Source organism: Arvicola amphibius, chromosome 12 (genome assembly GCF_903992535.2).
Source record: "Arvicola amphibius chromosome 12, mArvAmp1.2, whole genome shotgun sequence".
NCBI classification, from domain to species: Eukaryota; Metazoa; Chordata; class Mammalia; order Rodentia; family Cricetidae; genus Arvicola; species Arvicola amphibius.
This window is the reverse complement of record NC_052058.2, coordinates 9,069,792-9,141,880: the sequence shown is the minus strand read 5'-3', so window position 1 is coordinate 9,141,880 and position 72,089 is coordinate 9,069,792. Positions and strand designations below refer to the sequence as shown.

The 72,089-nt window shown below is 41.5% G+C and overlaps 1 protein-coding gene and 1 pseudogene across 1 annotated transcript; one reads left to right on the top strand and one right to left on the bottom strand.

The window, feature by feature from the left end:
- Positions 1 to 37,962: 37,962 nt before the first annotated feature.
- Positions 37,963 to 61,900, bottom strand: Lyplal1 (lysophospholipase like 1). Its single transcript, XM_038349777.2, has 5 exons — positions 61,776 to 61,900; positions 58,658 to 58,757; positions 49,057 to 49,226; positions 39,535 to 39,650; positions 37,963 to 38,880 (listed from the first exon to the last, which is right to left on the bottom strand). Exons 1-5 carry the CDS (start codon positions 61,867 to 61,869, stop codon positions 38,641 to 38,643), a joined length of 720 nt encoding a protein of 239 aa, XP_038205705.1. The 5' UTR covers positions 61,870 to 61,900; the 3' UTR covers positions 37,963 to 38,640.
- Positions 61,901 to 70,995: 9,095 nt separating this feature from the next.
- LOC119828138 lies at positions 70,996 to 71,414 on the top strand (annotated as a pseudogene).
- The last annotated feature ends 675 nt before the right edge of the window (positions 71,415 to 72,089 follow it).

The window sequence follows — 72,089 nt, the reverse complement described above, 5'->3', positions numbered from 1 at the left end:
CATGAGGAAGCACACCACCTCCCTCCCGAAGGAGATTTTATTACTCAGAGGTCACTTCACCTTCAAATGCTCTTGAATTTAGTCATTATTGATCCTGTGCGAAGATGAAGAAGCTTAAGAGATTTAATTACAAAATTTGTTTCTTTGAGGGTCTACAAGAAGGTTCAGTGGGTAAAGTGCCTCCCGCATAAGTCTGTCATCAGAAGTGATTCCACATTTCCCTCTGACCTCCATACGTCAAGGGCAACCCCGCCCATTATGCGCACATGCACACGCACACACAAACACACACACACACACACACACACAGACCTACCCACATACCATAATATAATAACAAATAAGAATGCTTGAAGTTTGTTTCCTTAGGAAAACCTCCCACCAAAAGCTTGCTATTATTTGTGTCAACTGTGATTTGAGAAAGTACTTTTGCTAATTTTACGCTAAGTGGATTAAGTCTGAAATTCCTCCATGATTGTTCTAATCTTGCTTTCCATCTTTACTGTGTGAACAGTGGGGCTCACGGTTTTGCAAAGGTGCTTCCATTAATTTCCTGGAAGTCCTTGTGGCGAGCCAGCGCATCACCTGACTGACACACTAGTCAGCACCTACATCGAAGCACAGAGGGGAAGCGAAGACGGGAGCCCAAATCGTGCTCAAATGTCCTTCCCTCTACCTGGAGCTTCTAAATTCTGAATGTTTCCAGGGGAAACTGCCTTATTTCCTGTCATTTCCTTGGGTTGAGTAAGATCTTTAGCTTGTATCTTACCCACTGTGTTTTCACACACGCTTCCCATTTTTAAATGTAAATATATCAAACATTTAGCAATTGTTTCCAGTTGTCCTTATCTTTATGAGCTAATAATATTTTTATTTCTCTAACATAGGAAGAGGGCAATATGCCAGTTTAGATGCACACTAAAGGAATAGATGTTTCTGTTATGGCATCCAGAGCTTCAACTCTGGAATTGCAGGTACCTATTTGTCTAAATGGGAGACATATAACTTCAAGATTAGGGATGGAATGATAGATTCCAATTATAGCATTTTGCTGTTTTTAAAATGCCTATATTTTAGCTATCAATGAAGTCTTATGTAATAGGTCTTATCTTTGTGTTCACACACGGACATGAGACCTGGGCAAGTTATGAGGTACTGTGAAGGTACAGAAAGGATTTGGACTAAACTCTGAAGAGGTTTAAAGCTTGCATGTTTCACACAGAAGTAGGGGGTGATGAGAACACCATTCATCTATAAGCTTAACATGGGGACTTCCACTGAGAACGAGCTGTCTGTGAGGTGCAAACCTGCCACCTGCTTCAGGAAGGACTGCAGGATGTTTGGTGCATTTGTAAGCAGAGTTTTAGTGATCTTGCTCCCGCCGGAAGGTGCCAGCCTATCTGCAACTTCTTCTCTGTTTCCCATTCTTTTCCTGAGTTTTAGACATGGCGATGGCAATTTAGGAATCTTGTCATTGACTCCAAACAAAAACTGGATTCAGAATGTCTTCATCTAAAAGATGTACAAATCTTGCGAGCAAAAGCCTGTGGCCCAGTCCTGTCGACACAGTTGAAAACACTTTTACGATAGGACGGCTCTGCTACAATTAAACAAACATCTTATAAAGAAATTCAACTTGTCAAAACTGGCTTGTTAAATAAGCTTGGAACCAGAGGATACCAAACTCGATCTGCTCTTGGATAGCGAGCTCCAGTTTTATGGGTCTTCCAGTGATCTCATTGTTATAATAAATGAGCACACCAGGTCTCCATATCCGTCAGGAAAGTCCTACAAGCCATACTTCATATGACTCAATAAAGTCAGATGCCTCCCATGCCAAAAGGCAGGCACACAGTGGAGTTTCTTCACCTAGTGTCCTTAAAGTCACAAGCCAAAGCAACACCATCCTGAGGTCAACCCCTGACTGGAAGAAATCTTTGTATCTCAGTACATCTGGGAATCATGTCTGACACCTCCCTGTGAGCCTCATTCCATCCTCCCCCTTTGCACAGAAACAGGTTAAATGTGCCAGAGTGTATTTTCCTGGAGTATTGGAACTTACCACATGCTCCTCTTCCTGTAAGGAACTACCTGCTTCTATCCATATGCCCTTCCCCTCACCACCCAGAAAACTGTTGGGTACAATGACATCATCCCACATATTGCCTGATGTAGGAGTGTTTCTATCTGCTGTTTCATTGGTTAATAAAGAAACTTCCTTGGCCCATTTGATAGGCCAGCCCTTAGGTGGGTGGAGTAGACAGAACAGGAAGAAGAAAGTGAGGCAGATGGCTCAGACAGTCGCCATGCCTCTCCTCTCCGAGACAGATGCAGGTCAAGATCTCTCCTGGTAAGCCACCCCTCGTGGTGCTACACAGATTATTAGATATGGGTTAAAGCAAGATTTGAGAATTAGATAATAAGAGGCTGAAACTAATGGGCCAGGCAATATTTAAATGAATGCAATTTGTGTGTTGTTATTTCAGGGCATAAGCAAGCCAGGCGGCTGGGAGCCTGGCAGGATGAAAAGCAGGCCTGCCTGCAGCTCCTTACTACAGAATGGTGCCCAATGGGAGGCTCGAACCTATGACCCTGGGATTAAGAGTCCCATGCTCTACCTCTTATTGCCACTGTCAAAAATTCTCCAATCTTCCTGTTTATTCATCTAGGTTCATCTTGGTTTATGAACTAGAAAATAAAGGAGGGCACCATTGTGATGCCACACACATCCAGATGCAATGTACCATGATATTGATTGATAACAGTTATTCACCAGCAATCCTGCCATGAACACAAACCACAAATTTACAGACCTGCAACCCTTCTAAGTTATGATGAAGGTTGTTGTACCTTACATGTGTGCTTCGGGGCATAGCCTTGCCCATACTCCTTAAGCAAAACGATCTGTCTGTGTGTCATGCTGGATTTCTCATCTAATATGCAATATGATACCTACTCAAAGCAGACTCAGTCCTACTTGTCATTTCTTCAAAAGACCTAAAAGATAACTATTGTATCGTTATATATCTTTGTACATTAAACACAGCCCCACCCCAAAGCCAAGAAGCTAAGCCACACTATTGAACTATAGTGACCTCTCTGGGTTCCCATCAAGTCACTAGAAAGGGTTTTGCTTAATTTATCCTTTGGCTGACTTGACTCAATGTCTTGGACAATGGGGGCTTTCATAAGGGAAACACACTTGGTCTGTAGATCTTTATTTTTTAAGAGTCTGCAGAAAATGTAAAAATCAATTTCCTTTGCTTTTTTTTTCTCCTTAATTCCAAACAATGCTGTGTACTGCCACTACCTCCAGGATCCGGAAGGCAGTAATTTACCAGATGTGGCTGCAAGGCCTTCATCTCCTACAGCAATGAATTAGCAACTCTTTCTCTGTCACAGAAAATTGTCACCAAAATAGTAGGAGACACAATGGCAAGTTCTGTTAGTGTGTTGTTTCTTCAAGAGGGAGCAGCTCAACGATGAATGTCCTGAGCCGAGAGGCACACTAAAGAGAAAATTACTGCGCTTCAGAGACCAAGTACAGACAAGGAAGGGAGGGCTACCCAAAATACCTTAATATAAACATTCTATGTCATAAATATTTCAAAAATTACATTAGGATTATTTTTGTATATTAGGTAAGAGAGAGAGAGAGAGAGAGAGAGAGAGAGAGAGAGAGAGAGAGAGAGAGAGAGAGAATATATGTGTGTGTATGTGTGATGTGTGTATGGTGCCCACAGAAGTCAGAAGAAAAAGTCATCAGATCACCTGTGGCTGGAACAATTGCTCCATATCCCATGCCTCTGGGCTGAGTTTTCATGCTTCAGGTTTTCCAGATAAACGAGAAAAGCCAGGTTTTGTACTTCATTATTATTGGATCCCCTCTGGCTCTTCTCTCCTGTCATTTCTGAGGATATATCGCAGGTACCCCTTCTTTTGTGAATTGGGGTGCGGTGTTTGCTGAGTGATAGAATGGACGCTCCCATCCCAGTTCATAGCATTTTTGTTAAAAATCCTGTCTCTTTTCAAGATTTGACTCCAAATGTACATCTAAGTTTCACACTCAGAGAAACAACATCCAAAACACACACAGAACCCACTTGAAGAAAAGTGAATCACCCCTGCTTCTAGAGCAATTCTGTATGAAAAGACAGAGCCTCCAATAGGCACAGTGAACACCACGGGCTCAAAGCAAGGGCTCAAATACAGGCAGCAGGCTTGTCAGCTCAGAACTAAGCGTCCCAGCCATTAGTCATTTCATCTGTCACACCAGTCGACTGAATCATCCTGGACTATCGTCATCAGGTGCCTAAGAAAAACACAGTTAAATCCAAGTCAACACACTTTTATTTATTTACTCAGATTTGGGGGGGGAACATGAAATCACAAGGAGGGTTGTCATTCTAAATGAGATGCATTGAAAAGGGCTCCCATCAAAAAGAGTGAGCTGGCAGCCCCCATGACATCATAGGAGAGATACAAGGAAGATCTTATGTGGATCTAAACCACTGTTTTATAGTAGTTGTATCAAGTAAGTTCAGCCTCCCGTTAAGGACTTTATATATGTTTACTTTCTCTGGAAATTACTCAACTTTGCAGTTACCCAAAGTGAGCTCATGTGGGGAGAAACTGTGGTAAATGATCCTAGCATGTGGTATTGGATGTCAGAACGTCCATGAAGTTCTTTACAGAGATTTCATATCTGTCTTGGTATTCCTTATACACTGAGGCCACACCATCTCCTGCTCTGTTCTTTAATGTAATCCTTGTATATGTGAACTTTGATAGTTCTGTGGAATCCAACTGCTGCTGGCCTCTGGATACCTTTGCTCTGGGAGTCTGGGCCACAGACTTGTGTTTTTCAACATACAGCATGAGTTCTTAGTCAACACTGAATGTTCTAGATAGTGTCATAACTGTCTTCTAATTTTTTTTTCTTCTGGGAGTTCATGTCCAGATACATTTCTGTTTAGTACTTTGTTCCTTTTTATAAAAAAAAAAATTAGGCCACAGCTAATCAACAACATTTATCGTGCTAGTAGTGTGTGGTCACTGCTGTCTCTGCTTGTGTGTTTTAAATTTTTATTTTATTAATTATTAATTATTAGTGTGTGTGTGTGTGTGTGTGTGTGTGTGTGTGTGAGAGAGAGAGAGAGAGAGAGAGAGAGAGAGAAAGAGAGAGAGAGAGAGAGTTTATGTGTACTTGTGCCATGGTGTATGTGTGGAAGCCAATGGACAACCTTTGGGGGTCAGTTCTCTCCTTCTACTTTAAGTGGGTTCCAAGGATCCAACTCAGGTTGGCATGTTGGTGCAACAAGCACACTTTACATCTCACTGCTCGTGCCCCACCCCTGTTTAGACTCACTAGCCTGCTAAGTTGCTGCTTTTCTCAGGGCAGCCTTGGGTGGTCACTTGCCAAGAACTGTCGCTTTGCCACCCAGGGTGAACAGAAGGTAAACTTGACAATTTCCAGACAGGGTTTCTCTGTAGCTTTGGAGCCTCGCCTGGAACTTACTCTGTAGACCAGACTGGCCTCGAACTCACAGAGATCTGCCTGCCTCTGCCTCTTGAGTGCTAGGATTAAAGGTGTGCACCACCACCGCCCGGCTCCTGTTGTTCTTTCTTACAGTACTGTTTGACACGCGTAGCTGGGGCAAGTGTATACTTTGTTATTGAATGGATGCTTCTTCAGCTGGACTCTCCCTACAATTTCAAGGTGGTCTTAAGCAAGCCTTTCTGCTCCACATTCTACTGAGAATATCATAGTTTAGGATTCAGACGTATCTGGCATTCTATCAGATTTAAGCTCTTAAACAAGCACGATAGCCCAGTGCAATATAACAGCAAATCAAACAAGCCCTCATGTGTATCCTATGATATCTGACTGCATTCATATTTTTCTTCATTCTTGAGTAAAAAAACGAAATCCAGCAAGAGTGTATTTATTCTTAAGATGTTACCATCTATATCTGAGATTTTCTGCTTATTCATAGCACATGATTATACTTATAATTTACGATATGTTTATAGGCAACATGGCTTATAAAGAGTAAAAATTCAGTTTATCAGTTTAAATCTCTAGGAGTAAAAATTTGAATGGAGGAGACAAGATGTGTTCCAACCATCCATTAGGCTGATATATTTATAAAACAAAGTAAGTATGCCATTAAGTTAGTACAGATAGTTTGACTTGGTTCTAAAACACCAGGAACAATTTTAAATGGGGTGCTGTGTGAACTATTGTTGAAGAGTCTTGAACAAACATCTCTTTGGTTCAGAGAGGGCACAATGACAGATGGAAGGAATTATTCCACTCAAATTCGATGTGGTGAACCAATGGATTCAATTAGGGTTGCTTATATGGGTGAGGGTTACTTCCAGGAGGTAAGGTGGGTGGGTAAGGATTACTTCCAGGAGGTAAGGTAGGTGGGTGAGGGTTACTTCCAGGAGGTAAGGTAGGTGGGTGAGGGTTACTTCCAGGAGGTAAGGTAGGTGGGTAAGGGTTACTTACAGGGACAGAGGCAACTTACACAGCCGCAACACTGAAGGGCATGTCCCTCTCCCTCGCAGCAGCTACCAACTGCCTATGGTTTAGCAGGGCTTCTCAACCTTTCTAATGCTATGCCCCTTTACTATATAGTTCCTTATGGCGTAGTGACCCCGGAACATGAAATTATTTTCTTTGCTACTTCATTACTGTGACTTTGCTACTCTTACAAATCGTAATGTAAATAATTTTGAAGATAAAGGTTTGCCAAAGGGGTCGCGACCCACAGGCTGAGAATCACAGCGAGATATCCTTAAGGAGTGTGAGCCCTTGTGTGCCCCTCTCTTTTCTCAGAACAATAATCTGCACAAGTCCTATGCTGAGTGTTCAAGAGGGCACTGGCCATGCCATGAACACAGGTCAGTGACCCACGTGTGGCCACTAAAATGTCCTTATCGAAGTACAGTAATTATAAATTTGATCTCTATGTTTTACCCCTCTTGAAGAAAAATCACTGAGGTGGCTACTATTCTATGAGGCTGTGCATGACCACACTGTTTCCACTACCTGGGAAGTCTGTGAGCTGGATCATTTCAAAAGAATTAGCCACTATATAAGGCCTTTTTTTCCTGGCAGGCCTCCAGTCCATGTTTTGCTAATCTAAAGCAGTTTCTTATTCAGTGGCAATAAAAACAAGTCTAAAATACATACCATATAAATAAAATCAGTTAGCTCAGCCCAGCTATCACCCCCACCTCCTGCTATCCAGTGCTCTCGGGCACCATCTCCTTTTCTCTATTTTCATTTCCAGGAATAAGAAATGTCTTCTTCTCGGTTCCTATGCTCTCCAGTTTTTAGTGCTCTCTCCTCTAGGACAGTCACGACTCACTCACGCCCTTCAGAACCCTCGGCACACTGCATCCTTTCCTCCCAACAAGCCTTTGGAAAGAGGTGGCCTTGTGTGACTTGTCACAGAGATGGTGAGCACTTGGTCAGGACAGTCATCCATCCAAAGGTTTTTCACTATAATGGAAGAAATGAGGCCATGGGTAAATAAGGGCTTCACTGGCAAGTGATCCCAATGTACTGTTCGTGAGTCTAGCAGCACCTTGGGGAAAAAGATGCGAATCCCACAGAGCCTTCTTCACCAAGCACAGTACCTTGCACAGGGTAGGCTGTGGGCTTCATAAATATTTGGCTGATGCATGATTGGAAGAGATGGACAAGTGAGGAAAGAATGCAAAAGCAACAGTTTTCACTGACTAATGCAGAGCTGTGCCGCAACCTCTGAATGGCACAATCAGTATGATGTTGAATCAGATATATTTTATATAGTTGATTATCTGTGTGGTCTCAGTGAATTAAGTATTGCAGTTTATTCTCTACTTCCTTATCTGGACAATGGCAGCAAGTACTGAGTAACAAGTAACTGAATGAAGGAACGGTGGGATCTGGGCCTTTAGAGCAATGATCAATGAATAAAACTACAGAGAGGTGACACCAAGCCTTAAAGAAACCTCCTACCTAGTTTCTCGGGGTACAGTTTCTACTAACAAATAGGCATCTTTGGAACTTTCTTGGTTTGTCAAAGGCTGAACTCACTAGGGCATGAAACTCGTCTTGGAAAGAACCATAATCCCCATAGTTGGGAGTAGATAGAGGCTGGTTCAGGCTGCCGGGCTGTTTTGTTGTTGTGACTGCCTTTGGCCATATATTCGATGTTATTATCTCTGTGGTTTGTTGTGTGGAGCCAGGGGGTAACTAGTGGTCCTTTTGAAACGACTTTATGTTCTTGCCATGGGCATTCAGGAGAAGCCAGTCTGGGAGCTTATGAAACATAAAAAGGGGATTTGTGCTCTGCGCTCAGAAGAAACGCCAGGAATGGTGACTGTTCCCAGGAAACAGCGGTATAAAATGGAGTTTCCTGTAAGCGTGGTGTTTGCTTCAGAGAATAGTCAGCGCAGTGTTTGCCAGCGTGGACGAAGTTTATCTCTGCATTCTTCATGAACCTGCACACAACCAGCATCAGAAGCTGTGCTCCCCAGTTATCTTCCATGTACCCCCAACCGTACCCTAATTGTTGGGGATTCCGTTTACCCTCAAAATCGTCACACTTTTGCCATTATATAAGGTAGCATTGCGCAGCCCGTGGGTCATGATTTAATATTTATTTGCCTATGATTCATCTTCTCAAGAGCTCCTTGACAAAGGAGCTAGTAACACGCCGCTTATGTCACAGCTTTTATAGGGCCCGAATTCCTAACTTTAACATAAGAGAAATGTAATAAGCCTTTATTGTTTGAGTGTTTGGCTTACCACATATAATAACCTGCTGCTTCTAAACCATGTGATCAAGGAAAAAAACACTAGGCAGAACACTAGGGAAAGTTCTCTGTATACCCCAGGGCTACATCCATGCTGGGACAACCCTCCAGACATTCTTTGGCTTCATCCTAGTTTCTTGCCAGTGCTTCTCAAGCAAGAACACAAAACTATGAACGAAACAAAAACAAATGGAAACTCCAAATATTAGCTTCAAGTGCAAAGACAATTGGCTGCCCGAGGAAAATATATTGTTTAATATGCTCACCCTCACTAACAATACACTCTATATGTTTGAAAAGACTGTTGTCAAAATAACATTGGTACACCACTGAAATCATAATTGGCACTACTGTTTTGGCTCTGTGACCAGTTTTACATCAGGGACTTATTTTCCAGTTTTTTCCTCCCAATCATTGCAATCATTTGCTCTAGTAGAGTCTAAATTGAATGGCATGCACCATAAACCTGCTCCCCACTGCATCTCACACTGGCATTGTAAAAGGCAGGGAACAGTGGGAGGCATTCAAGTGGCTCACACGCTGACCTCTTAAAAACCTAAGAGGAGGAAAGAACATGGCCCGGACCACGTTCCTCCAGCATCCCACACACACGACTCCTGACCGCCCTGCTGAGCCGAACACTCATCTCTACTGGACACCATGATGCAGACGCAAGAATAGTGGAACCAGCCCTGGTCCCATCTGTGAACCCACAGGTGTGAAGATATTCAGTAACAAAGACTGCCTTTGAGTTACACTGCCCAAGTAGGTAGCCGTATGTAAGTCCTGTTGTACAAATCTAGAGAAAATGAATAGAAAACCTACCAAGACTCCATCTAGCTGTTCACAAAGGACTTTAGAGGAGAAATGCTTTTCAACTGTCCATAAAGTCTATTGGCTAGGCTTCTCCCTCAGAAAAGAAAAAATAAAGAGATGATGTAACTGAATTACTCTACCTAACCAACTGATGCTTTGAAAATCCAATTTGTCTTTCCTTTCTGACATCACCACTAATAATAAAACTTAAGCTATTAAAACAGAGTTATGTTTTCATCAGAAATATGTGATCCAGTCCTGGATATAGAGTTCTGGTAAGCAGATTCTGACTGGAGATATTGTATCGCAGTGATTTAAAGATTTAGTTGGTAAAGTGCATGCTGTTTGGGCACAAAGAACTGAATTTTTGAATCCGCAGGACCCGTGTCAAAGCTTGTGGTGGTATATGCCTAAAATCCCCAAACCAGAGGTGCAGGAGTAGGGGAGGGAGACAGAGAGATCCCCTGAATTCATTGACCAGTCAGCCTAACTGAATCCACAAACTTTGGGTTTGGTGAGAAACCTGTCTCAAAAAAAGGGGAGGGAGTAATCAAAAAAGACACTCAACACATACATGCACACCCCCACACCGCACACATGTGAACATTCATAATAACATATACACAAAACCTTCATGAATTCGAAAGCTAGTTATCAGGGGATGGTAAGTTGATGGCAATTTGTTTCCTTACTTTTCAAGTTCTCTAAAACTGAAGACTGTGAAGTTACGGCTTTTCCTATGAGTGTAGTTATCACCATGGCCTGTAAATTCTGATGTAAATTCTTCTTCTTTACGTTTCTCTCCCAGTGGTTTATAGTCATTTATGATGTTTTCTTTGTGATCTAATTATCCTTAAAGGGCAGGCCTCTTAGGTTCCAAATACTTATGTCTCAAATTCTTAACCACTTCAGAAAGAAGTGACTGGCTTTCTAGGTAATTTTCTGTGATTGTGACTTCATGTGGCCTCTTGTTCTTTTCAAGTGGATATCATTATGCACAAGAACATGAAAGATTTCATAGTCATGCATGCTTCATCAGAACACGAGCTCTTTCTGTGACCCTGGGTGCAATAAATGAAGTTCTTTCTCTTATAATTCTATCCTTCTATGTCATTACTGGAAGTCCCTCTGAGGAAAAACATGCACGTTTCCTTTGAATAAATTTTTCTTACAATTAAAGTTATTTAGCTTTAGTTATTTCTTTGCAGAGCTGTTTGTTGTATATGACTGTCACTGTGAGATTCATTATATCATGATACTTAGTCCTCTTATATCTTTCCTTCTACACTAATATCTGATACAATAAGATTAACAATCTTTTAAAGGTGTTTTATTTTTAATTACATGTATGTGTATATTTAAGTATGGGAGCATATTCGCTTGTGAGTGTAGGTATCCTCAGAGGCCAGAAGAGGGCACCAAATCACCTGTAGCCTGAGTAACCAGGCTGTTGTGAGCTGTCCAACACGGGTGCTGGAAACTGAACTCCAGGCCTCTGGAAGAATAGCAATTGCTCTTAATCAGTGAGCCGTCTCTACAGACCCTGAATTGCTACTCCGTGTTTCTTTTTGTATTTCTCAAGTATCTTTTAATAGACTTGTGCATCTATCACAGCAAACAGCTTTAGGACATTTCCAACACTACACAAGATTCTGTGTTCATTTGCAGTCATGATGCTTCCTTCTACCACCCTTCCCATCTCTAAGCAACCATCAGTCCATTTTCTTTCTCTATAGAGTTTCCTATTTACAACACAGTATAGTAAGCGAGTCGTAACATTGCAGTCCTTTGTGGGTAATGTACTTCATTACAATGTACTTTCTACAATTCTTGCTTTAGGAATTAAGGACATTAAGACAGTGCTGTTTTTATTGTGAATCTTGTTTCATTGTGTGGCTAGGTTCTGTTTTATCAGCTGACATGTTGGCTTTTCTCACTGTACATCTAGAATGATGGAGGTGGTGGTTGTTCTTTATGTACACAGTTTTATGTCTCTTTAGTGTGTATATACATTTGGGTGGAATTGCTAAGTTATGTGGCTGCTCTATGTTTTAATTTTATACCCCAGCAACAGTGCACAAGGTCCCATGAGCCCCCCATTTCTCTGCATTTTTCCTGTACTTTTTAATGTGTTTCTTTGAGTGGAACTGTCACGGGCAGCACGAATGGACATCCTTTGAACTTTTGATAGGTGGTAAATCCTTTGGTCTGGTAATGTAGAAAAAAATGCTCCAGAGTTCAGAAATTCTTTTTAATGATATGACTAAGTGTGGGTTTTATTTTTAAAAAAAGAATACAATTTTGAGGTGCTTGAGAGATGGCTCAGTGGTTCAGAGCTCTTGCTGCTTTGTGGAGGATGCCAGATAGGTTCCCAGCACATGGCGGCCTACAACCATCTGTAACTCCAGTTCCAAGGGATCTAACAACATCATCTGACCTCGGGTCTCCACAGGCACCAGCTACACACATGGCACACACACACATAGGCAAACACATACACAAATAATAAATAACTCTTTAAACTGTATCATTTTGAAACATGTTGAGTGATTTCAGGTTTAAATTCATAAATGTCTTTCTCTTTCTACTTATTCCTTTTCTCCCTATTTGTTTGTCTCTATGAATCAGAGTCTTATGATTTCAAGTTGTCTTTGAATTCAATGTGTCTCCTGCTGTCCCTAAACTCATGGCTATTTCTCCTGCTTAGACTCCATGCACAGACACTCTTTCCATAATTAAAAAATAAGCCAATTTGTTGAATCCTCAATATTAAATTATTTTTTCTTTATTTCCTTTCTTAAATATTGATTTCTTTTTATTGATATGTAGATGTGTGCCTCTAGTACAGTGCCCACTGAGGCAGAAGACAGCATCATATCCCCTGGATCCGGAGCTTCCTGCCACAGCAGCACCTGACTGTGGGGACTCACACACACCTGCCATGCCAGCACTCGGCTATGGGGACTGACACCTGACACACCAGCACTCGGCTATGGGGACTCACACCTGACACACCAGCACTCGGCTATGGGGACTCACACCTGCCACACCAGCACTCGGCTATGGGGACTCACACCTGACACACCAGCACTCAGCTATGGGGACTCACACCTGACACACCAGCACTCGGCTATGGGGACTCACACACCTGCCACGCCAGCACTCAGGTATGGGGACTCACACCTGACACACCAGCACTCGGCTATGGGGACTCACACCTGACACAGCAGCACTCAGGAGGCTGAAATAGGAAGATCTGAAGCATGAAACACCTTAGACTTCATATAAAGTCCCAGGATAGACCAGATTTTAGAGTAAGGGTCTAGTTCATAGCATAATTAAATAAATAAATAAATAAATAAAGCAGCAAAAATTCAAACAACCAAGCAACTAAGCAAACACCTCAAAGTACATTTCTGGAAACGGTCTTTCTTCTTAAATTTTGTACAAACATTTAAAACATGAGAAAATTATAAACAATTATATGTAAATAAATCTGAACTTTTAGATAAATGCAAATAGTCAGGAAAAACACACCATTCCGACACTAACTGGCAAATACACAAAAACTCCAAATAGCTGCACTCATGGCTTTAAGCAGCTACGCAGTATTCTCCTGGGGAAGGAGCCCAAAGGGCAGGTGTTTCTACTCACACTTTCTCCTCAACCTTTAAAGAAAGGTTAGAAGACACTTTTCCAGCAGATTCATGAAGGGACACTTCCTAACTCATTCTGACAGTGAAGATTTGAGAGGAAGCCCCATGGGAAGGTGTTAAGTAAGGAAAATGACAGGCGTGTTTACCTCACGAAACAGATAAGAAATTCTGTAAAAGTCAGCAAAGGGAATCCAGCCATGATGACGGCAATGGTATATCAGGATTAAACCAGGCTGTCTTTAGCAGTGTTATTGACATTGAAAGGAGAGAGGAGCAAAATCATGTGGTCTTTCTGCCGGAATGTTAATATCTTTACAGAACTGCAATTTAACATTCATTTATGAGAAACACACTTAGATTCTGGGAGTGAAAGAAGCTCCCCTTTTCTAGTGAAGGGATCTACAAACATCTCGATCATATTTGAGGGTGATTTATTAAAAGATTTCCTTTTGATGTTGGGGATGGAGAAGACTATCTCTCTCTTGTCATTGCTCTTCAGCATTGTGCTTGAGGTCCTATCTGGAGTAAGAGGATAAGAAAAAGAAATAGAAGACATAAAGCTTGGAGAAGAAGATATTTTGGCTCCAGGGAAAATAAACCCAAATGATTTATGACCAAACTACTAGAATTCTGAGGTGACCCTTGTAAGTATTCTGCAGAGCAAGCAAATAATTCAATGACAGGGTGTGGCACATTATACACAGAAGGGGAAGGACAGTGACTGAAGCTTTGTCTGTGGCAACAGGAGCTGGAGGTTCAGTTTATGATACACAGTGAGCCAAGAAGCAGAGGGCCCTGGGCCAAAAGAGACCTAACCTGTAGCCACCAAGTTCCACCCCTATAGTCCTACATCTGCCATTTGGCCCCATGTCCACAAAGTTCCACCTGCTCATAAAGTATGGCCACCAAGTAAGAACCAATTGCTTAAACACATGAGCCTACTTGACTATTATATCATTTCATACAAAATCAATTTTAGATAGAGTGTAGATCTAAATAGAAAAGTAGTAAGTTTGAGAAGTAAACATAAAAGAATATCTTTATTTTTCACTTGACAAGATGTAATACGTCTTATTCAGTTTATCGTCAAAGGTTTTTGAAAGGTTGTACCTTCAGAGAAAGAAACATGTTCCTGAAACCTAGTTGGTATTATACAAAAAAAGGAAAACCAACAAATAAACTTGTATTAAAATATAAAAGCTTACTTTCCTTAAAAGGTACCACAGAGTGTAAGAAAAGAAATGGGAGTAAATAGTTTTCAGCAAATTTGCACCAACAAATTTAAAGTTTTCTCTTTAAAATTTTACAGTTAAACAAACAGAATCTAAAAGTGGGTAAGAAACAAAATGCTCAGATATCTATAAAAAAATCACTAGATGCTTAGCTTCAGTAGCCATGAGGAAAATGTGAATTAAAGCCCTATAATATTCCCATACCACTGCAAGAATAACTAAAGGGGGAAAAAACCACAGGAGATGGGGGAAGTTGCTCACTGGATAACACATTGCATGGCAAGCATGAGGACAAGTTTGAGATTCCAGCACCCATGTAAACAAATGGGTTTGTTGTTGTGTGCCTCTAATCCCAATGCCATGGGCCAGGCACAGAGCTCATTGATCAGCCACTGCAGCCAATTGGTTGCTCCTGGTTCAATGGCAGACTCTTTCTCAAAAATAAGTGAGGAGCCATGAAGGAGCCATATCTGTTATCAACATCTGGTCTACACATGTGCATATAAACACGCATGTGCACACACATACATACAGCACAAATAATAAGATAAATAAGCTTTAAAAACATTTATCAGCTGGTCAGTGGTGGCTCATGCCTTTAATCCAGTACTTGGTCTCTGTCTGTTTGATGCCAGCCTAGACTTTAGAGCGAGTTTCAGGACAACCAAGGATATACAGAGATACCCTGCCTAGAAAAACAAAACAGCAAACAAACAAAAACATTGAGACTATGGAGCACCTGGTAGGTTCATGAACTTTTGTGGGCTTTGAGTGGGAGCATGAAAGGTGCCCATAGGAGCAACACATGCAGACATACATGTACAAATTTCTAATCACTCAAATTGCCATCCATAGCAGATGAGTTAAACAACAGCATCTTACAGTGTGAGATGCTTCACAGGAATAACATAGTAGTATGTTTAGTTGTTGAAAACATAAAGTTGTGTGACAAAAGAAAGCCACAAATAATGTTTTTCTTTGATAATGAAGGTCAAATATCAGAGAAAATATGCCATATATCATGTGCACGTATATATGCATATGTGTTTGTACATATGGTTTGTTATATTTTTAAAAGGTTTGTTTTATCTTTATCTCTCTCTCTCTCTCTCTCTCTCTCTCTCTCTCTCTCTCTCTCTCTCTCTCTCTCTCTCTTTCTGTGCACATGTGTGTGTACAACTGTGTACATGTGCCTGGGACACACCAGATAGGGGCTTTGAATTTTCTGAAGTTGGAGTTATAGGTTATTGTGAGCTCCACCCTTATGTGTGCTGAGAGTTGAGCTTCAGTCCTCTGGAAGGGCAGCAAGCACTGTGCTCTGCTGAGCTTCTACAGCCTCGAATGGTTTGTTTTTAAAGAAGGAAGATGATGACAGGAAGAGATAACCTCATGTTAGCAAGGGCCAGGGAGTGGGGTAGAGAAGCCTAGATGGAGAATAGGCATGGGAACTGTGTGTTGTTTACCTGCGGGATGGTCTCACCATGAGATAGCGACCGAATGAAATCCACAGCCACTGAAATGGATATATGTCCTTATGCATGCATGCAGACCAAGAGGGGAGAAAGAGGTTCCCAACAAATGACTTATATAAAACATGGTGGAATAATGAGAGTCAGGTGTGGCATACTCTGGGTTGCTTTTTTCAACTGTTTTTAAGATTAGGTATGTATATGTGTATCTTGTGTGTTTGTGTGTATGTTTTTATATGCACATGTGTGTGAATATGTATATGTACATATGTGTGATGTGTATATGTGTGGTATAATCATATGTATACATACATGTATATATGTGTGTGCGTATACATGTATGTGTATTATGTGTATATGTATACTTGTGTGGCATGTGTATGTATGTGAGTGTGTATGAATATATGTGTATGTACGAATGTGTGTGTGTACGTGTATGTGTGTGTGAGTGCAGAGACTTTAGATGCTCCTGGAGCTGGGTGTGGGTCACCAATATGGATGCTGAGAACTGGTCCAGGGTCCCGTGCAAGAGTAGAATGTGCTTTTAACTACTGAGCTGTCTCCCCAGCACCTGAGCTACTCATTCAAAGGAGTCACATATGCACATTCTTTCTCTGTGAATTTCTGCGTGTCGTGTTAAGACAGGCTGGTATGATGGTTTCCAGATGAGGTTCACGTCCATGGTCATACCTGCAGATTCCGTGGTGATCACCGAGGACCATTTGGGAAGGGCCGTGTGCTGGGTTTTAAATCATTGTCCTGCTCTTTATTGTTGAGTTAGCCGTTCACTTTTATCCCAGGCTCACGCCCTAGAACACACAGAGTAATACAACATTCCTGCTGAGGGCATTCCCTGGGCATCTCAATCACCCTCACAGCAACTGAAATGGCTGCTCTGGAAGCTAAAGACCTTTTCAGTGTCCCTTTCAGCCACGTTGACAGTAAATATCTCAATGCTCATAACCCTTGACCTCCTTTGGAAGTTGACTTCTTTCCAGAGAACGTATGTTTTGTGTGTAAAGAAAATGAACATGCTTCAATCGGCTTCCAGGCCCGAAGTGGGGTGTTTATCCCGATTCTGCAAACTGTCACCCATCCCAAGCAGCCAGGTGTGGCGAACAGATCCTCACTCTGCAGTCCATGAAGTGAACCTTGTCACCAAGAGCACCGGGACACAGAGTTTTACTGCAGAGCGATGTCTTTTTAAACAGCACACAGTCTCGAGGCCCTGCTGCATTTGCCCGGCCTCCCGACATCAAACAGTTTTCACTCCGGGCACTTGACTCTGAGCTTCACTGCTTCACATGTTAAGTGACTGGAAACTTGGGAACCATGAAGTAATAGTTTTCTCTGATTTGGAAACTTTGAGTCTTGAACAATGAAACCTTAGATGTGTATTAAGAAAGGTATAGTGTTTTCTTTATAGATGCCTATCATTGGCCCCCATTATATAACTCCTTCTAGGTGAAAAAGAAATATCTAAAGCTGATTTCATGTTTTCATGAGGTTTTTTTAACCTTCTCTTCCCTTTACTCACCTACTGCATTTGCATTTCTTGTTGGTTTCTTCTAAAACTCAAACCAGCGCCAAGGGCATGAGGCTTTAATCAAAGCCTCCTAACATGGGTCATTTCATTTTTTGCCTTAAGAAAGAGCTCACGTGCCAGCTGCTGATCGCTATCACGTTATGCTCTTGCATAAACACGGTACCTCCCCTGTGCGGAGGCTCCTGCCAGCCTTTGTAAGTTTGCATATGTTTGAACCCAGATGGCTACACTGAGAGATGCTGGTTGCTAGTTGCAGGGTAAACCACAGAAGACACGCAGACTGGGAGAAGCACAGCCTAGGTCTGGCTAACAGCCGCACTCAGTTCTTGGTCCGGTAACTCTTGACTACAGTGTGACCTGGACCCTAATGGAGAGACCTATTGCTTTTGGATTTGAGAAATACTCAGTGCCTGGCATTGTACAGGAGGCATAGAGGGCCACCCAGCATGATCTTAAACCTGCACCATAAATTTTGTATTTATTTATGGGCAAAATCTTGAACTTTCTCAGTTGACAGATGTTCCTTTAGAAGCTTTTGCATCATACTTTTTTGCTTTTATGAGTAAAGAAAAGCCTCCTTTGTTTTGAATCCATTTCTCATTCATTCTTTAGCACAGGTGGGACTAGAGGAGATGCTTATTGACAGTGTCTAGTGTCCTGGAGGTGAGAACACCATGACAATATGGACTGGCTCGACACATTATACAGTCGCCCCCTGGATGATCCAGAACTCAGGATTCCAGTTTACCTTCCCATTGTTCAAGGCCTGCTCCTTGGAGTGGGTGAGTTCTACTCAACCGGGAAACACGGAGCATGTACCTTTCAGTCAGATAGCCCATTCTCCTTTATGGAGAAGAGTAGCCAGGGTTGCTAGCTTAACAGAAGAGGACAGAGAGGTAAAGACTAGGGAGAATCTATGATAACATTGTCTACTATTTTAATTTTATCATTAAGTATAATATGACTTGAGGTCTGGCAAGCTTCCCCAGAGGTCTCCCCTCTCAACATCCAGAAGTCATGGCCCTATATCCTATTTTCCTCCCTGTCTATGGTATAGTTTATATTTTATAGAAGGAGTTGAAATGGGTCAACCTTTATATTAATCAAATTAATTAATTCTATCCCAGGATGAAAATTCTCTCTTCTATTCCTTATTAAATTATGTTCAGGTCAGCCTAGCTTATCAGAGAAGATGCACAACACAGCAAGATCCAACACAGAACTTCCATTTATACAGGAAGAGGTGCTTCAACATTGACTACAAAGCCATTCCGCATCAGACCTACAGGACATACTAAAGGTTTCCTTGCTTTCTTAAAAGTTCAATGACATTAAATATATGTTCGCATGCATTCAAATCTGAAAACTGAACTCTGGTGTGTCCCTCACTGGAAACCTGGGTAGAGCTGGCTTTCTTTATCAACTGCATTGGAGAATAGACATCATTCCTTAGAGCTGGCACTGCACAGTGTGAAGGGCACTCTGCAGCCTCTGTCAGAGTCAGAGAGATTAGTGCTTTCAAAGAAGGAGCTTGCTTTCTCCTTCTACTCTGTAATTCTGAAGCCTTTTCAATGCACAGAAGTTGACCTGTCTCTAAAGAGCTAACTCACCAAAATGTCAAGGTGGGAAGGAAGGAATGAAGAGCAGAGGAAGTGAGGAGGACAGAGAGAGCTGGAAGCGCACAGGTAAGGGAGGAGAGGGAAAGAAAGGACAAAGGAAAGACTCTTATGGTTGTACAGTTGTGAGGATAAAATGTGGGCTCTTGGGGACACTTCCCCCCAATTTCCAAGTATGCATCAGCTAAAGAATCATCATCTATATATCCCTGCCTGAGAAAGCCTTTGGCACTTTCTGAGACCTGTGTCTCCCGGTGGCGATTCAAAGGACAGGGAGGTCCAGGAGTCAGAATTCAGTCAGCACTTGGGGACTCTGAGGATTCTCACCATCTTAGACAGCATGTCACTTCAGTGGTACAAGTTGGCATTTCTCCCCAGGTCACTGCCCAGTTCCCACAGCCAGTAAGCCCCAAAGAAAATCACACAGAGAGTCTATATTAGGTTATAAACTGATTGGCTCATTAGCTCAGGCTTCGTATTAGCTCTTATAACTTATATTAGCCCATTATTCTAGTATATGTTAGCCACATAGCTCTGTGCCTTTTTCAGTGAGACAGGTCACATCCTGCTTCATCCGTGATCTGGGCAGGACTGCAGGAAGAGCTTCCTTTCTCCCTGAATACTCCTGTTCTCATTGCCCCACCTCTACTTCCTGTCTGGTTGCCCTACCTATACTTCCTGCCTGGCTACTGGCCAATCAGCATTTATTTAAAACATATTGACAGAATACAATTGCCCCATACCACTTCTCCAGATCAGCTCTATTGTTCTGTTCCTGCCTGGATCTCTCCTTCAGGATATTTAACTTAGCTAGGACTTTCTCTATGTGTCTTACTGATCAAGTTCCCTTCAAAGCACAGGCTGTAAATGCATCTTCACTCTCTCTAACTATGTCACTATGGAGGTCACTAAATAATAATGCTCCATCCTTAGGAACTGGCTTCTGGAGTGTGACCCCTGCTGAGGGTTTTGGTCGGTTTGCTCACCAATTATCTACTGTCAATGGGTTTGTTTATTTGAACTTAGTTATAATTTCCTACTTGTTAGTAACTAAAGAAAACAAACCACTACACCTCCCCTCTCATCATTATAAAATTAAAAAAATGAAAACAACTATACCTCAATGTAATTTTTGTTCCAGTCCCATAGCTCAGACCATATTCCTTCTGCCTAATGGGCCTAAAACCTCAGTGTTTCTCAAAAAAACAAACATAATCCCCCTAAAAACAAGCAAAGCCTATTCCTTCAGCATAAGGGGGCCCAGTCTTCCTCCCCCTCGCTTTATTCTCCTTGCCTCTGCTCCTTTGTCACACTTAGAGCAGCACATAAACCAGGCTGTACCATCCTTCCTCACATCATGTTCTTAGCCATACTGATTCCCAGAGACTGCTCATTTTTGTCTTTGCCTCTGGGAGTGCAAAAATGTACTTGTGTTTTTGTTTTTACATGAATTCCCCAAAGCAAACATTTTTGTTGTTGTTTATAGAGAAGATCTACCAGTCATCTCTGGGTAGAGGCAATATCTGGCTTTCAGAAATCTGGAGCTGTGATCAGAATTTATAAAATGGATGCACATGGAGCCATCTTGAGGCCACATGTTTGAGAGTAAAAATGTGCCAAAGTGCACAGATCTGAGATGCTAACACTCCGTCTCACCAACTCTCTCCCATATGACTAGAGTCATGAACAGAATTGAAACAAGGGGCCAAGCTTGAAGATGCCTGGCTTGACATGGCACACACAGCGGGCTGCTTTCATAGGCTGATCCTCCACACACACTTTGCAGATTGACTGAGAAAAGCTGACCTGTGCATAAAACGTGAAGCACTTTTAGCCAGCTTCCTTCTTAATCACTATGGCATTTTTTTCATCTCCAAATAGCAGAAATATTCTAAACAGGTATCAAGGTGTTATAGTTATAATAGTACCTATGCTTATCTTGTCTTTATCACTCTCAGGGGCTTGATTCTAGTTTTGTATCCCTCATCTAATAATAATATACCTATGTCTAATTTCCTTCTAATTTACATTTCCACCACTTTTTCAACTACCTAAGACAATGTGCTTCTAAAGAAGAATGCCTTTATATTGATTCAGAGGTTTTAGCCCACACCTATCTTCTCTGTTGCTTTGAAACTGTGGCAAGGAGGCACCCTATGGCATAAGTATTGTGGTAGAGCAAAACCAATGTCTTTGTTAATTTTCTCTTGCTGTGATAAGACAATATGGCCAAAGAAACTTGTAGAAGGCAGAGTTTATTTGCTGCTTACAGTTTCAGAGGGTTAGAGTCCATGACCATCATAGTAGGAAGCATGGCAGCAGGCATGGCTCTGCAGCAGTAGCCAAGAGCTTACATCTTGATATACAACCACTGGGCAGAGAGGGGGGAACTGAGGTTGCTATGAGTTTGAAACTTCAAAGGCCATCCCCAATGACACACGTCCTCTAACAAGGCCATGCCTCTTAATCCTTACTCTGGTTTCTCTTCAGATTGTATAAATCTTTCACTTTTTATAAAGATGACAAATTTTGCTATTTCCTCAAAGCATCACAGGCAAGAGACCAAGGCTTTTAGCACATGAGATGTGAGGAGCATTCAGGTTCCAAGTTATAGTTACTCTAATAATCATTCCAGTAAGAGTCACTGGAGTCAGATACACTACACTACAGATACACTGGTTCCATTAACTATTACACAGCAATGAAAGGCATAGAATGAGCCCATTAAAATCTCCCATCCAGATAAAGAAAGCCACAGCCATTGCTGTTCAGTGGTGCTGATGACCTCTGGTGGGATGGGCATTGGACTGCAGCCACTTGGTTGGGGAGGGTAGAAGAGTTCTCTGTAGACCAGCTTCGGAAACTTAGAGGGGATAGTTTTGTCCTTTATTCAGGCTTATTGCTGGTCAACTCTTCCTTGTTTATTTTTCTCTAGGAGTCATTGAAGATGGAAATTAGACAGCATGGAAGCTTGTACATGGTCCTATGGTTGATTTGAGTCCATGCTCACAGTGTCTTGTCCAACACATAGAGCTGAGTGGGCTTCTGGTTACTGCTTTCAGTCAGTCTTGGTGGCTAGACCTGACCGTCAACTTATACCCAAGTTCCTTCACAGACACTACCCTTCATTATAACTTATCTTTGTACTCTCAGTTTAATTCTCTCCCTCACACTTTAGTAATGACTACTTTAGAACTACCTAGAACCATTGGCAAGTGTTCTGTCATAGACCTGATGAGATCCAGTATAGACAGGACTCTGTCCTGGCGTTGTCAGAAGGAGAACTGTGAACTAGCTTTAAACCTCTTCTACTGGAGCACTGTGAACTCTGTCACTCTCAGAATTAGCTGACTCAGTAGCCCCCTCAGTCTGGTGACCGCACTTCTGAAAGACAGCCGCATGCCAACTCACTTCCTATCTAAAGATTAAGCTCTGCTTCTGATGGTCTGCCCATTCTAGAACTTTATGCTTCTTCAAACCCAAAAGATACAAGTCAGGTCACTTGGTGTTCACAGCCTCTCGGGAGCACACTCAGGAGCACACACTTGTAAAGAGTCATTAACTTGAGTTTTGTTCTTTGGTTCACATATTAAGCAGATGAATCATCTACTGAACACTTTCAGTCTCTTTATGGATCTGAAAAGTTTGTAAACTAAGAAACTTCACAACTCTCCATTACCCTTGAGGTCGAAAACAGTGAGATTTTAGTCATGCCAGCCACATTTGTTTCTTTAAAACTTATGTTCAACTTTGAGGCAAGTGCTATATTATTAGGGTTTGGTTTGCCATCAAATCTACCTGATAGGGATGTTCTTGTAGATTTTAGGATAATTAAACTTCTAGTTTTAAACAAGCAGTTCTCAAGCTCAATGAGCATGCATTAACATCTGCTTCTCACTTACCTTGAAGAGTTGGATAACGTCTCTGTTTGTTATTCTTCTCCATATCACAGATCAAGTCTTCCAGATCCTTCTATGTAATCATTATTTCTTCATCAGGCACACCCTCAAGGACAGTCATAGTAGCAGAAGTATCATGGAAGGGTCTTGTGGGGTGTTTAAGAGTCAGGAATAAGCTAAGCAGTGGTGGCACACACCTCTAATCCCAACACTTGGGAGGCAGAGGCAGGCAGTTCTCTGTGAGTTCGAGGCCAGCCTGATCTACAAGAGTTAGTTTCCAGGACAGGCTCCAAAGCTACAGAGAAACCCTGCCTTGGGGGAAAAAAAAGAATGGACATGAGATCATCTGATCCCATTCTCTACAAGGAAAGGATGTAGTTATCTTATGTGTCCAGGAAAAGAAAGCAGAATAACAGAATTAAAAATGTTTAGAAATCTCTAAAAAACAAGAATAACCAAATTTCAAAGTTCTTGAGAAAGATCAATTCAGCTGCTTCTGCTTCTGCTTCTGCTTCTGCTTCTGCTTCTGCTTCTTCTTCTTCTTCTTCTTCTTCTTCTTCTTCTTCTTCTTCTTCTTCTTCTTCTTCTTCTTCTTCCTCTTCCTCTTCCTCTTCCTCTTCTTCCTCTTCCTCCTCCTCTCCTCCTCCTCCCCCTCTTCTTCTTTTTCTTTCTCCTCCTCCTCCTCTTCTTCCTCTTTCTCTTCTTCTTCCTCTCTCTCTCTCTCTCTCTCTCTCTCTCTCTCTCTCTGTCTCTGTGTGTGTGTGTGTGTGTATTTCTGGAATTAGCTGAAACAGTGGAGCATGCCAATTCATCTCCTGAAATATTCAGTTTGTATAACTTTGTTCCCTTCACTTACAATTACAGCAAAAATTTATTTACGTATTTTATCCTTGCTTTTATATTTACATTTTACCAGTGTTGTCAAATAGCCTGAAATGTAAGTGATAATTAGCCTGTATGCAAATAGATTTAAGGATCTGTACATGCCCCCACCTTTGTCCATGTGGGTCACTATATGTTCAATTTTACCACAATAGACTGCAATAAATAAGAATAGAGAACACTAAATCCCTTTAGAATTGGGTAAAACCTTAAGACTATTAGTTCTTATCAGCTGCATTTTAAAGGTGTTTCCATTTAATTGAGAATGCAAAGGTTTTTCAAAAATTATTAGAAAGCACACACACATACATACATACATACATACATACATACATACACATGTACTCACTCATGCATACACGTGCACGCTCTCACACACATATATACCTTTTGGCCATTCATGCTATAATTCACTAATGCATTGCTGTCATTAGGTCCAGAAAGATGTTTAAGCAAACAAGTGATTTTCTAATATTTCGTCAGTTCTTATTTCCCATTTGCATGGGTAAATCCACACAGACACACATTTGTAGGGCAGTGTGCTATGAAATCAGGCTTATGATTTTTCCATACATCTTACATTCATCACCTCAGTATTTCAGATTGCCACCTTACTGTGTGACAGGGTCTAGTGATGGCGTAAAAACTGCAGTCCTTGCTTTGCCTGCGTTAACACTGCCTGCTCTGCAGAAACTCTCTGCAAATCCAATGATTGCTTTCTGACGTGTAGGGAACAGTCTAGATCACATCAGTACGAGGAACTGGACGGATCTTTTATAATTGCTGGACTAAATCACTACAGGGAATGGTTCTAATTTAGCATGATTGTGAGCCTAACTATGAAGAGAGTTAAAACCCTATGATGTATTCAGGCAGCATACTTGAATGTGTGCCAAAACTTCCATTATAACCCTTGCTTGCTGAGAGTTGATACTCTGCCACATTGCGTTGAGCTGCAAATTGGAATATGATATCTAAATTTCACTTTAAGGTTAGAATTTATTATACTTAAACTATAATGTATGCCTACAGAAAACACACACACACATACACTGAGAGAGAGAGAGAGAGAGAAAGAGAGAGAGAGAGAGAGAGAGAATCACAAGCACATCTCTGACAGAATCCTCTCCCTATGTCTAGACAGGGTTCCTTCACTGCCACATGGGCCAGTTCCCTGAACTGTCTTCATGTCTTCGGCCTTCTCGCCCCTCTATATGGAAACCTACTGGTGCACCTATCTGCTAGTTTATTGAGTTAATAAACACCTGCTCAAGGGGTTAGTGGTACAGCTCAGCTGGCGGAGCAGTAGCTTGGCATATGCAAGGCCTTGGACTCAATTCCTGATCCTAAAAAATGTATAACAAGCAAAAATAAACCGAGAATCCCCTACTCTTCATCAACTGTGCCTTGAGCTAGAGCTCCCTGTAGGGACAGCAGGTGGCACACACCAAAGCCCATGCTGCCCAAGAAGCCCCAGCTACACACTGAATTTTTCATATTCTAATCCCTGCTCTGCCAATAGATGACTTCTAGGAACACTCTTTGAACCATACCAGTGCATGAGTGACACCCTTTGAATTATTTTTTCAAGGTCATATATCACATGTCGAGTGTGCATCTGTCATGGTCTTTTCTTAAATTTCCCTGGTGAATTTCAGAGAGAATTCACATAGCCACAACATAGTCATCTAAGTAATAATCGTGAGGATGTGTGTTAGTTACTTTTTTTTCTGTGATAAGATCCATGACAAACATCAGCTTGAAAGCAAAGGGTACACAGATCCCAACTGTAGATCCTAGAAGGAGGGAGGGCAAGGGCAAATGTAGAAATCTGGAGACAGAAACTGAAGTCCAGACCATGATGCTTTCTGGTATACTCTTTAGGCTCCTACTCGGCAGCTATTCTTCTTATGCCTGTTAGTGATGTGGGATTCCCCTCTGTATGCTATGAATATCATTGGTTAATAAAAGAACTGCTTTGGGCCTGTAGCACAGCTATAGGGGAACAGAACTGGGGGGGGGGGTGAACTAAACTGAATGCTGGGAGAAAGAAGGCAGAGTTAGGGGAAGCAACGTAGTCTGGTTGGAGACAGATGCCAAAACTTTACTCAGTAAATAAGTAGTTAGAGCTAATGGGCCAAGTAGTAATTTAATCAATACAGTTTCTGTGTGATTATTTCAAAACTCTGAGATGTCGGGCAGTAGGGAAATGAACAAGCAGCCCCCTTACAACATGTTAGGACCAACTGCCCAAGGGGCCACCAGCCACAGTGAACTTGGCCTTCCAACACCAAACATTGATTAACAAAGTGCTCCATAGGCTTGCCTACAGGCCCATCCGATGAGAGCATTCTCTCAACTGAGATTCTCTCTTCCCAGATGACTGTAGTTTGTGCCAAGCTGACAGAAAGAATGAGTCAGCACACTCCTTATGCTCCAGCTGTATTACTTTATATGCAGTTCTCTGTCTATTTGTTCACTTACCTTTATTTTTAAGGCAGGATCTTGGAGGTAGTCAAGGATGGCCTTGAACTTCCTCGTTCCAGAACCTCCTGTAAGCTGTCTATAAGCATGTGTTGCCATTTCAAGAGAGATGAGCTTTGTGCTGTTATTTTCTGTGTTGGTATGAGTCAGCCAGTCCCCTACTTTATCATCCACTGTTTGTTTTTTCTCTGATGGTCTCACCCTGTGAGGCAGATTATGTGTTCTACATCTGTAAAATAACTGGAAATCTTTCCTCAGAAGTTGAATAGATGATTACTCTTGGGTATTAACTATCAATTTACTTATCAAAGCCAACTCAGCTTAGTCATGGTACACAGAGTTCAAAAAAATATTGTTGAAACAAAGGAAAGGACATTCTGGTAGATGGCCCACTCTCAGAGATAACAGAGACACAGTAAAAAACTTCAGATTCTATGTGTTTTGGAAATCATCTTTCCCATTCTCTCATCTGAACTTGAGGAGATGAAGGCTGAGCTTTTTTTCTGCTTTTCGAAAAGTTCTGTGCTTATGGAAAGATCCAGAAGACAGAAGTAGAGTTCCCATCCAATCATTGATCATACACTTAGGATTTCATTCATCAGTGTCTATCAAACATCCTATAAAGGTCAAGGATTGTGCTAGATGCTGAGGACCAAGCGGCAGGTGATGCTATTCTGTCACAGTGGGGAGCACTCTGTGAGGGGGAAGCTGAGTAGGCAGAGAGAAAAATGAAGAAGGGATTACAAACTAAGAGCCATGAATAAGGGCCTCTTAGAACCTATGAGAAAGTCCAGGAGCCCAGCTTAGCCTTGGTACTCTCAAAAAGTGTCTGGGAGGATGAGAAGTCTGAGTTGAAATTAAAAGCAAAAAAAAAAAAAAAAAAAAAGATGAAAACCAAACCAACAAAGGAACAAGAACACCCCCCAACAAAAACCACCAACAACAAAACAGAGACAGGAGAGTGGAGACTTTGTGATGGAAGTGGACCTAGTCACAAGGAAGCTAACTCTTTATTTAAAGCCATTTTCTGAAGACTGCTGTGAGGGCAGACTTTGTGGTGTCGTTACTCCCACTGCCTGTGTCCTGGGTCTTGGTAACACATCAGCCAATAAAATGTGTTGACAAAATTGTTGGTAGCTGTTGAAAACTTCTCTGCACCATTTATTTCTTCCACACAGTTTGAATGCTTGCTAAGAGCCTCAAATTGGTTAACAATGATAACGTCATTTGTGGGGAAATGGGCAACTCTGTTTTAAAACACCAAATGTATAAATAATGCTATTTGAGGCTCATTGTGACTTGTGTTTTGTTCTTTAAAAGATTTGTTTAGCAAATAGCTCACTCGATATTTTCTGAATGTCATGTGAATTACAGAGAACTTCCAAAGACTTGGAGTATTTGTTGGTACTGCCTTGACTTTTTATGTCATTTTAACTCATCCTTTCCTAGATTCAAACTTTGTAGCTAGAATGTGAGCTAACACCTCTTCTTTTTGTTTAGTATTTCCTAAGTAGCCATATATACAGTTTTAGGTGCTATATTCACAAATAAAACCACATATTCTTGTATATACAGTTGACTTTCCACCACTTCTAAAAATTATATTTAGGTATTTTAGATGATTGCCAAAGACCAAGGGCATCTTGAGGCTTATTGAAGATACAGAAGAAGAAAAGAAAGAAAGAGAGAGAGGGGGGAGAGAGGGAGGGAGGGAGGGAGGGAGGGAGGGAGGGAGGGAGGGAGGGAGGGAGGGAGGGATGAAGAAGGGAAGGAGGGAAGGAGGGAAGGAGGGGAAAGGAGGGAAGGAAGGAAGGAAGGAAGGAAGGAAGGAAGGAAGGAAGGAAGGAAGGAAGGAAGAGGCGGCTCTCAAACGTAGGTAAATGACTGGACTGCTTTAGCCAAACTCCACCAAGTTATCAGAAAGAAACATGAGATCAGATTTAGATACAAAAGAGGCTTCCTCACTTCTTTTGAGATAGTAACAAATGCTGTAATTACTAAGACTAAGTCATGAAGCTTAGCATCACACTGTGGAGTCAAACTGTATTAAGCAAAACCTGGCAACTGTTGAAAACTGTGCCTTCCCTTCCCCTCACTCCACAGGAAATCACATCTCCCATATAACAGTCCTAGACAGTAAGCACAGTCCCCTGCCCAAAAGATCTGGTCTCCTAAATGGACAGACTCCAGGTATCTGTAGGTAAATGATTTCCACCATCCCTCATGGGACCCATATAGACCACATAAAGCACATTTTCAATTTTTAATGTCCATATGTTTGTTTGGCAGGAAACCAAGTTTCATTACATGTTCCTATTATTCCACAGTATAACAATTTTATTTATTAGCTATTCATGTAAGAACTAATTTCTTTGATAGAAAAGCTGCTAATGCTGACTTCAGCTCACTATAATAAAAGCAATATTGCTGGCACTCCAAGCAAATGCTGGACCTGAAAACCACACCTTTGTTCCCTTCTCCAGAAAGATAACTACGTAGCATCAACCTTTTCTCTTGGCTCCTTACACAAATATGCCAAAAGTACATAAGAACATTTTCAAATGGTGGAGATTCCTACATAAGGCAAAGAAAGTGGACCTGCTCCCCATAAAGGGTATGAGAAGTCTTTCCAATATAAGATTATACTTGAATTCAGGGGCTCTCGTACATGATACAGTTGTCTTAGAAACCTATGTAAGAAGAAAGCAATATTCTTTTAGAATACAATGCTATCCACATGTTATACATATAAATTGGCAATCTTGGTTTCTCTACAACCCTGCAACATTTTTCTCACAGCAGATACTAAAAGACTGCACATAAAACACATGCCCTGACGTATTAAATGTTCACTGATGTCACATTAAATGCTGGACTACTTTCCCACATTAATCTATAGTAATTAGATTATGTTTCATAAACAATGGACTGGATCCTCGGCCTCCCTTCCAACTCAGTGGGGTCTGGTAGCAATCAAAGATGCCTTGGTATTAACTTTAGAAAGTGAAAGGAGTGTTCCGTTTCAAGAATGTCACCTTAGTGCTTCAAATGTTTACATTTTTGCTTACAGATGTAGCCATGAGCAAATACGTGGGTTAGCGTGGGATTTCATGGTATGGTTACTCCTGCCTCTGCAAAGTGTCCTGTCAGCAATCTGAAACCATATGTTCGCAGTCAAGCCCAATAACATCTAATTAATCTTCTCCTTGGAATATCACGGTCAAAGCGAGTTATCATGCATGCGAGTGAAAGATCACGTGTTATCTAAGATACACGTCCAAAGACAGTGTGAAAACTTCGTGATTTTCTAACATTTGACGTAGCTCTGAGTTGTGCTACATTCTTATATTCATAAAGTATAGGGATAAAGAAATGAGTAATCTTAAACAGCTCAGAAGAGATAAAACTCTCAATCCGCCCTTCAATTAGAGGCTCCCCAGACATTATCTATTGTTGGCTGTTTGCAGTCATAACTTATATCAGGGACCATTCCATGAGGATTCCCCAGTGATTAAAACAACAATCCAGGCTTTGCATGTTGTGTCTTACAAAGAAGTCCAAACTTTATTATTAATAACATGTTAGTACCTTCCTTGTTCTAGACTGAGTATTAGATACCCAATAAAATCACATTTATTAGTTCAGCCTCACCTTAAAACAATCTTGGTGTGTGTGTCTCTGTATACTTGTGTGTTTGGGGTGTATGCATGTATACAACTGACCATGTGCATGTGGAGACCAGAGGACAACCTCAGCTGTTATTCCTCAGAGGGAATCTACCTTGTTCTTTTGAGACAGGCTCCCTCATTGGCCTGGAGCTCATCAAGTAGCCTAGCCTGCTTGGTAAGCCAGCTTCAGGGATATGTCTTTCTGTCTCCCAAGCACTTGAATTACAACCACAAGCCATGATATATCTGTCTTAGTTTTTAAATATATGTTCTGAAGGAATGAACTTGAGTCCTAGGACTTGCAAGGCAACTGATTGCCTGACTGAGCCATCACTCCAGCCCAACTTAAAATAATCTTAAAAGTTAATATTATTGCCTTCAACTAAAAGAGAATCCAGGGACCAATTATTTACTGAGATGGACTTAGTGGGGCACTAGTTAGTTCACTTCCAAACCAGGGCAAATGTTTACAACAGTCTTCCCACTGACTCAGTTTCTCCTTGGGGATGTCTCCCACGTGTGGCAATGCTTTCAGGAAGTGATTACGCTTCCACGGAAAGCATTTCTTCACTGCTGATAGTGAGTTTCACTGTATTACCCTATTGAGGTTTTTTTTTAAGTATTAAAATAATACACAACATAAAGGTTACCAATTTAACCATTTAGGCATATAAGTCAGTGGTTGTAATTATATGTATAGCGTTCACTTTTCCACACTGGAAAATTAGAACTCTGTTATGTTTGGGTATGAAAAATGCCCCCAAAGCTCATGTGTTGAGAGGTGGGTCCACAGTACAACAGTCAGGGGACAGGTTTTTCAGGAAGTGATTGTCTCATGAGAGCTCTTATCTTAATAAATCTATTGACGGATTTGATGGCTAATCTTCATTGACAATACACTGGGGTTGAGAATTGCTTATGAGACACATCTTTGGGCATATTTACAATGGTGTTTCCAGAGAGGATCAATAGAGATGGGAAAAACCATCTTGGATGTGTGAGTCACCATCCCGTGAACTGATGATTTGAAACTGAATAAAATGGGGGAAAGGAGAAAGTAGAACACAGAAATTTCCATTTCCCTGTGTCCTGGCAAAATGAGTAAGCAGCTGCAGCCCCACTATGCCTCCCCATCAGTGATGAACCGTAACTCTTCAAACCATGGACTAAAATAAACTTCTTTTCCATTTAATTGTTTTTTGTCAGGTGCATACATACACATAGTTGTTTATGGGTATTGATGTTCACCATATAAGGAAGTGGGACAGGCTTGGGAAGGTGTGGCAGATAATCCCCAAAATTTTGATGTAGACAACCAATCTGGTTGTTCTTCTCTAGAGAGAATTTTGCCATATGTTTAAAAAATATTGATCCTTTCCAATTTCATATATTACAATATTAGGACATAAGGGTTAATGGTCATTCTTTCTTTTTATCATTAACCAATCACATCTATCCCTAAAAACTTGTGGACATATAAATATACATGTATATATGTATATAAATATGCCTATAATATATGTATGAATATTAAACTTATTTTTATTAATATACATACATTTAGGCTAATTTGTTGTTGACATAAAATATAAATACTCTTAACTAAGACTGACTGAAGATACGAAGTATTTTGGTATCTGTGCATCCCGGCACTGTTTTCGTATTGATGCTTCAGTCAACAGTGTTTGATGTCCTCTGGGCTCTCCTCTAAGATGTTTCAGACAGTCTTCTCTTACTCTCCTCACCTGGATCTCATCTCGATGCACGCAAGGTATTCACCCACCCGGCCCCCAACCCATGCAAGACTGTTAAGGGTTTTAAAAGGATGATTTACTTAAAATTCCAAGCATTTCAACATACTAGCAAGACGACCTCTCCAGAAGTAGAGTTATATTTCCTTCAAAATTCCCTATATGGTAAGCTGTCATTGTCAGGCATTTTATTAGCTATTTTCAAAGATTTATGTAATTACATTCTAACAAATATGTTTTTCAAAGTCATCCAACAGTGACTTTTGAATCAGAGAGCATATTCTGGGATGGTTGGGGAAATGGACTTCTGTGAGTCTGGCTTCACGTTAGGTGTGTCACCTCCAGAATTCAGTTCCTGAGCTACAACTTCAGTTTGTAAAGTACCTTGCTACCATCATTGTAAAGAGCCTGTGCCCCAATGCCTGGGCATTTAAAACAAGCACATGTGCACTTAATAACATGGCAGGCTCCTAGGCACACTGAGGCACTGATCAGAGTCAAAGGGGATGCAGTCAGAGGGCTACTGTTACATTTGCTAATTGAATGTTTTTTGCTGAACTTTAGTTATTGCAGTTCCTGGGGTCATAAAATTAAATTCATAAATACTTTATCTGTATCTTGCATTGAGATATTGTTGGAAACATTGTTGAATTAGGGGGATACAAGTCTAGCTGAACCAATTTTCTTTTGACTCACAAGTTGGCTTCACCAAGTCAGTCAAGATGAACCTCTTAGGCAATTAAGTAAGGGAGTGATGGAATCTCAACTTTCAAATGCACTGTGTTTTAAAATGGACTTTATAAAATGATTTGAGGTAGTCCATAGAGTAAACCTGAACATTCAGCAAGAAGCACAGATAAAGTTATAAATGAGAAGTAAAAGCCACAAGGCAGGTTTCTCTGGAACAATGAAACATGACCTCGACCTGGCCATTCCAGGGACTTAAAAGTGCTGATGTGATTCATGTATCTTAGCAACCACAAAATGCTCTCACACGTGATTTAATTTCCTTTTCATTAACATTTAAAATGTAGGGTTAAAATGCTCACTATGGAAGATGCTCCACAGTTTGCGTTTTTATTCATGAGATGTGGCGGTTTCTATGACACATGTCCCCCACAGGCTCAGGTATTTGAGCATGTGGTCCCCAGTCAGCGGCACTCTTTGGGGACGGTTAGGAACTGTAGCCTTGCTGGAGGAAGGAGGCCACTTCAAGGCTGACTTGGAGAGTTTGTGCCCTCATCCCACGTGCAGTTCACTCTGCTACAAGTTCACGGTCGGAGACGTGAGCCCTCAACTTCCTACTCTTGGGCCATGCCTGCCACTTGCTGCCATGCCTCCCTACCAAGATGGGCCTTTCATCCTCTAGAACCATAAATCATAATAAACTGTTTCTCCCATAAGTCACTTCTGGCTATAGAGGTTTAGCACAGCCACAGGACAGGAACTACCTCAGCTGTGATGTCTCTGTGGAACAATTTTAAAGTATGTGCTTTGGCTCCACATTGTTAGGCTGCATAATCGTCCCAGGGACGGAGAATGGATTTACCTTTGTAAAACCTGTTTTCTCCTTTACTTGTCTTTACCACACACATGTGCTTCTCTTCTCTCTACTCTGTTCTCTTTTTCCTTCTACTTACAATGACTTTATGGAGACACAACCACATTGTAAGTCAAGGGCTAATTTTGTGTACATTTTTCTCAGTGAACACTGTTTATATTACTGGTGATATATAAACTATACAGAGATTTGCAATATGTAGTCTTTGGGGTTAATGTTTCTTGTATAATTTGAACTCCTTGGAATAACTATCTCATTTATCTGGGGGTGATAACCTGATTCTATAATACTAGCATTAAGAAGATTTAAACAGGAGGATTAAAACTTCAAGGCCAGTCAAACAATAGAGACAGACCTTGGGACAATAAGAAAATTAGTTTTACTTATTACTTAGTTTGCTAGTTTCTTTTGTATGTATTCAACATAAATTCATCTATAGCTTCTCAATCTGTGTTCATCATCTGGGTGTATGTTACGTATACATTGGGGGATTCTGTTCAGTTCTACCTGGTAAGTATGGAACATCTAAAAAAGAATATTTGTTTTTGTTTTTTTTTGGGGGGGGGTATTTTCTCAGAATCAAAACTTTTGGAAGAATATCAAGAAAACAGGAAATTTCCATTTAACATACTCTTACCATTTGTTTTATTGTTTGTTTTCTGCCTCCCTGATAAACTGCAAGTTCCATGAGAGTGGGAGCCACGCCTGACTGCCAAGAATGGTGTCTTGGACACCTGCTGGGGGCTGCAATCCAGAACAGATGCTCAACAATAGTATGCCTCTCAATAGAGCAATTCCTAGTAGGGTGGTTACTTAAAATAGATCGTCTCTCTATATTTATTCTTACATCAGTCACCAAAAGTGAAATGGAAACACCCCTATAATCTGAATAAGAAGAAAGTGAACAATGAACACCGAATAATAAGCAATTGCTAACAGATTAGTTGACTTTCGGCTAATATTTAAATAAGTAACTTACAAATTATCACTACTCATAAGGTATTAAAACAGTTAGCTGTTGAATATTGATATACACAAGAATTATTCAAAATGCTATTACATGCACTTCAGGGTTATCAACAACAAATGTGGACCAAAATTGGGGTAATTCAATATTCACTCTGATTTATGACTATCTGTCATCCTAGAAAGCATTGCATCTGCTGCAAATTGCATTTGATTGGTAGTAGCTACTTAATGGGAGATTATACCCATCAGTATACTTTAAGGAAAAGGTTTCAACCAATAATCTATATTTACCTCCTGAAATCAGGTAGAAGCAGAGTTATAAATTTTCTATTTAATTGCACAGTGTTGCTTCCACAAAAATAAAAATATAATCAAAAATTAGGAATGCATCCCTAGTTCCTATGAAGTTTAAAGAATCATCAAGCCGGGTAGTGGTGGAACACGGCTTTAATCCCAGCACTCGGGGGCAGAGGCAGGTGGATCTCTGTGAATTCAAGGCCAGCCTGATCTACAAGAGCTAGTTCCAGGACAGGCTCCAAAGCCACAGAGAAACCCTGTCTCAAAGATCAAACAATAATAAAAGACAACCAAATAAGTCTAATGGATAAGCAATCCCAAAAGAAATAATATGACTGGCATAGTCCAACACAATGCAGGCACCAAGAACTCTAATCCTTGCCCTTCAATTTGATTTGGTGTGAATGCAGATTGACACATAAAAGATAAATACAGAATAAAGAAGGACTTGTTACTTCTGCTTAAAAGAAGTGGGTACGGGCCTCTCAATAACTGTCTAAAATATACAAGTTTTGTCACTTGGAGGAGATGATAGTGCTCCAGTCAGAGGGATTAATAGGCTATAGGCAAGGCTGTGAAAGGGTTTCTCAGGGGGGGGAGAGGGAGAGAGAGAGAGAGAGAGAGGGAGAGACACAGAGAGAGAGAGAGAGAGAGAGAGAGAGAGATGGTTGAGGGAGAGGAGAGTTACTGTATGCATGTGTTATGACAGGAGTGGCTGAAATAGACAAAGTTCAGATTGTGAAGGGTTTCCCACCAAGAATATGAAAGTTTTTCCAAAGGCAGAACAGACTGGAAACATGAATGGTTTGTTAGGTACTGGCACAGGCTTTTGTGGCACAAACAGAAGGATGAGAGGAAAGAACAGAGACAGGGGAACCACTGAACCCAGGACAAGGCAGCCAAAATTATAGGGACAATGAGTAGGGTTTGGAGGGCACGCGAGAAGGATGTCTCGGTGGACAGCACAACTGCAAGTTAACTGACTTGATGGAGACAAGGAAGGGGAATCTCAGGAGGATATAGAGAATTCCTCATGCCGATGCCAAAGCACTGGAAACAGGCCACAAAAAGGAGAAGCAGGGTTGGGGCAATCCACTAAAGCAGCAATTCTGAATTATTAGACTGTTTTAGTTCAGTCTCTACAGACCCATTGCAGTTCAGAAATGAAACCTCTAAGAGAAATGATGACTAATTTTTAAGAATACCTTTATATACAAATATCCACCAGGATTGTTAACAGGGGACTAGACCTTCCATGATTACACTGAGGCACATGGAGGCCAACCCAACCCATCCCTTTAGCAAACCAGCAGAAATCATGGACCACAAACACCATGAGTATCTCATATTTACAAAGGAAAGTAAATAGCTCCTACTGTAGAAAGTCTTAGTTCATATGAAATTTTAGCTATACCTTCCATCATGGTGGGTAGCTTAGCCAAAACAGCATCAGTCAGGCCAACTGTGTACTGGTCCTGCATATTCAGGACCATGAGCATCACTGTGCTTCTTTGTACCTCAAGTGTCCACATACACAAATTGACAATCTGAGTCCCTTCCAGCAATAAAGTACTCTTGCCCCCTACATAAGTATGACGTTCTTAACCAGTTTCCCTGAAACACTTGACATTTCATAGGATAATTAAGATGCTAAAACACTCAAGGCAGATACTATTTGAAATTAATAGATTTTCCATTTGCCATTTACAAAACTCTTTTTTGACTTACCTACAGGTTTATTGCTCTTGAAAGTATTTAGGAGAGCTACTTACTGCCCCTGTCATCTGAACTTCTTTGCAACATTCCTGATGCTCTTGTTACATAATAAAGAACATGGTAGAATAAATACCTAACATCCAAGGGGGCTCCATCTCTCTGAACACTTCCACCTAAAAATTTCAATTCCCCCAAGTCCATTGGTAAAAGAAAACATGCCAAGGGCTTCTAGAATTAACATGTCAGGTCGCTAAAGCATCGACTATATCTCTTCATTTCAGTCAGACAAGCCTACAACTGACTAGGAAAACTGGGATTTGGCTTGGAAGACTAAAAATAAAAACAGTAAATTTTGTAAAGCTAGGCTTCATTTCCTTATTGCTTTAGAATTTCATATATGTATACAATGTATTCAGTCAACTGTATCCCCCAATCCTTCCCCTCTATGTCCTTCTTGTCTTCCCATCACATCAGACTTCTTGTTTTGAAAAATCATTGAGTACTCATAGTACCGCCTTCTGTGTATGGGTGTGGGGCATGGGCAGGCTCTCGGGGACTTCATGCCTGAAGAAAGCTTCATTCCCAGCAGTCACTAGTTGCTAATATTTCCCCAGTTAGGGGTGGAACTTTGTGAACCCCTCCCATTCATGCTGGGATTTTTGCTGGCTTGATCTTGTGAATGCATTGTTGTGAGTTTATGTGTACAATGGCCCTGCCATTTTTTAGGAAACAGTTTCACTGCAGATGTCCAGTACTTCTGGCTCTTACAATCTTTCCTCTTCCTCTTCTAACATGATGCCCTAGCCTTGTGGGGAGAGTTATATACAGAAGTCCCACTTAAAGGTAAGAGCTCTTCTGGACACCAGGTAGTCTCCAACTATCTTCCATGTATGAACCAAAATAAACCATTTGTCCAGTTCCTGTCAAGTCCAGGAATGAAACAAGTACCGAATACCACACCCTGGTGTTTGTTGCCTTCCCCTTCTATCATGAGGCAAGGCACCATCTTGACCCAAGTCTCAAGTCTTTACCAGATCATTTATTCTGCCTGTGTCTTGATCTTGGACTTCCCAGTCTGTAGAACTGAGGTTGTCTATATGGCAAAGGGAGGTGGCTTCTACATGGAGTTTGGACTTTGAGTTCCTCATGTAGTTGTCACCCCACTTTTGAAAGAAGCTATTCATTTACTATTGGGTTGACCCTGGGCTGGAGAAATGGCTCAGTGGTGAAGAACAAGTGCCACATTATCATGTGTCCTCTCATAAGCAACACACACACATGCCCACATACACGCACGCACGCGCGCGCGCATACACACACACACACACACACACACACACACACACACACACGTATGTGAAATAAAAACAGAAGGGACTATTTGACATGAGTAAGTGGACCAGTGGGTGGAGGTGCCGGGAGGCTTATGAGGAAAAAAATGTGAGCAAAGTACAATGCATGTGGGTGAAAACCATGAAAAGACTTATTATTTTGTATGTTTGTTTTAAAGTACTTAGAGATCATTAAATGTATATAATAACTCATCTAAAAAACAATGCCAGATATTGATCTCAATTAATTCAACCTCTAATATGTTCCTTTTATGGAACTAGACATTTTAATAAGTAAATTTATTCATATTTTGTTCTTATAATTTAACAGTAAATCACTTTTCATAAAGAATCTAGAAACAAACTGGGGAGGACAAACTGATTATTCACAAAATGTGGGAAAATCCTCCAGTGTAGGACACTGTATCACCAAGAAAATGGAAATCGACCATGCCTTACAGGTCAAACACTTTGGAAACCAAATACCACACAGCCACTAGAATGGCCAAATTGGAATTATGGTGAAGAACTGGGCATCAGAAGCCACCCTACTGACTGGAATGGAAAATGGTAACAATACACTGAGAAACAGCCATACAGGTTCAGGTCACATTGCAATACACTGCCTAGCCTCGCCACTGTGAGGACGGATGCTCACAACAGCCCCACACAGGAAGTGACCCAAAGCTGCAGTGAATGGACAAGCAAAGTGCAGTGTGTCCATAAAAGGCATCTGTGCAGCCACCAAATACAGTTGACATTTACAACGGGGTAATTCTTGGGGCAATTTTGTTGAAAGAAAACAGACAGATATCATAAATTCCATTCACATAATATGGGAGTGCTGGATGTTTCACAAACCTTAATTTTTGTGGGGATCAAATAAGGAAATATTCTTAAATGTAAGAAAATAATCAATATGACGGCGAGGATTCATTTGTTCTGCCCATCAGTCTCTCCTGGCAGTTTCCTAAGAATCCACGACTTTAGCCTCTCCAGCTCAGTTCTGTTCAGGTCATGGTAAAGATTTGGAAGACTGTGGAAGACCGTGTTCACTCCAAGCGATTTCAGCTTTGAGTTTGTCTCCTCGCCCCAAGAATGAAGAACCAGCTCATCTGCTGTGCCGTGGCACTGAAACAGCTCGGGGAGCGCGCCCTCAGCTTGCAGGAGATCCTGGGGGGTGGGAGACAGTTCACTTAGGCAGGAGATCCTGGGTGGGGGGAGGGGGTTACTTCACCTGCTCTAAGGGAACAAGGGAGCCCTCCAGAGGAGGAGCAGGGCCAGGTATGCAGTGGAAGCCAGTGGGCGGGCCTCCGGGAGGGCCTTGTGGGTCTGTGCCCTATGTTCGCACCAACAAGGCATTTCCTCAGCAAGGAGTGAACTGCATAGACGGACTTCTTCATGGGGAAAGGGGGAGCTGAGGCCCAACTGGAGGGAAAAGTCAATTCAAATGCTCCGTTGGACTTTTGGTGATGGAGCTGTAACAAACAGCCATAAGCTTGGACACTGCATTAGCTTTATAACTGACCTTTGAGCAGGCTCATTATAAGCAAGTCTGACTATAGTCTTCTACATTCTAGTTCTGTATAAAGGAGTCACGTAACACTAAGCATACCCTTCCCTAAAACTGTCCTTTTTCCTTTTCAAGGTGGCACTGCTGAACATAGAGGCTTCCTGGAGTCAACATGAGAACATTGCTCACGGGTTCCAGGGACAGTTAATCTATATAGACCAGGTACCACATTTTATTGCTTAACTATCAACTTTATTTTGGATTCAATGTGTCTATGCTTCATGCTGTATTTGTTTTTTAAACCTGGAACTTACCTTGTAAATAGCAGAGTCTTTATTCAGGAAACTAGAAAGAGCAAATACTCCTGCCACATCTCGGTGATTTCTGTATGCTAAATGCATCGCCATGCAGCCTCCCATGGAAAATCCCCCTAAAGGAAACAATGTACATGCTTATCAGAAAAAGAGGAACACACAGGTCACATGATACCTCCAAATAAGGTAGGTACCAATCTTTCACAAACATTTTAAAGACATCTGGAGATGGGAAAGAAATACACTCCTAAAAAGAATGTCAGCCTCTGTCTTAGCCACTGCTCTGTTGCTGAAGAGACACTATGACCATGGCAATGTTTACAAAAGAAAGCACTTAACTGGTGGCTCACTTACAGTTTCAGAAGGTTAGTCCATGATCATCATGGCAGGGAGCATGGTGGCAGGTGAGCAGACATAGTGCTGGAGAAGCAGCTGAGAGCTACACGCTGAGCTGATTCTCATGTTGGGAGATGGGGGAGGGGAATCAGGGAGACTGTGCCTGACCCCAATGTAGACATTTGAGACCTCAAAGCCCTCCCCCAGTGAAGCACTTCTTCCAACAAGGCCACACCTCCTAATCCTTCTCATTCTTTCAAACAGTTCTATTCTCTGGAGACTAAGCATCCAAATATATGAGCCTTTGAGACAATTTGTATTCAAGCCACTAGTCTGCTTCAGGTCTCAGAGAACCAGCCCTGCTGTGAGGAAATAACGCCAAGACATCAGTGGTAAAGAGATGGATTACACAAGAGGTCAGATTTAGGAGAGCAATCACATCCATCAAGAAAAGTATTTATCATAATTGGAAATACAATCATACTACGAATTTGACTTAGCTAAACTTCCAGTGTCTGCCTGAGTTTGAGTTTTATTTCTAGGAACCCTGACACAACACCTATGGTTCCTCTGTGTGTCAGTCGCTGTGCCATGGGCTCCACAAACACTTCTGTTTCTGCTATCTTACTCATAACAGACGCCTGGTGACCTCTGCATCAGGAATGGTGATTAAAAACATTGGTGATCTAGGTCAAGCATTTTGGGATTATGGTATTATTTTGTAAAATGATAAGATAAAATCAAATGAACTCATCTATATGAGAAAAAACATTTATTTACTTAACAACTTTAAGGGCTCCAAGGGCTGGAATAACTTTGCCACCCCTTTTTTAATGATGTAGCCCAGGCTGGCCCAGAACTCATGATGCTCCTGCCTCAGTCTTTAAGTGCAGAACACTATGCCAGTCACTAGAAACAGGCAGATGAAAACAGCACACGGAGACACTGCTATTTAGGGGAATGCTGAGGAGAAAACACATGCAGCACAGACCAGAGCTGGCGTGCAGGGCAAGAGCAGAGAGGCGGGGACGCAGCACATGGCTGGAGCTCAGAGCTCCGTGTGGTGGTCCTAGCCTTCAGCGAGAGTTGACAGCATCTTGTTTGTATTCCATGAGAAATAATGAAAGCAAACCACACATTTACAGGGTTTAAAACTATGCTCTGCTACACAATTCACTCTCCTAATTTTTGGCCTACTGCCTTATTTCACCTAATAAAAACAATGCCAGCCCTCTGAGGAGGGCTGTGAATTCATAAGATTCTCCCTCCATGCATCAAGAAGATTGGGGCTTGAGAAAGCAGGTGACCTGCTTAGAGATGTGTCCTTAATTTTAGGGGTACAGTCAAGACTTTTGGGACCCAGATCCTTGTCCCAGAGCATAATGTCCCTTCTCTTAACCTTTGATATTTATTCAGAGGATTTCTTTCAGGAAGGCAGCTGTTATTAATTAGGGCACCGGATTCAAATATATAAGAGGGCAGATTGCAAAGTTTAGATTTCTCCTAAAAAGCACAATTTGTAAGTAATAACCAGGTATGATCAGAATGACTGTTATACCTGTAATTTTATTATTTCAGAAAGAAATAGCAGGACTCACCTATTGCACTAGAATCTAGTGTTTTAGTGGCTAAACTGGTGTGGACCAGTTTAAGAACCACCTTAAAGGATGACAGATCCACCCATCCCCAGATGCAAAGACAGTAGAGGAAGGTTCAGGAACAGCTTAGCCAGGGAGGAGAGTATGCACATCTTAAGACACTGTGTGCTTACCTTTATATGCGAGCCTTGCGTGGGGCGGGGGGGGGGGACTGGAGGGGGGAGAGTCAGCGGGCTGTAGCTGCATCTACGCAATGATGCATCCTCGATGTGTCCCCTAGAACTTGGCACAGACTAAGCATTCCCAGTTATTGAATGTGTGGATGCGCAGAATGGAGTCTTGGCATCGTTATTTTCATATGACGTTGTTACAGTTCTAGCTTTGGGCCTCTTTCTCCTGAACTCTACACAGTAGTCAACATTATGTGGGTCTGAAGCAAAAATTCTCATTTTGATTTGCAGAAGACACACAAGTGTTCTCGATGTTGCAACCTCGAGAGGAAGCAGCAAGTCTTCCTTCACTTGTCAGAAACTGGCTGAGTGTTTACCACAACCCTCTGGCAGTGCCAGTGCCCTCTGGTGCATGTGGTCATTAGCTAGTTTATCTAAACACCCAGACCAGTGCCAGGCACATGCTGGCGACGGAATAGGTACATCTGTATGACTGAATCTACACTGGCGGTGTGCCCCTATATTGACAGCTCTAAGGAGATAGAGGTAGGAGGACCGGAAGCTCACGGTCAACCTAGGCTACATGAGACCCTCTCTCTGTACCAACCAACCAACCAACTAACCAAAAATGTCTGTTAATTTGGTATTTTAGAAATTGATATTTTATAAGACTCTCTTAATATTTTCTAACTTAAAATTTGGTAGAAAGATGGTTGGACTGAAAATATGAGAACCTTTCTTCTAGTCTGCCTGTGTCATGTCTCACCCGAATGTCTGAATACATTCATGAAAATCCAAGACTTAATTTTCAGAAATACTGGAGAGCTAGGGTAGACAGAATTTCCATCAGATTCTGAATCAACAGTGTATGGTTGGTGCTAAAACTTGAATCTTCAAAGGCTTTCCGTGTTTACATGTAGCGTAAGTATACAAATCCGTTTTTTGCCGAGGAGCAGGATCAACTTCTCAGGACAGAATTACAGCTTTCCTCCACCCTCATGGGTCAGGAGCGGGAAGGCCCACCTCTTTGACCTCTTCGACCTCTTCCTTCGTGTCTTATGCATTTGTATAAATGGTAAAGCAAGCACACTGTTAAGCATGAGCTATGCCTCTAAAAAGGATTCTGGTGCATGGGGGAGGGGGGTGGGAAAGGAAGAGAGAGTGAGAGGGAGAGGCAGGACAGAGAGAGACATAGAGGGAAACACACACAGACACAGAGAAACAGAGACACAGACAGATAAAAAACAGAGAGAGAGAGAGAGAAGGGGGAGGGAGAGAGAGAGAAGGAGAAGCAGAGACACACGGAGAGAAACAGAGACAGAGAGAGAAACACACAGGCAGAGAGCAGGGGAGGAAGTGTGAGGCTGAGGAGGGAGGGAGCAGCCGAGACGTTGGCAGGGTGAGAATTCAAGCCCTCGCTGGAGGTCTGACTGTTCCTCGTAGCCAGGCAATATTCTTTCACAGAAGGAATCCTAATAAATCATGCTAGAAATTGTTCCTAGCGTTTAATTTCTTGCTGGAATTTATTAAGTGGATCTTTATTAAACATAAAACTCAAAAGCCAGACATTGTGCATGTGGCCACTTCTGCTACTGACACTTTAATAAAGCAGTCTTCAATAAAGAGCATAGCGGCTTAGCATGCACGGGAGAAGAAAGATCTTCTACGCTTAGACCAGGGCCGGGTACAGCAGGAGCTTCATAAATACTCACTGGATAAATGAAGTTAATGGAAACTGAAGTTTGAAAATGATATTTCTGCAAGGAGGCAAATTTATCGTCAGGAAATGTCATTTTCTGGCAATTTAATTTGAGATGATAGTAAAGTTTTAAAGAACTGTCTCTATGGTTGAGGCTGTGAATGGTGCGTGTTTTTGTTATCGAAGCACTGAGGAGAAGGCAGGAGGGCTGTCTGAGGTCAACCTGAACAACACAGCAACACAGCAGAAAAGGAAATTCAGAGTGAGTGAGCAGTCTGCTCAGCCCCGAACATTTACAATTTGTCTTCTTAAAAACATCAGTCCCAGGCCACTAGCAAAATCTCACCACAAACGTCTGATTTAAAGTGTGCTCATGCCACAGATTAGATGTTGGGACCTACAGCTGCTGTGGTGAGCAATTCAAAGCTGAGCATCACGGGTTAAATGTGAGCATGGCCATGATTTGGGATGAACCCATCTTCTATGGACATCAAGACGACAAAGCTGTTCTTTTCTGAGAAACTCAAGAGCTTGAATTACATCTTCTCAAACACTGCCAATGGCCACTTAAAGACAGCTACCGTGATGGGAGACTAAGCTTGTTAGGTAGCCTAAATTTGATTTCAAAGAGCCACAGTTATTAGTGTCAGAGTACTTAAACAATGAAGAGCATCTAAGTGTACCAGAGAAAACAACTTTCCAAAATCCAATTCAGCTAGAGGAAATAATTCATAAAAGATAATCCTCAGACTAAGATAAAGATCATCAAAAAATGTGGCATAAATCAAACAAACAAATAGGCCAAAACGTGTTCTAACGTGGTTATAAAACCACAAAACTTTACGCATGATGCACCTTTGACCTTTCCTTTTTATTAAGTAGGAAATCTAGTGCCTTGGTGTGGTGTCAGTGTCCTTTGATGAGACTAGCCTGAGGGAGGAAATGAAATAAGAGAGAGGGCTGGGAGGTGGGGGAAAGGAATCAGAGATGAGAAGAAAAAGAAAAAGGAGAAGAAAGAAAACACAAAGATTTCCTACAGGCATTCAGCTGTGTGTGTGTGTGTGTGTGTGTGTGTGTGTGTGTGTGTGTGTATCACAACAGAAAACAAGGGACAAGGGCATATCAAAATCTTGTTAAGATCCCATTTCAAGTCCCTAACCCATTTACAATCCTGTGAGGTAATCATAGCTCCCCACTTGCTGCCTTTGATAGCACTGTCACCTCTAGCATGGGACACTGTGAAAAGGAACTTTGTATATTTTCTGTCATAGGAGAAAACTAAACACAAAGGACCAGTTATTGAGTCAATTTTTCATCTAGGAGTCTAAACTCCAGCCCACAACAGACCACTCAGTAAATAAATAGAAAATAGTAAACGCATTGTGGGTAACGGTTATGGTGTGCATTTATAGGCGCTGGTGAAGTATTTAAGGTAGTAAGAGGTAACAATTTAACATATACTTAAGATTAACAAGCTGAATAAAACATGTTAAAAAATAATAAACTTGGCTTTATGAACTCTTTATATAAAATAAAACAGAAACAATCTATAAAAAATCTATACTGGGAAAATTAATGTGTTCAATCTCAATGCAAATTCTTAATGATAAAAACCATGGAAACAGATTTTTTTTTTAAAGGCAATAAGCTTCACCACCATCCCAAATTCCTGTCCCTCTACTTTCCCATGGCGCTCTAGCACTCTGCAAATGCGAGGAAAGGCTCGGAGGTCTGGGAACGGACAAGTCATGCCTACCGTGTTTATTTCTGCACTTCCTCCCCTATCAAGTTTGCAAGTTACAATATCTCCACCCTTTTATGGAAAAGTTTTAGGACAACAGTCCCAACAAAGCTTTCGGAGGCCTGGCAAGCATTGCTGAAAGGATCCTGAGTCATTTTCAGTTGGTTAAAATACATGTGTTTGCACATATGTAGAGGGAGCAATCCCATCATGCCACCATTCCACGTGTCAGCTCCAGGCAGGACCCGAGGGAGGGCTCAGAAAATGACTGCATCTTGTGAGTTCCAGGTGCCTGCTTTACTTGTTTTAAATCCTATTATAATGTTAATATATTAACACACACTCATTCTGTAAAGTGTTTCCTCTGTAGATATAACAAATAAAGGAAACCAATCCTGAAGTTCGTAGTACCTAAACCCGTTTAGCAGGTTATCACATTTTGTTTTAACAGTTGGACTCATCTATATTGTATCTTGCTTTCTTATGAGGATCCCTCATATGAGAAATCTTTCCATGGGATTGTAAGATATATGAAGGTTAAGATCTAAATTTAAAAATAAGTAAACATTTCCTGAGTGCCTTCTACGTGTAGACAGCAAATTTAATGGCTTTATAACATGCAGTTTTATGAATGGCCCATGATGATTTTAAGGGAGCCTCTCATGATGAGTATGTAGGTCACACATGTGACATAAGTGTGATCCTATAAACACTCACTCCCCCCACTGCAAGATTTGGATCATATACTCATAGGATCAAAATTCTGATGTCAGATTCTATACATCCTAGATCAAAATGGGACATAACTATATCAATATTCTCTCTTAACAAGTTGTCACCACCTAGTGGCCAGGAATGGATTCTGATTATGGTAGAAAGTTCTTGACTAAATCAAGGGGCTTGGGTTCTAGGTTCCCTCTCTGTCACTGAAGATATCTGACTTTGAGTCCTTTCACTGGTGAAATGAAAATAATTATCTCCTATCTTTCTCATTGCAAGGCTCAATGAGACAACTGTATAAGGAAGAAAAGAAGAAAAGCTTATGATTTCAAGACTTTTCTGAACAGAGCACTGCTGAGTAATGGCTGCTATGGGTTGAGTGGCAGCTAAGGGAGACTGCTGCCATCACTGCTAGGCTCTCCCGGCACAGCAGTGCACACTGGAGTCTCTCACTCTCCGTTTTTATTTCTCTTCTTAAATAAAAACATACAGAAGTACATGAAATAAATCCGAGAGGTGTGCATTGGCTATAAAATGTGCTCATATTTCACACATGGGCACTCACAATGAATGTGTGAGAAAACCAGAACACAGGCCAATTTCATGCTGTTAAATGTCCTCACAGTACAGGATCAGCACTGCTTCTACCAGGGACTAGCTGGTCAACTTCCAGAAAGTAAGTGGAAAGTTAGTAACTGCATGACCGTGTTTTATCATAACCTTTTCCGACTTGTGTTGTCTGCAAATAGTGCGAAAAACAAGCAAACTGAACACTGCCTTATATTCTTAATGTTCCCGATGAGGATTCATGAATGTCTCCATGAATCGACTTAGCTGTGTATCAGACGTGTACCCCCAGCAAAATTTTTGCCTAGGTGTTGGTAACTGTGAACCCCCAGATCCTGAACTTCTTGTAAACAACTTGTTTTCCTCTGCTCTGAGACAGCTTGCAGCTGCTCTGAGCACGAGACCCTCAGGAGCCTGATGGCAGGAGAGTGGTTTCTGGTGTGTTTGGCTGGGGCATGGCTATCAGTTAAGGATCCCTATACAAACGGCTCTGGTACACAATAAAGGGGCATTCCTGTTTCAAGGATGACCCCTGTCCCTGTCTGTGTGTCTTTGTGTGTTTCAATCTCCAGCCCCTTGCCCGGTTCATGAACTGCATGGCAGCGCATAGAGCGCAGACGGGCATGATACGCCGCACCTAGGTCTTTTCTTTACTACGGTTTTCTATTTTCTATTAAGAGAACAATGTGAGTCCTTTGCATCACACTTGGAAAATGCATCTTAATAGCCTGCTCCACAGCCAGTTGTACTCTTCTCTGGAATCATCTTATCTCTCCTCCACATCTCAGTCAGCTTATTGTTCCACGAATCTCGTTATCTATCATGTTTGCTTCCTGCTGTCCCAGTGACATTCACAGGCCACCTCTGCGGCATGCCTGGTGTCTCTGTGAAGTGAACACCCCAACACATCACCTGTTCTCTGTGTATAATTTGGTGATGCTAAGTCCTGGCGTGCACGCCAAAACACCATTTGCTGCAATGGGAATGTGGTGGGTCCCTTGCTTTCTTCCACAAGCAGGCTTCTCTCTTACTTTACCAAATTCTTGCCCTGCTTCCAGATCAGCTGGAGGGGTATCTTTCCTCAGAAGCAGTCCTTAGCCCCTAAAACCATTTTTCTCTCTCCATACAATCTGTCCCACATATTCCAGTCTTTTCCCCAACAATACTCCTACATTAGAATGTCTGACTTCTGTTCCTATCCCATTGGAGATTTTCAGAAATTTTACTACTCCAACCCTTAAGTTTCATGAACAATTTAGGAATAAAAGGCTAAACACCATTCCAGCTTTAGACAAACTCCCCGGAAGAGCTGGCAGATCACATACAGTATGGAAAACTATTTCTAACTGAGCTGACACAATCACAGGACACACAGGGAAAGATGTGCTGGCACCTGCCCCAGATCTGAAGCAGAACTTATTATAAAGTATCAATGGTTTTACCTATAATCTCAGAGACAGGGTCCCCTAGAACACAGTATCTCGTAAGAAGTCAGAACTCTGGTCATCATTGCATAGAAAGAAGAAATAAACCATTTTGTACCTAATGCTTTCCTTTTCGTCCTCCAAATCACAGAGATTTTGCAACTATGTGCTTTGATCATATAACTCTGATTTTTCACTGAGTCTCTCTCTCTCTCTCTCACACACACACACACACACAGATGCACACGCATGAGCAAATGCACAGGCTTCAGCAGCTGGTGTAGACTCTAACAGACACGTTAGAGTAACGCCAGCAGGAAGGCACTGTGCAGTAATCTGTGCTTAAACAATCCCTCAACAGTGAACAGGAAGGAACTCGGTAACTCACTCAGCAGCACAGCACCTCAGTGAGCACTAACACTTTAATCCAGTCTCTAGAAGATTTCTAAGTATATTTTGATGCTACTTAGCACATGATGGAGAGATTTAATTTACATTATAATTTCATCATCAAATACAGTGGTTATAAGTTTGTACAACCAAAACATTCTGTACTAGAGACATTACACATCTCATCTTGCATATGTATATATTAAATAGAAATTTCTCTAGTTTATATATTTGATGATTTCAGTCAAAGAAGAATTTAGTACATAATTTACACAAAGCTTTAAATGCCCTTGGGAACAGGGCTCACTGTGACATGTTTAACACAAGGTTAGCAATGTTTTGGTTTTGTGACACTCGCTAGAAAGACTTTGTGCTTGTGAGTTTGACAATACATTCTCACACCATTTCAATCATGGCACGAGCAGTTTAATCTTATATTCATAAGACCCCAGCTACATGAAAGAAAAATTATTTTTTGATTGCAATAGACAATCTCAGTTAAAAATTAAAGTAGAAAATTATTTATCATAAAAAAGGCAGACTAGCTAGGGCATGATGGTGTATTCCTATTGCTGGGTATGGGAGAGGTGGAAGAGAGAGAACTGGAATTTTGAGGTCAGTCTTGGCTATACAGCAATGCCTTGTCTAAAACAAATAAACAAGCTGAAAAGGAGTCATTATTAAAAATGAAAATCAATGAAAGTTTCATGAGCTGTTGTTTATGACTCTAATATTTTTGAAAGCTGCATGTGTAGCTTATCCAAAACTGTGAATGCGGCAAGCAATATTCACGTACTTGTAAACAATGTTACAAACATAACTCAAAAATGTAATTAGACAGAAGTGGGATACATTACCAATGTTATAAAGACCTCACCTATTAGTATCCTGCTCTTCTGGATGCCACTTTTTACTTCGTCATCAATCAATTCGGTGAGAATTTGGCGCATTCCATCAATGGACTCAAGGTGTTCTGGGCAGTCAGTAGAGATTTTAAATCTGTCAAACCACACATTGGAAAGCCCACCCTTCATTGGCGTATATGGCCTGTTTAAAACAAATAACAAAAAGTGGTATTAAAATGGTTGCTTTAATTTCTCAAGATTAATGTACTATTTCTGCTGAATTTTATATTAAAGAATTTGTATGGAAAATGCCCCCCACAGCCTACACTAACCATTCTTATATTTATTCCATTAATGTTTCCTAAGCTGGTTCACCATCTTTATTGAGCTGTCTAATGGTTACATTCATTTATGTGGGGAGGTGTGCCATGGGCAATGTGACGTTCACAGCACAATCTGCACGTGTGAGTTCTCTCCTTCCACCACGAAGGTTGCAGAACACGGGCTTTCAGTCATGGTGGCAAGCACCCTCAGCCTCTGAGCCATCTTACAAATCCATTACCTACTTTTAGGAGGTAGGATCATTACGGTGCTACGGTGCTATGACTATTAGCCCATTTGTGTACATTAATGCTATGCAATGACCTTCCAGTTTTATACCCATACTTGTGCACATTCCAAATCCTTGTAAATCAATTTCAATGCTCTTACAGGTTTCAGGTCTAACCTCTAGGTCATCAGAAGTAAATGTGAAGGAGAATAAAGACAATTTGGGAGATGCTTTGTTGTGTCGGGGCAGCGCAGCTAAAACATGGAGAAGGCTAGGCTGCCCAAGAAAAGGGACAGGAGGTTTGACCAGAAGCACTGCCCTTTTCCTGGTGAGCTCTTGTTTTCTTACTTAATAACAAAATGCATGGTCAGCTTTATGTATAAGACTGCCACATGAGCTAGCAGCAACAGAATACTCACAATGATTGAAAGGCATCTCAACCAATCACAGTGACTCTCTGGGATGCTGGCTACTCAACTCTATCTCTTCCACTTTGTTTTTCAGACTCAGGTAGGCACTCACTATCCAAGCCATGTAGATAAAAGTTAATGTGTGGCCGGGCGGTGGTGGCACATGCCTTTAATCCTAGCACTCAGGAAGCAGAGGCAGGCAGTTCGAGACCAGCCTGGTCTACGAGAGCTAGTTCCAGGACAGAGGACAGGTTCTAAAGCTACAGAGAAACCCTGTCTTGAAAAAAAAAAGACAAAGAAAAAGAAAATGAAGTGTAACTTAGAACTATAAAGGTCAGGAATAGAGAACTAGCCGGGCCCTGACCTGCTTCCTTGCACTTCTCTTCTGAAACCACACAGGGAAGTGCAGCATAACCAATGGCCTTCCCAGTGTGTGCCAGGCAGCCGCTGGCACTGGCAGACAGGTACATGCCACCACTTTTCCCTGCTGATGGGACTACTGAAAACAAACGTTCATTCTGGGAACCTGGTTTGTATCTAAAACTTTCCCAGAGAAGCTGAGAGAATCCTAGAAACAAGAAAGGTGCCCTGACTCAGATGAAACCAAAACGCAAGCACTGCCATCTTCTGCTGATTGATGGCACCGTGTGATGCATGCTACTGCGGGATGAGCCTGCATGTGTTCTAATGCAAAGGATGCACACTCCTATCAGTGCATACACACTGGAAATCTCCCATCCTGCAGGATGAGCCTGCATGTGTTCTAACACATGGGATGCACATTCCTATCAGTGTGTACACACTGGAAATCTCCGCACCCTGTGGGATGAGCCTGCATGTGTTCTAATGCACGGGATGCATACTCCCATCAGTGCATACATACTGGAAATCTCCCCATTCTGCAGGATGAGCCTGCATGTGTTCTAACACATGGGATGCATATTCCCATGAGTGCGTACACACTGGAAATCTTCGCACCCTGCGGGATGAGCCTGCATGTGTTCTAACGCATGGGATGCATATTCCCATGAGTGTGTACACACTGGAAATCTTCGCACCCTGCGGAATGAGCCTGCATGTGTTCTAATGCATGGGATGCACATTCCTATCAGTGCGTACACACTGGAAATTTCCCCATCCTGCAGGATGAGCCTGCATGTGTTCTAACGCATGGGATGCACATTCCCATGAGTGCATACACACTGGAAATCTTCGCACCCTGCGGGATGAGCCTGCATGTGTTCTAACGCATGGGATGCATATTCCCATGAGTGTGTACACACTGGAAATCTTCGCACCCTGCAGGATGAGCCTGCATGTGTTCTAATGCATGGGATGCACATTCCTATCAGTGCGTACACACTGGAAATCTCCCCGTTCTGCAGGATGAGCCTGCTGCATGTGTTCTAATGCACAAGATGCATACTCCCATCAGTGCATATTCACTGGAAATCTTCGCACCCTGCGGGATGAGCCTGCATGTGTTCTAATGCATGGGATGCACATTCCTATCAGTGCGTACATACTGGAAATCTCCCCGTCCTGCAGGATGAGCCTGCATGTGTTCTAATGCATGGGATGCATATTCCCATGAGTGCGTACACACTGGAAATCTTCGCACCCTGCGGGATGAGCCTGCATGTGTTCTAACACATGGGATGCACATTCCTATCAGTGTGTACACACTGGAAATCTCCGCACCCTGCGGGATGAGCCTGCATGTGTTCTAATGCACGGGATGCATACTCCCATCAGTGCGTACACACTGGAAATCTCCCTGCCTTGTGTATGTATAAATACATGGACCAACACATTGATGTGCCACTGTGTCTTACTGAATATACACATACAGATTAGCTTAGCTCCTGGATGTACTATTTGGGCTGCTTAGAGAGTAAATCTGATTTAAGTTTTGCTCATCTCCTCACCCTTTCCCTTACCACCTCACTCTCCATAGCAGCAAATGGCTTTAAGCATTGGAACGCCCCTCCCTTCAGTGCTCCCGTCACATATACTAACACATAACCTTTCATGACTATGTTTCCTCGGAGCACCGCTGCCTGTCAGAGCTGACAAAAGCATTCTGCTTGGCAGCTGTGCGCTCTTCTCCACAGCCCTTGCAGAGGTCCACCTCTACTGCCCTCGTCTATGTGCCCTTTCCTTAGCGAATGCTGTTCTTTCAGTTTCATCGGAGTCTCTGTGCATTTTGGCCCCTCTCCCATTTCCTTGCCACCACTACTATGAATCCATCCCTACCCCATGAATCCAAATAATTACATAAACGTTTTATGATCAAAGGTGAGAAGCTACTTTAGAACTGAATCTCCCATTCTCCCCTGATGATCATTTACATAGTACCTAGATTCTAGTCCCTGTGGACGGGGTGACATAAATAAACATATATATTTAATTATGGAACAGAGACCAAGAATCATATTGCTGGAATGAAAGGTACAGTTTTTTCCTTAATACATGTTTCAAAATGGCCTCGGCAAAGGTGGTAAAAGTCCACCATTCTGCCGCTTCTGCTTTCCCTTCAGAAGACTGGCAGTAGATTGATGTCGCAAGAGAGAACCCTGGGAAGGGGGAAGATGTCTGTAGACTGAGCCCTCCAGGCTTCTTCTCCACTGCGCTCTACCCATCTCCTCGGTTGCTGTGGGAAAGATAAAATCCCACTGTAGCTCAGTTCAGTTCCCCTCTGACCCCGGAAGCTGCTCGGCTCTAGATAGCTCAGGTACTCTGAGAAGGCATAAATCATCCAAGCCTTCCTCCTCCAGGGGCCCTGTCGAGGTTAGCCCCGAGCCCACTGCAAATGAAAAGCAGGTACTCCGATCAAATCCTTGTCACACACTGCCACTGAAGTCACAGGGAAGCCCAGCTCCAGAGCAGACGCACAGCCCTCGCTAACGTTCCAATCAGACTGTCACCCTCTGAGTCAACTCCGGCTCCCCTCTCCACTTTCCTCTGCTTTTCTCTGACTGTTTATTTGTCTGTCTAAGCACTTAAATAAGGATGATATCATAGGCTAAAATGTGAATCATTCTGGGAACGCAGCCATTAATGGGAAAAAATGATACTCTCATTCCTCGTTTTCCCTTTGACAATGCCTTATTTAATTCATCTAGATGGATGCTCCACTGAGGTGTACACAGCCCAATGTAAATCCCAATTTACCCAGCTGGAGGGTTTTGGTCTCTCATTTCTATAAGAAAAAAATTAAAATGTTCTATTCAAAAGGAATCATTAGGATAATTTAATGGGATAAAAAGACTTGAGAACTTTTTTTTTTTTGCTAAGAAAACAATCAAGAGTACATAAATCTCCAAAGATGTTAGAATAACCTTTAAATAAAGCATAAAAGACTGTTTTTTAAACAGCTGAAAGGCCTGGCACATGTGTTACACTCATTCACTTCTTCCTCAAATAAATCACTTTATTAGCTGGTATAAAAGCAGCTCAGACATTACCACAATAAACAAATATGTTCAGCAAGGAGCATCTGTGTGACTCCTAAATCAATCAATCAATCGACCCATTACACACTGGAAAAGTATTATCCCAGAATAAATGTCCAAAGACTTTTTTATTTTTAATAAAATGGCATTCAGCTGAATATCCATTTTTATTTTGGTCTGTCCTCCCCTAAAATTAAAAAAAAACAAAAGATCATCTGCAGTCTTTTTGATAGCAACCTGGCTCCCGTCTTTATTGGACCTGGTTTCACAATTTCCCCTAGCATGCTCTAGGGTCGAGTTACTTGGACCAGCTCACCATTGATCCAGGAGCATCACATTGGTCTTCCTTTCCCTGCATGCTCTTCCTGTCCTTCTGTGCTGAGCTCCCACTAGTCTCAAACCAAAGTCACCTTCTCAGAGGAAGCCCTTGGCTCTCCAGTGTGGCCTCTATGCTGTAAGGCTGACTCTGTCTCTTTACTTTAAAGGCCTTCACGGCATTCATCATTATTTGAAACTGTAATGGTTTGCCTTTCTGATTCAGTCTGCATGAGCAGATGACCTCTGGCCTTCACATGTACCTGCATTCAGATGCATGTGCATGCCACTTATATGTGTACTCCCCATATGAACATTAAATATATAAACCAATAAAATAAGCATCTAAGTCTGCTTTAGAGTACACGCTTACTGCGGATGCTGAGCACCCAGTGTATGTGGAAAAGTGTGTAGTCACCGTGTAGAGGCTTACGCAAGCCTGATGAGATTTAGAATTTTTCAAATCACCAAGAGAATTTATCCATGAAAATTATAAATGGACTATAAAACATTGTTAATTTTTAATGGAAATTCTGTTATTAGATCCAAACTAAGAAAACCTGTGGTTGTAAACACAGTTAAAATTTGCCACAAAAATAAAAATATTTATTGGGTACTTCCAGTTAAAAAGTCCAAATTAACATAATGAAAAATACTATTTTATTTTTCCATTTTAATTAACACAGCACACTATTGTTGACTTTTATTTAATATACTCCTGCTTAGCCGATTTATAGCAAAGGAAAAGGAGTATTTATAGACAAAAGGGTAATTCACAATTTAGCAAAAATATAATGACATGCTATTACAGACTACGCTGAGCAAACATAATAAACCACTGATCACTCTTAGGTTCTTGGTGGCGTTTATTACTACGAAAAACAAAATTATAATCTTGCTTGATGTGTTCTCAGCATGTGTAGATGAAAGGCATGGGAGTCATAAAGGGGACAAGGAAAAGGAGCCTAAGTGACCTGAAGTTCTAAAATTCAATCAAAGTGGTAAGGTCTGTGATTTATATTGAGCTTTACCACAATCAAGAACAAAAAGAACAGAGAATTAAATTAAATTGAAATATTAAAAAATTTAATGGTGCAAAAAATAAGGAAAATAGAACACAGGTAAAAAAAACTAAACTTGTATTCAAACCTATAAATTCAATGTTACATTAAATATAAATGGATAAACAAATCATTTAAAAGACAGAAGCTATCAGATGGGTTCAATATACAAGCAAAGCTCAGTCATATGCCATCTGTAACAAACACATTTTAAATAATTTTAATGGACAGACAAGCTAAAAGTAAAAGGCTGGAGGCTTGCTATGCAACACTAATCAAAGTAACATACAGTAATGAAAAATTTCCAAAATAAGTATAGGAAAGCTGCTGGGCAGTATATAATTATTACAGAAATTACACTTTGGGCTGTTACCATAAGTTAAGAGTTACCATTTTGTAAGAAAAAGATATTTATTAAAGCTTTCTTCTCATGACTTCTAGAACCACTTAAAAACAATTATTGAACATATATATAAAATTTCAGTAACACTATCAGCCACTTTTGGACTATACATAAAATGCTATACATAAAAATACACATGAGTCACCATGATAGAACTTTCGTGAAGCCATAAAGTCGCAGGGAGAATCCAAAGACTGGGAAAATATAGAATATTTTATCTGATAGCAATGAAATGAAATTAGAAATCAGCAAGCATTAGACACCTGCAATAACCCTCAATTCATGGAAATCACTAACAGACTTCTAAGTGGCTTCCTGACTAAGAAGGTCCAGGAATTACACTGATTGCATCCAGTCAGAATGGTAACCACACAAACCCTTTCCACAGCGTGGCTGACATTTGCAAGAGGTAAAGGCCTACACTCTTTACTTCTAACCAGGTTTCCTTGTGCATAAGCTCTGCCCCTGCTCACTTCTGAGTTCTCTGAGGGTATCCCCTCTGGGAACCACGCCTCCAGGCTATGACACAGCTCAGGACTACCAATGGTGGGCTAGAGAGATGGGTCCCATACAAGCACAAGGATCTGAATTCAGCACCAAGGTAAAAGCCAGGAGTGCTGGGGTTGGGAGGAGGTAAGAGAGGAGCAGTCAGGTCCGTAGAACCTGCTGGCCTGCTAGTCTTGCCTACTTGGTGAGCTCCAGGTTGGTTGAGAGAGACTGTCTCAAAAAGCAAGGTGGAGAATAGCCTCTGGCTTTTGTTGGAGTGCACAGCTGACAGACCAATAGACAGCTCTACAGGAAGTGGATACATACACATCCACATGGAGAAACCCATTCAGAAGAGCTGCGGGAACACTTGCCTCTTGGAAAGGTCACTGTCAAATCTGTAAAAACCTTGTGAAGCCATAATTCCTCCCTTTAAAATGGGATTCATTCCCAAAACAGCTCAGCAGTGTAACTTCCTCCCGCATGGGCAACAGAATGACCTTCCATGAGGCCTTAGAGTGATAACATCTATTCTTTGCTTTAATAGTCAAATTTACATAAAGATTTTCACCTGCTATAGTAAATCTTAGCTGGACCCTGAGAGGTTTAATGGGGCTTAACAGCAAAATAAACCTCAACAGGCTGCCATGTGCATAAGCATGCACACAATTATACACACTCAAATATATATGTGTGTGTGTGTGTGTATGTGTGTGTATAAAATATATACATATATATATTTATATAAATAATAATTATAAATATATATGTATATATTTCCAAATGATGAAGCCCAATACAGGGTCCAGGGTGCAGAAGCTGCAGGAAAGCCCCAGCTAATATCCAGTATCAACTGCCAGCTATGTGAGTAAGCCTTCAGATGAGGGATCCAGTTCCCAGCAGACAAATCATAAGCCACACCCAGTCTTCAAGCTTTCCCAGGAGAAGCCCCAAAAACAACAGAATTGGGATTGAGTCACCACTATTGTGCCCTTTCTGAGTTCCTAACCCACAAAATTTGTGACCATAATAAAAGTGTTGCTGGGGGTGATTTGTTACACAAAAATTATACAGGGAACATGAAGATGATAGAAAACCTTCCAACATAAATAAAGCAGAAAAAAAACATGATGGGATTTGGCTAGAGTAGTGATAAAATTATTGCTCTAATATAAATAGGATGGAACAAGAAAACTAATAGATATAAATGAAAAGTAACAGAAAGAATGATGTTGGGTATGGTGAACACCTGTAATCCCAGTGCTCAGGAGACAGAGACAGAATGATCACAAGTTCTAGGACAGCCTGGACTACACAGTGAGATTCTGTGTTCAACCTACAACCAAACAGAAAAGAGACAAGCCTAAACTGGTTCTAAAAAAGATCAACTAGTAACCCTTGATAAGACAAAACACACACACAAATAATAATAACAATAACAATAATAAAATATTACTATCAGAACTGAAATAAAATATGTAAGCAGAAATTCAATTAATAAAAATAAGTATCATGAAGTCAAAGACAAATTCCACCAAATCCCTGACACTGCCTTAAAAATGTGCAGGAAATCTGAAAACCTTGATTCTACAAAAGAAAATAAATGCATTGCCAACTTAAGAAAACTTCAAGTTCAGGTGACTTTTCTAAGTGCTATCAAACATTTCAAGAAGATATAATACAAACCTAGAGGGACAGACACTTCCAAACACCTACAAATGACAGTGTATGTGAAGATATGTAAATAGGAAATACTACTGGTTTAAAGTTTGAAAAACACTGACCTAGAATTCAAGTTACAATTGATAACATGTGAAAGTCAAGAGATAAAAATCATTAAACTCTTAGCAAGAGATAAAAACTGTTAAATTCTTGGACTCACGTCTCAAACACCTTATTTTATCACCTCCATTTACAACCAGCCTAAAACACACCATCCTCCCGGTTCCTACAGAAATAGCAGAATTCCCTTCCAACTGCACCTACCCTGGGTACCAGAGGCAAACAAGCTCTTAGCATCAATCCATCAACAGATATCTGTGCACGCTACCAACCCCCTAAGCTTAGCTACATTAAAATAACTTTTTGAATCTTCTATTTTACAGTCTGTTCTATAACTGTTCAACTCTATCAACTAGAGAAATAAGTTCTTATTGGTGAATATAAGAAGTTTCTTGAAATCCTGGTTTATTTTCTTGTGAGTACAAGGTTGACAGAAAAATCAAAGTCCAGCATTTCTGTGAATACTAAGCAGGCTTAAAGAAAAATAATGAGAACAGATTATGAGAAATCAGATTGGGTTGCATGATACAATACAATATTTGTTTATGCAAAAAAGAGTTTGTGAAAAAGACTACGTGGATGATTATTTAATATTTATAAAAAGCTGTCCATGGCTTCAAAACTATTCCACTCCCATGATTATGAATTCTGTTGGATGCACCTACAGATTTCCACTCTAAATATTAAGTAGGCCCATGCCTCATGTCTATCCTGGTTTGCTGATTCAAAGAGCCCAACAGTATTTAACATCCTTTGAAGTTTGGAAAGAATGTTATAAAACTGTTTTCCAGAGATTATGAACCTGGGCTTAACTAAATTATCAGAAAGACTATCTTGGCAGAAGTTATTCAGTTTGCTTTTGGGGTGTGTGAGATAAAGGGGGGCGTTTAAACCATGAGCACTGTGCAGGCTTGCAGGAGGCAGAGTGTGCTGAGAAGGGGTCAGTCAGAACGGCAGCGTATGCTTGCAGGAGAGAAGGGCTCGGCGCCTGGAAAGCTTGGCCAAGGAGCCCAATTTCGAAGTAAAGCATGCATTTTTACAGGTGGGAGTTGACGACCCTAATTTAAAATACCTTAAATACAGAGTTAAAGTTAAAAACATCTCGCTGGCACATACATATATATTTTATGCCATGGAGTTATACTGAGAAGTGAAATTAAGCATTGCATACCTGGAGGGAGCCGTTGGATAAATAATCTTTATGTGCTGGAATGTTAAGTCTTGGTTTAGCACTGTCTTGATCCACTCTCTCAGTCCTTGGCCAGAATGACCTGAAAAAAATTACAGAATTCGCAGTCAGATAAACATCTTCGTAACAGTGTGTTTCAAAGGGATTTGTACCTCCTAGACCACATAAAGGCTTGAATAGAGACTGCAAAAAATCTCCATGTGCCAAAAAGAGCTGTTTAGATTTAGCAGGCAGAATTAGTTCACCAAGCATAAACAGTAGAAATAATCCTTATTATTGTAAATCCGGATGTATTGTTTATCAGTTACAAGACCATACCTAGGCTTGAGTTTCAGCTTCCCTCATTTATAACAGGTATAATTGACTCTCCTAGAGAGGAATTCTGCTCAGCTGTTGTCCAACACTGTTCTTTTTCTATCTCCACTGATCTAAGTGTGTCTTATATACAACTGAAGAGAAAGTGGTAAACTTCGCGACTTCAGATTTTTATCTTTTTGTCCTTGTCGTGTGTGTGTGTGTGTGTGTGTGTGTGTGTGTGTAATGGATGGACAGGCCCATGTAAATGTGCAGAAGTCAGAAGACATCGGGTTCCACTACATGATTTTCTGCGTTACTCCTAGACACAGGGCCTTTCCCTGAACCTGGAGCTCATAGATTTTTGCTTGTTTGTTGTTGTTGCTGTTTTCACTAGGTTGGCTGTTCAGCAAGCCCCACAGACCCTCCTGTCTCCCCCAGTGGTGGGGTAGCAGGCACAAGAAGTGGTGCCCAGTTTTTTCCTGGACGTTAGAAATCCAAACTCAGGCCCTAGTACTTGCAGGCATATTCTTACCCATATATTCTAAACCAGATGTCTTTATTAAATGGGATCTGTTTCCAAACACTTCTTCAGCCTTGGGTGAAAGAGACAAATGAATGACAGAAAACCCCACTCAGCCAGCCATCCACTCACAAGGATCACGTTGTCTATATGTATGAAATTCTCAAGAAAATATTTCAAATGACAAAAAAAGTTAGTACCTTATTCCAAACCATGGTAAAACCATATAATTAGTTTGTTTATATTTGTATTACCCAGAAGCCAATGCTTCCTGTCCCTGTAACACAAACATGTGCTCAAGTCCAATGTGAAATTGTTGCCCTCCAACCTGGAGGGCCAAGGCCTCCTTCTAGTTTGCTTCCTGTTGCTGTGATAAAAACAGATCTAGGCCAGCTTGGGAGTAAAGGGTTTATTTCAACTTACTCTCCTGGCTAGCAGTCCATCACCAAGGGGAAGTGGGGGCAGCAACTTGAATAGGAACAGAGCAAGAAACCTCAGAGCAAAGTTGACTATTGGCTTGTCCCCGTGGCTCATGCTCAAACAGTCTTTTTAGATGGCCCAGGATACCTGCCCAGGGATAGCAATGGCCACAGTGGGCTGGGCCCTCCTATATCAATCAACAGTCAAGACCATTCACTATAGACAAAGCCACAGGCCAACCTGAACTGGGCAGTTTCTCAATTGAGATTCTCTTTCCCCAGGGGACTCCTGATTCAAGATGACAATAAAAACTAACAGGACAGGCCTCTGCCGAAAGGAGTCTTTTATACTTCAACGGAGATTTAATTGTATAAGAATAATGTATCTGCACATCTGGAAGAATTATTTAGATGAATTCTTTTTCCAATGTACAAAATAAAAAAAAGTTTTATACACACACTCTCACACACACATACACCCGTGTGCAATGTATAAAATATACTCAGAATGAATGACTCTGATTTCAGACATGCATTATAGGTTATAAAAATGTCAGTTATTTGAAATTGAAAAATAGGAAGCATTAAGCAAAATGGTCCAGAGGGGTTAAAAAAAAAAAAAGAACGAATTCTAGTTCATTCTAAAGACACTGAATTAATTATGAGAAGATATTACTATGTGGGAATTCTGGATGTTCATCACAGATCGCTCCTGGGGTCCTGAATAACCACTGCTCAGCTGGCTATAAAGCTATAAGTCATCAGCCAAAAGTCTTTCCCTTCACAGGTGCTCAACCCTCATCTTCTATTTCCAAAGCGATACATCACAGTTCCGGGTTTCCCTCCCCCTCCCAGAATATTAATTGTGAGTCAGACATTTGTGCTCAAATCCCAGCCTCACCGCCACTCACGGCGGCAGCAAACTTTTCTAGGACCCGTTTTTGAAATGAAGAGGCCGTCTCACATTGTTGCTAGCAGTTTCCAAACCCTTGGGTGTTCTAGCCGCCGTTCCCTGTAAGCCTACACGTGTCTCAGCTCAAACAAGCCCTTCAGTTGCAAATGCCTTACTAATGTCCAACCACATTTTTTCCCTTTCCTTACTATTCACTTGGCAGTAGCTCAGGCACCATCTTGTGATCCCCTGTCCACGGCTGACTCAAATTAATTGAATTGTTTTTGTTTTTAAATTTAGGTAGGCCCCCTGAGGACACCGGCTGGATCTCATTTCTTTAAAAGAAAATTTAAAAAAAAATAGCATTTTTTTTTTCTTTCCTGGGAACTTACCCTGGGCCAGCCAAGAACTGTGGATGCAAGAATTAAAACACGGGTTCTTATTTTTTCTCTAGGGGTACTCCCTGGATGGAGATGACTTTGTACTTACCTCAGAGATTTAATGACAGAGGACAAAAAAGGAAATCAAGAAGAAGCAACACCAAAAAAGACAGGTGGGAAGCGTATGGGGACCCTGGTGGTGCCAAGCAAAAAGGACACAGGCTGTAAATGAGTTCCAAGTCCTGTGGGGCCTGAGTACATGGGTCAGATCAGGGATGGTCGACAATGAAAACAGTAGTTGGTCCCTGTGCCTGGAGACTCATACTGCTGAGCTGGTGTGCCTGAACCTGGGATGGGCTAAAGACTGCCCTGGTGACCATGCTGTGGGTGGAGGGGTCCAGGACACCAGGAAAGGCAGCATGATAAAGGCAAAGACTGCCATGGAGAAAGAGGAAACCCTCCCGGGAGGTGGCAGCCCCCTTCCCGACCCTGGGTGCAGGCGGAGCCCTAGGGAGCTCTGGGGGACGGTGGAGAGGGTGCTTCCCCAGCCGCAGCACGCTGGACGGACAGAGACCAAGAGGGTGCACTGCACCTGAGCCGTGCAGGAAGATCAGCGAGGCACTGTGTCTCCCGGCGGGCGACACCACACAGCGCTGCAGGCGAACCGCGCTGGGTGACACAGCCATGGCGGAACCCAGAAGCCAAGGCTCGTGGCCACGCCCCTCAACGTCTCGGGGCCGCGCACGCAGCGCTAGCATGGGTCTGCGCATGCGCTGAGGAAGGCAGCCTTCTCTTTACCTGAGGTTGGGAGTGAGCAACCTTTGCATTCTGCTGAGAATTGCATCTCTTGGCGCCAGGCTGCTTTATGTAATGATGAGAATAGACCCCTGTCCCGAGAATTTGCTGCAGGGTTTAAACTGCAGTTCTAAAGCTCAGAATCACCCCATTTGGAGAATATTACTGCCTTCAAAATTTTACAGATATAATCATATTTTTTATAACCATCCACTTGGAGGCTTACACCAGATGTTCATAGCCTTTTGCATACAGAGTGTCAGCCATATAGTAATTTATTTTTTGTGTATTTATTTTGTTTTTTTTTTCTGATAGTTAACAGACAGGTCTAATTTTAATGAGTGAGGACTTCACATTCTTTGGCATAGCTGTTACCAAAAATGTGGGCAATGACTGGTGGGAATGAGTACAAGCTGGGGATTGTTATCCATGGCTGATGGAAGCAGGAAGTACTGTGAAAATAAGTGTGGAATATATGACCCACAACTTCTGGATGCACTGCTCCCCTAAAGATAGGAAATCTGAAACTCAAGACAGAGGCTTCTACACCAATGTCCACAGTGGTAATCACGGTCTAGAAAGGCTACAACAACTTCCATACCCATCTCCACACAGATGGGTGGACAGGATGCTTGGTGTATGTATATCAGTGAGTCCCTGTTGGTCCTAACAAAGGTGGAATTCTGATTCATGTACAAAATAATGTTTGTTAAATGGGCCAGGAAGAAGGAGACAAACGTTAACTGACTCCATCTGTTTTTCCTTATCTAGAATGAACAAATTTATAAAGGCAGACAGCAAACGAATACTTTCCTCACTAGGGTGGGCCACAATGGGGGTGGGGGTGTAATCAGTGCAGAACTTCTATTTGGAGTATTGACTCCTTTCTGGAAATGGACAGTGGGGATGGTTCACTCAAATTGTTGAGGTATTTAATATCATGGAACTATGTCTTTAAAATGGTTAAAATAGTAAAATAAGATTTGTTATTTTATTCTAATTATAATGTTATGTAAAACTATGAAATTATCACTTGCATAAATATAAAGCATAGATAACTTTTAATAATAAGACAGCAGCCCCAGCAAGTGGCTCTTTCTTTATGCAAAATTGGACAAAACAACCCCAGGGAGAGTTTATGTGACTAAACCACATGGCAATATACACCATAATTAAGCAATTACAAATCGCATCATACTGTTTTTAAAGTATTTGCCCTGCTCCTGAATGACAAGCTTGCTTAGTAGCACTTCCTCGTTGCTAGGATACACTTGAAGCTATCACGGTTTTGTACCGATGCTGTCCGTGGGAATGCCACTCGGTGCCATTATTGTCATTAACAAGCTAGAGTAAAAAGAGCCTGACTGGGTTCTCAGTATCCCATAGAGAGTAATGAGAGTGAAGTCTTTGAGGAGTTTGGAGCAGGGCCGGCTCTGCTCTGACAGAAGTCCAAGCACTGCTCTCTAGACCTTCCTCCTCTGGGCACTTCTGGAGAGTACTTGGGAGCCCTGCAAATGCAGAGCAGTGGGGTTCCACCTAGAACTGCATTCACTCCTGCTGAGCCTCGCTGTGATCCACCTTGAAGCTGTGAGACAAACTGTCAAAAGCAGGATGTTTTAGTAGCTGATGCTAATACAATCTTTATTCATGTTAATAAGCAGCCTGTATACATAGTACTTACAAGGTGCCGAACCCTAACATAAATAAATACCTGTAACTGAACTCTGGCTACCTATGCTTGACCGCTAGCTCACTGGATAAGGAACTTGTCTCAGTACAGTCCAGCCAGTCTGTGGGAGAGCCTGGGCGCACATGTGTGTCGCTCCAGTGCCTAGATTCTTAATTGTATCACAGTCAAACCCTGAGCTACAAAATATAAGGTCAGGACATACAGTAGCCATTCTACTTAGTTTTTATTGTCAGTTTAACACAAGCTGCAGTCTCCTGGGAAGAGGGAGACTCAGCTGAGGAGTCGCTTAGACATGGCTGGCCTGTAGGTGTGTCTGTGGGAGGTGGTCTTGATTGTTAATTGATTAGTAGGGCACAGTACACTGTGGGAGGCACCATTCCCTTGGAAGGTGACTCTGGGCTATGTAAGAAAGCTGGCTAAGCATGAGCCCTGAAGCAAGCCTACTCACAGCATGTCTTCAGGGTTTCTTCCTGCTTCACTTCCTGCCCTGACTTCCTTGAGGATGGACTGGTACCTGGAAAGGTAGTTGGATCAAACCCTTACTTCTCTGATTTGCTTTTGGTCATTGTCACGGCAGCAGATACCAAGCAAGAACACTAGCTATTGTATGATTTTGTTTTTAAGCAGTTCTTGAGCTTTCCTCAGATGCCTTGGCGCAATATCCTTGTCTCTTTCTCCAGATGAATGACTATCAGTTACAACAGGTAAGCGGTGGGGAATGGATTCCTGCATGCAGGCTAGGAGTTTGCCTCTCACCTAGAATGCAACCCTTTCTGGATTCACAATCACTATTAGATTGAGGCCGATTCTTCCAAACCTAATAACAGTGCTCTTCCTTTTTTCCATGATTTGAATAGGAAGGTATTGCCGCTGTCCTCTTCATCTTTAGTTATGGAACAAACAGAGGGATTTATATTCCTATATTTAGAGATGCCATCTGGTAAGCACACTATAGATGCTTTGTTTCTTTCATGTCGGGTCATACTTTGAAATGTAATTAGGTTTCAGGCTGGGTGGCTGCCTCATTTATGATGAATCTTTTGCTCTATGGAATCGGGGATGGTGATATTCCTGGAGGGCCTTTATTCCTACATTCTTTCACCCTTTCCATACCTTCTTCTTTCCTTGTTACTGCTTGTATGCTTTTACCCAGCCTGCCCATCCACCCTGGTACATCCCTTGTGATAACATCAGTTCTAAATCAAAAACCTAGCACAGAGAACCAAGCAAAAGCAAAGGAATCAGAAAAAAAAATCTTGTACTTTTCAATTTTTTCATGATTATTGGGATAAAAATATACAAGGTCAAGATTGGCATAGTGACACCCACCTTTAATCCCAGAACTTGAAAGGCAGAGGCAGGCGGATCTCTGTGTTTCAGTACAGCCAGAGCTACATAGCGATACCCTGTTCAAAAAAAAAAAAAAGAGATGCAGGGTCAGAGTTTAGTTTCTTATGCTGTGTTTAGGAATTCTTTCCAGTGTTATATTGTCTTTGGAGAACATGTGAGGGGCAGCCCCTTGAAGCACAGTGCCTGTTGTTGCACATGGTCACACACATGTCAGCACATGGTCACAGTTTCATGAAGTCATGTCAGCTGCCCTTTGTCTCATGTATGAGTCTAAATTTGTCTTCTCCGTTGGTTGGATTTTCAATTAATTACTCATTTTACTTATGATTGTTGTGTGCATGTATGTGAATACCATGTAAGTGTGCATGCCACAGCACACACTTGGAAGTCCAATATACTACAGCACACATATGGAGGTTCAAGAACAACTTTATGAAATGAGGTCTCTCCTACCACTTCTAAGTGGGTCCCAAGAATTGAAGTCAGGTCACCGGGCTGGCACAGTCAGTGCCTTAACCAACTCAGCCATCTTGCTGGCATGGTTATTTCTTTTAATCTACTACTTATTTTGTGAAAACATAAACATACATAATTAATACACACTTCATGGTCAGTCTCAGACTGGGGTGACTTACTATATTTTACAAACTGACAAAAGTAAATTCCCTTATCCATTTATGAAAGAAACTAGGAGACTTACAGGTCCTGAATTCTTGTCAAACAGTGAAACATTTTTTAAATGAGGCTAAAATGTTAGTGTAACCTTCATTCTAGGGACTTTAAGCATTTTGATTCTGGCCTTCTAGATACAAGTGTGTGGCATTCCTTTCTTCACCACCATAGCACTCTCTGGATATGCAAGGTTTCTTTTGAGTCACCTGGGGCATGGTAATGGGAATTATGACAGAGGAGTTGCCCAAGCAAAGCCTTGGAGTAGAAACAGTAGTGGAAGTTCCATACTTAGTACCCCCAACACAGGCAGTGCAAAACCTCAGCACCCAAGTCTTTTTTATGTTTGCTTGTTTTGTTTTTCGAGATAGGGTTTCTCTGTGTAACAGCCCTAGGTATTCTGGAACTAGCTCTTAAAAAGACCAGGCTGGCCTTGAACTCACTGAGATCTGCCTACCTCTGCCTCCCAAGTGCGTGTGCCACCACCACCCTGTTGACACCCAAGTCTTAATCTTCACATTACCTCATGCCTCTTCTCTTCCTTAGGAAAGAGATTCTCCCATTTGATCACTCTCTATGACTGTTTCTCAGATTCCCAATTTATTCCTGGAAGTATTCTTGTTCTGCTTTCTCCAAGTCCAGGGGACTCTCAGAAACCCCTCCATTCATCTTATTAGCCCAGGCATTCTAATATTATTATCTCATTTTCTGATAATAGCTCTTGTTGGACATCAAATCCAAAAGAAGACTCAACAGTAGCTACCAATGGGCCCTGTTCTCTTGAGGGAAGGAGGCTAGTCCTTCCTTTAAATCCCTGAGGTGAGGAGAAGTCACCTCATCCCAGAAATCCTATATAAGAAAAGAAAGAGAAAACAGAAAGAAAATTCACTGTCAGCACAGTTCAGACTTTCATATTCAGCCCCATTGTTTATTAGAGTTGTGTAAGTACATGGGTGTTGAAATGCTCTGATGGGAAGAAGGTTTCTACTCCCTGGAGGGATGGCAGCTGTGTGACACCAGAGAGACCCCTGTGGCTTACTGCACACATTCTCCAGCTGCACAGTAAGGGAACCGGGTTTGGCAACCCCACCAATTCACTGATTTTCAGACTGTGCAATACTCACACATTCCGCTCTTTCTTCTACTGCCATGGGATGTCTAAAAGTTTAAAAGAATATAGGACGGATGACTGATCTGAAGGCAATCTTTGCCATTTATTTTATTCCAGCATCAACTATATTCAGGGGTGGTGGTGGTGGTGGTGGTGGTGGTAGTGGTGGTGGTGGTGGTGGTGGTGGTGTGTGTGTGTGTGTGTGTGTGTGTGTGTGTGTGTGAACCATCGACCCCTGAACAATAGTCTATGTGAGGATATGACAGTGGATTTCTTGGCATCATAACCATATCTTCAGACAATAAAGAAGCTTTGGAAGTTATTATTGATTCTTACTGTGAGAGCAAATCGATACTGTTCCTCTTTCAAACTGTGACTTCAATTAAATTGTTTTCTTATGAAATGGTGTAAGGTCAATCTTTAAAAGCAGATAGATGTTCTTGGACCAGTGAGATGGCTAAGTATGTAAAAAAACTTGCTTTCAAGTCTGCTGACATGTTTGATCTCTGGAAGCCAAATGTGGGCAGGGGAGAATGGACTGCCACTCATCCTTTGAATCATACATATAACTCTTGGTGCACCCATGCCCATGCATAAAATTACTTAATTAGTGTAATAAAATATATATTTAAAACAGAGCAAGTTTTCTTTGTGTATGTTGAAAAGGAGCGTAAGGCTATCTATATGTGTAAAAGGAGGGTCTTGGAGAGGTGTGCATACATCCGTATTTACATACATTAAAAACCAAAGGGAGGAAAGAAATTAAAAGTCTACAAAGATAGCAATAGGATGTTATCCAGCCTTTACAAAGGAAGCATGCCACATGCTCTCATGTGCACAGATCTATATATTCACTAGAAGACAGTTTATTCTGTATGACTCCTTCTCATAGGTACAGAAGTAGTAAAATTCACAAGACACACGAGAGTCTCACAAGTCCAAGTGTAGAATCAAGAGACTATGAAGTCATTTTTATAATTTTATGGGAAATCCCCCCTTTAAGAAGATACAAATGTTTTATCTCCAAAGTCTAAATTTACAAGAATACCTAATTATGGTATAATGTGAATTTTATTCATGAATTTCTGTGACTTTCCTACACACAAACAGGACTTTTTCATCTTGCTAATGCTGGTGTCTCATTTGTATAAAAATATGTGAAGAATTACATTTTTAAGGCATGCCTTTGCAATGCCCTTGCTGCTAGGCACTGATGACAATTTTTCAAACATTCTTCTGGGACAGGGTGCTGCTGATCTTCCTGGTTGTGTTTGCAGCCCTGACTCCTTCCCTCTTGCTGTGCTATATACCAGCAGTGAGCCAGGCATGGTGCTCTGTCTCCTGCCAGCTGCCTCATCTCACCTGGTCAGCTAGCCATCCCCCCTTCTTTTGGAGACAGGATCTTACTAGGCTGTCCTGGCTGTTTTGAAACTTGTTATGTAAACCAGGCTGGCCTTGAACACACAGAGATCTGCTTGCCTTTGCTTCCCTTGTACTGGGTTTAAGGACATGTACCACCACACACAGCCTTGGTCATTTCCTTTATGGTCTACCTTCTGTACTCCATCAGTCCCCTCCTGTTTGTTTACCAACATGACCAGTGTGGCTATAGGTAAGCATTATGGAATGTGTAATACACAAATGGCTATTAAAACCTCTGATCCAAACTGCTTCTTCAAAATAAAAAGTAAAAGAAATAAGAAATACACGACTCAATAATTTAATTTAAAAAGGAAATCTGAACATTCTCCTTTTGGGACCTGAAGTAACAATTGTTACTTAAATGTTTCGGTTAGTACCAGTGATGACTTTGAAAAACTATTAACATCCTCCTCTTCTGTCCCTCTTCTTCCCTCCTCTGCCCTATCCTGTCCTCCCCTTCTTTCCCTTTTTCTTCTCTCCCTCTCCTATTCTCTCTCTTCCTGCCCCCTCCATCCTCTCCTCTTCTTTCCTTTATCTTCTCTTCTCCCTTCTCCCCCTCCCCTTTCCTCTCTTCCCTTTCCTTCCTCCCTCCTCCTTTTGTATCTCTTTCTCCTTCCCCATCTTGTCTCCTCTTTTATCTCTTCCCCCATTCCCTCTCTCCCCCTCCCCTCTTTCCTCTTTGCAGGTGGGGCTTGCCAAGGTCTCACTTCATATTCCAGGCTCACCCTGATCATTTCCTTGCCCTCACAACTTGTCTATTCTTAGGACAAATATTCTGAAGTCCAAATGTCTGTGCATGTTTAATGCTTTCCTACGAAGACAGTGGGTTGATGCTAATAAAAACATTGTTTCACTTCTTCCTAGTAAGAAATGCCACCCCTGGACTACCCTGATCTTAATAATACAATGTCAAGAAGGTCATTTTAAAAATCACCTTCATTTTCATGAACATGCATAATTAGTGATCATTTAAACTTTATTCTTCTCTTATACATTACATCCCAGCCACAGTTTCTCTTCCCTCAACTCCTCTCAGTCACTCCCCCTACCCTCGGCCTATAGTCTACCCCAAATAAACTCCTCGGTTTCCTCCAAAGCAAACAAGCAAACAAACAGGCCTCCCAGGCATATCTACCAAACATGGCCTAACAAGATACAATAAGTCTGGGCACAAACCCTGGTATCACAGCTGGAGGTGGCAACCCTGTAGAAGGAAAAGGGTCCCAAGTGTAGGCAAGAAAATCAGACAGCCCCACTCCCCCTGTTAGGAGTTCCACAAGAACACCAACCTACACAACTAGTTTTCTTAATAGCAAATATGAACTACATCCATGTTTAATTTTAGCTGAAACTAATTTCAGTGTGTTTTTATTATGTTATATAAAAAGCACCCAAAGGACTGTCCTTCAGTTAGCAGAGACTATAAGAATTTAACTTCCTGACTAGATCATAGGCACAGATATTTTGAAATACAAAATATATAAACCATTAAAGGATAAGTTATGATTAGTTTTCATTGATTTATTCATTTCTTCTTTATAAATACAAAGTGCACACTGCATAGATTTAAAGCTTGCTTTTCTCAGGTAGGAACGTATCTTATCCACACAGGTGTTTTACATCACACAGGTGGAGTTGATCAGCAGAATGGACTTTCCATGGTTATTGAAATAATCATACATGCTGAGAATAATCTTGCTGTGCTTGTTGGAGGCTGGTTCTGGTGACTATGGCTAACATCTGGAGCTCACACGAGGCAATAACTACCTGCAGCTTGCTGCTTTTCAAAGTAGACACACTATCCAGCAAGGAAAGGGTAAATTCCATGTCTCCAGCACTCATAGACTTAGAATCTCATTCCTGCCTTTAAGTCATTCATTAAGCCACTGAAAAGATTAAGGGTCAATAAATGTGTTCTTTGGCCTCAGAAAAGCCCAGAAAACAGAACTGTTCAGCAATGAGATCTCAGTGCAGGATTTTCAGGTTGGCCCTGGAAGCAAACACAGACATGACTTTTATTCCTGCAGTTGGTGTAATAAATCACATTTGTGTCTCCCAGAATGTCATTTGGGAGACCTGTTCATCTCTGAATATAGAAAAAGACAGCCATAGAGCGATAGAAAAAGCCCAGCTCTTTTCTGTCTCAATAAACAGTTACTATCTCAATTGTGTTCTGCAGGTCTCTCTGGCATCTCTGATAGCATCAGTCAAAGATGTTCCCTGGGGATTTCTTTAATGCAGAGTTTGCTAATGGTGGTGTGTTTTCATTCTGTTTCTATGATCTTCTGTAAAGATCTGTGGCATTTCAAAGATGACTGTGAGTGAAAGACAGTGCTGTGGAAAAGGCCTGGCTGTTTACTGTCCCAATAAAACAGGAGGCAGGGGATGCAGGCACAAATACTGTAGAAACCAATATGGAAGCACTTCCAAGGCAGAAACAGAACTGCCAGGGCCAGCTGGATGGCTCAGTGAGTGAATCTTCTTGCCACAGAGGCTGGTGGCCCGAGTTCAATCCCAAAATCTTCAGGGTGGCAAGAGAGACCTGATACCTGCCAGTTGTTCTCTGACTTCCAAACCCAAGTCATGACATGTATGCCGCATATGCACATACATGCATGAGTATACACACAAAATAATAACACATAAGCTAAAAAAATAAAGAACCACTACATGCACATACATGAATGAGTATACACACAGAATAATAACACATAAACTAAAAAATAAAGAACCACTATGTGGGTCTTTGCGAAGGGTCACATTGAACTAACTGCTGCTCCAGGGCAGTCTTTAGGAGTCGGCACCATGGCTGAAGACATCAAGACCAAAATCAAGAACTACAAAACTGCCCCCTTTGACAGCCGCTTCCCAAACCAGAACCAGACCAGGAACTGCTGGCAGAACTATCTGGACTTCCACCGCTGCGAGAAGGCAATGACCGCCAAGGGTTTGATGTCTCCATGTGTGAGTGGTACTGGCGTGTGTACAAGTCCCTCTGCCCCGTATCATGGGTCTCAGCCTGGGATGACCGCAGAGCAGAAGGCACATTTCCTGGGAAGATCTGACCTGGCTCCACCCACCTCTCCTCTGTTCGCTCTCCTCTCCCCATGCAGTAAAAGGGGACCTGGGTATATGAAGGTCCCTACTCTGGGACCCTGAATCATGATGCAACACCTAATAAAATTTCACTGAAAAAAAAAAGAACCACTATGTGATCAGATTGTACAACTCTCTTTTAGAGAGAGAGAGAGAAAGTGAGAGAGAGAGAGATCAAAGTTTCACAAAAAGAAACACTTGTATTCCCATGGTTGCCACACCAACAAAACTGTGGCACCAGGATAGGTGCCCACAAATAAATGTATGGATACTTTGGCAAATGTACACATGGAATATTGAGTCACAAAGAGAAATTAAGCTGTGTGGTTTGTGGGAAAATAGATAGAGGTAGAGTTCTTTACGTCAAGTAAAATAAAATGAATTCAGAGAGACAAGTGTCATATGTTTTGCCTTAATATGAAACCTGGGGAAAAAAGACATGAACATTGAATGAGACTTTTAGAGAAGAAGGGGGAACTATGGACATGGGCAAGAAAGGTAAGAAGGAAATAGGAGAAGGTTACTAAAAGAGTGTATTTTATGCATGGTTGAGAACAACCTGATGAAGCCTAGTGTTTTGTACATTTGTTACAATTTGATTTATTTAAATCAGAAGAAAAGTGTTTCTTCTTTTAAATTTGATCTTTATTGAAGACAAATAGGTGGTTCTTTAAGGTCAAAGATAAAGTCGATCATGGCATTTTTTTTAAAAAAAATTCTGAGGACAGGACTGTATTCTGTCTCTGGCCTTTGTCTCTGAGGCCACTCTTTTT

What these genes read in the sequence shown, in the direction of transcription:
- Lyplal1 (XM_038349777.2), bottom strand. Translation starts at nt 61,869, where the DNA reads ATGGCTGTGTCACCCAGCGCGGTTCGCCTGCAGCGCTGTGTGGTGTCG. An exon ending in TATCCAACGGCTCCCTCCAG is followed by an intron (nt 49,227 to 58,657) that starts GTATGCAATGCT and finishes TGTTTTAAACAG; the next exon opens with GCCATATACGCCAATGAAGG. An exon ending in AAGACTCTGCTATTTACAAG is followed by an intron (nt 38,881 to 39,534) that starts GTAAGTTCCAGG and finishes CCCACCCCCCAG; the next exon opens with GATCTCCTGCAAGCTGAGGG.